Below are 72,089 nucleotides of genomic sequence, written 5' to 3' on the forward strand. Positions count from 1 at the left end.
TGATATATTCAGTATTCCTTGCCAACATCATAATGCAAAAGCCTCATTTCTTCTTTGGTCTTCCTTATTCATTGTCCAGCTTTCTCATGCAGCTCCTGTACTTCATAAGGTTTTCACTGGCCAATTTTTTCAGAAGTAGACTGCCAGGTCCTTCTTCCTAGTCTGTCTTAGTCTGGAAGCTCCTCTGAAACCTGTCCACCAAGGGTGAGCCTTCTGGTATTTGAAATACTGGTGGCAAAGCTTCCAGTATGACAGCGACATGCAAACCACCGTAGTAAGACAAACTGACAGATGCATGGTGGATTAGGCGCCTCTGCCTAACCTGCTCCTTTTATGACTCAGAAGTGATTGGCTTAAGACACACCCTGCACTGATATTACCATATCAACATAACAAAGAAAACCTTATTCTCAAATGGGATTACTGGGACAGAAGGTTAGAGTTTACAACACGTAGTTTTTGGTGGAACACAGTTCAGTCCATAAGAACAGGGTAGTTCTGTACTCAGCAATTTGCTCTATTACTACTATTAGGAAGCGGAGGAATTGCTTGTTGAGCACTGCCACGTGCCGGGCACCGTTCTAGGTCCTTTCCACGCTTGATTTCACTTGATCTTCACAACAATTGGTATTCATAGCATCCCCATTTTACTGATGGAGGCTTAAGTGTTGCTGTGATGCAGAGCAGGTTTCACTGGAGCTTCCAGACTCAGATGGACTAGGAAGAAAGGCCTGGCCATCTACTTCCGAAAATCAGCCAATGAAAATCTGATGGATCACAATGGTCTGATTCACAACCCATCACAGGGATGGCCCAGGACTGGGCAGCGTGTCCTTCTGTTGTGCATGGTGTTGCCAGGAGTCAGGGGCCAACTCGGCAGCTAACAACAGCAATATATATCAACAGGGGTCATTATCACCCTATGTAATGTCAAGTGGCGAAAAGCAAGTTCTAGGAAGCTTAAAACTACCCACACAGCCATATCATATATATTGTTCGTGGATACGTGTATAGGAGGGTCGAAGCATTTGCAGTGATCTGAAGACACATCCCCCATTCAAGAGCCCCTGGTAAGGGTGGGAGGGAATGGCTCCTGGGAGGGGCAGAAAGGGACTTTAAAAAAAAGAAACCCATTGCCTATGAGCAGACTCCAGCTCGTGACAACCCCACGCCTGTGAGAGCAGAGCTGTGCTCCATAGGGTTTTCAGTGGCTGCTTTTTCTGAAGTAGATTGCCAGGTCTTTTTTCCAAGGTGCCTCTGGGTGGACGCGAACCTCCAACCTTGGTGTTAGCAGCTGTTGACTTAACCGTTTGCATCTCTCAGGGACTTAACTTGGCCTGCAATATTTTATTTCTTTTATATTAAAAAAAGAGAGAGAAAATGTTGGCAGTTGTCAATTCTAGACGGTGGGAACCTGGGAGTTTGTTCTGTTATTCTCTGCATTTTCTGTGTTTTAAACATTTCTAAAAACAAAAACAGGAGTCCATGGGCGGTGCCAAGCGCTAAATGCTTGGCTACTAACGAAAGGTGGGTGATTCGAACTCACCCAGAGGCACCTCGGAAGAAAGTCCTGAAGACCTGCTTCTGAAAGACCACAGCCGTTGAGAATCTCACGGCGCACAATCCTGCTCTGCACACACAGGGCTGCCCTGAGCTGGCACCGACTCGACGGTAACCAGCAACAACCAAAAATAAAAACAAATGTGGTTAACTACCTACTGAATTCACATGGCACATTTATTCAATTAATAGTGAGTTATTTTGTAGCTGGTCTGGTGGCAGAAAGCAATGGGAATTCTCTGCTTACAAAAGTGACTTTCTTGCCAACGTGCTCTCCCCGGCAGCCCTGAGCTCAGAGGGCAGAGAGCTCTCAGTGTTTATGGTTGTATCCAGGAGCAGTGAAAAAAAAAAATCCGGACATTGTAGGCGATATTGATTAACATATACATAGAGACAGTAATGGGGGCAGGGGGTAAAAAGTGAACCAATCAATAAATGCATTTCTCTGCTTCTGACCTTCGATAATGTGTGCTGATTAAGGGAGTTGTCACTTATTTTTAAAACCCCTGTTAAATATTAATTAGTCATCTGCCTTGAACCCTGGGGAGGGGGGGCACCATCCCTCCCTGTCAAGGTTTCTCTTGGGGGCTCCCCGGTGGCGTCTCCACCCCCACTCTGCCAGCCGTGTTTCCAGCAGATTTGAAATCACCATGATTCTTGTTCTACCAGTGTAACTGCGGACAGGACAATTATGGAAACAGAATTCATTGTTCAAGCAGGCTGAGCTCATAATATTAGTGTGGATTTAAAAAAATCACTCCTTGGCCAGGAATTAAAAATAGCTCGTTCTCCCCCCACCCGCAGCTGGCCCCTCTCTTTCTCTCTCTTGCCACATTTAGAATCTGAGAAACCTTGGTGGGTCGCCGCCTAGTTAGTATTCCTGTAGCACCTTGTATTTGCAACATGCCTGAGAATCGTTTTATTTTAAATACCAGTTCTTTACAATATTCCTGGGAGGGAGCTCCGAGTTACTTGCTTAGTTATAAATATAAAGACAGGGAAGTGGAGGAGGCAAGGGACTTACCCAAGAGCTCTAAGGGACTGAGTTGAAGATTCCATGATAACTCAGAACCTGTCCTCCAAGTTTGAGCAACTCAAGGAGAGAGGAATTTTGGCCCCCTTTTCATGTGTCTTCGATGGGTTCTTTCCCATCTTAGAATTAAAAAAAGAAAAAAAGACTCTTTTTTAGAGGTGGAAACAGAGGCCCATGGAGAGTTCTCAGGCAGGAGCTCAGAGTCCGGTGCGGTGTCTGGGATTCTTGCCATCACTTGCCTTCCCTTCTGAATTGGTTGAATAGTGTCCACCTAAGATTCATGCCCTCCCAGAGCCTCAGAATGGGGCCTTATTTGGGAATAGCCCTGGCATCTGCTTCTGTAAAGATACAGCCAAGAAAATCCCATGTAGCTCAGCTCTACTCTCTAACGCATGGGGTCGTCACAAATCAGAATCAACTCGACTGCAATGAGTTTGATTTTGGTATATAGATATAGAGAAATCGACAAAGAAAGTTTTTTTTTTAAATTAATTTTTATTGTGCTTTAAGTGAAAGTTTACAAATCAAGTCAGTCTCTCATACAAAAATTTATATACACTTTGCCATATACTCCTAATTGCTTTCCCCCTGATGAGACAGCACGCTCCTTCCCTCCTCTGTCTACTTTCATGTCCATTCGGCCAGCTTCTGGCCCCCTCTGCCCTCTCATCTCCCCTCCAGGCAGGAGCTGCCCACATAGTCTCATGTGTCTACTTGATCCAGGAAGCTCACTCTTCACCAGTATCATTTTCTATCCCACAGTCCAGTCTAATCCCTGTCTGAAGAGTTGGCTTTGGGAATGGTTCCTGTCTTGGGCTAACAGAAGGTCTGGGGACCATGACCTCCGGGGTCCTTCTAGTCTCAGTCAGACCATTAAGTCTGGTTAAAGAAAGTTTCATTTTAAGGAATTGACCCACACGACTAGGGGCTAGAATCCCCAAATCTGGAGGTCAGGCGATAGGCTGGAGATCCCAGCAGGTTTGTGTCCCCAGATCAAGAGAAGAGTAAAGAGTGAAGGAGTTCTGGCAAAATGTCTGTGTGTAGTCTGGATGCAGAACACACCCTACGGAAACTACCTTTTTACTCTTAAGGCCTTCACTGATTGGATGAGGCCTGCCCAGATTATGGACGGTAATCTGCTTTACCTGAGGCCAACTGATTCAGTCACCTGTAACTACTTCATCACAGAGTGTAGACTAGCATTTGACCAAACAACTGGGCACCATAGTCTAGCCAAGTGGACACATAAAATTAGCCACCACACCACCCATTCAAAATGATAGAGTCACAAAATTATACTTAATCGAAATTTCTCAAATGTTAAGTGGGATTCTCCCAACTCCTCTTGGGCAGTGTTGCTTTGATGCTATGAACGCTGGTCACAACCTAAACATCCAGGGCAGCCCTTTGCACAAGGCATCCTAACCCCTCCCTTGGTGTTACTTTCTAGAAGCTTCTCTCTCTCTCTCTTTTTTTTTAAAGCTGGGCTCCTCAAACTTTAATGTGCATACAAGCCACCCGGGAATCTTGTCCAATTGCAGGCTCTGAAGTCGTGGGTCTGGGGTGGGCCTGAGATATTCTGCGTTTCTAACAAGCTCTTGGGCTGCTGGTCTCAGGGTCAAACTTTGAGTTGTTAGTTGTTGTTGTCTGACTCATGGCGACCCCATGTGTGCAGAGTAAAACTGCTCCATAGGCTGTGACCTCTTGGAAGCTGATCATCAGGTCTTTCTTCCAAGGTGTCTCTGGGTGGGTTCGAACCACGAACCTTTCAATTAGTGGCTAGTAGTCCAGTGCTTAACAATTTGTGCCACCCAGGGATTTCGACACTTTGTGGAGCGAGGGCTTAGCCATCACCTGTTGTCTCTGGTCCTTGAATGATTTCCTGGTTTCCTGGCTTACCTTCATAAAACTAACAGGTTACTCACACCACTTTATGGCCTCCGAGCAAAGTAAATATTTACAACACATGACAAAGTCAACAAAACCGTTGGGGGCGGTGAGGGGGAGTTCCTTTATTGTTAAGGCTTTTTATGTCCCTTCTACATTTGGGAGCTTGGGAACTTCATTGGTGATGCGCAATAAAGTGTGTGCTGAGAGAAGCCCTTGGCGGCCCCTGAGACCTTTGAATAAACAAGCATTTTGGATGTGATACTAATGTTACCGCCATAAAGAATTATATTATCATCAGAGATGATACGACGAGCTGCCCCGAACTTTGATGGTCGGGCTGCCTTTGTTTGGAATTGTTGCTAAGTGAACCTAGTGGTGTTTTTCTTACAAGGTAATGCTTGTCCTGCTTAGGTAATCAGTGCTATTTGCTTTATTCCTGTAAGATCTTTATATAGTCTGCTCGATTTTGCTGATGTCCTTTGTTGCCTGCAGAAAGACTATTGGGGTATGGTGGGAATCTAGGGGAACGACATTAGAGGCAATGATATAGCTCAGAAATCATAACAGAAAATAATAATTATGATAGAGAAGAAATATCACCCTAGTCCACAGTAATGCACTTAACTGTCAAACTGAGAGATCTTTAAGATGATGAAGCATGCGCCATGCAGGAGAAAAATGAGAAGGAAAAATACTGCAACAATTTATTCCAAGCAATATCTCTCATGGAAGAGATCATAGTCTGGTCTGGAATCATTTGCTAAAAAAAAAAAAAAGAAGTCACTGCAATTTGGGGAGAAAGAATTCAGGCTATGGAAATCAGTCTGAGGTCAGGTGGCACTGATCGCCAGCGTTTGGTTCTGCAGAGGAAGTTCTCCGGTTGACACCCACAGTAGTGATAGGCACAAATAAGAGAGGAAGAAAAGGGGATTCCTAAACTGGGAAGGGCTGGATGTTTGATAGCTCCAAGGCCAAAAATAACAATTGGTTCTAGAAAGAAAACAATAATTCCCCACACAGTGATATTAATTTCCGAATTTTCTTGTATCACAGTTCTTTGGATGGGGCACATATATGGATCTCTTCCAGTGGTTGGCCAGGAAGCTGTCCATCAGTTATTGGATGAGGGCTGCCCAGGAAGGGGCATGGCTTTGCGGGACAGGGTCTCTATAGAAGCAGGAGCTCCTGGGGCGGGGGTGGGGGAGCAGCTGAAGGCTGTCTGCCTGCAGCACTCCCAGCAGCTGAGGCAACAAGTTCCTCAGAAGGGGAATTTGGGGGGGCACATCTCCCTCCTTGAACCACGAGCATCACTCCGACAGCTCTTCTGATAATAATAGGAAATGACCATTATCAAAACATTCCCTTGTTGACGGCGACACAACTTGACAAATGTAACTGATATCATTGAAATGTATACCAGAAAAAAGGGTGGGATGGCAAATACATTTTTATATGTGATTTTACAAAAACAATAGCAGCCAAAAAAAATGAGTGATGAGTGTAATCGAGCAGTGTCAGGGCCTGTCTACCTTCAGGAGGAGGGATGAGAGTGAGGATTCGCCCGAAGCTGGTTACTATGAGAGGGAAGTCAGACATACCTCCACTTTCTACCTTTTTCGCCATTTTTAACACCAGCCACCCTCCCCATGGCACTCTCTACTTCTCTGCTGGGTTCAGTAGTTCGTTGCAGTGGCCACACAGAACTTACAGACCATACTCAGGATTTTGGGAGTTATTGGGGAACCAACAGACTATAACTTGGGATCAAGCAAGATCAACTTCGAAGTAATGGAATACAACTCAGGAAACAGATACAGTTCTTCAGTTAGAACAACTTTCCAACCAAGACAGCTCTCAACTTCTTCTTGGCCGTGCTTGCAGGCAGGCAGCCCTTTTCTCGGCTGTGCCTGCACCTAGCCTTCTCTTGGATGTGCCTGCCACCAGGCCTTCTCTTGGCCTCTGCTCTGCTCTAGCAAGTGTTACTGCTCATTAGCTCTGCTAACAAGTGCCCAGAGGCATTCCACTCCATTTGCAAGCCTCCCGCCCAAAGGTACTTGGCTGTCTCCTGCTTTGTGGGTTGCAAAGCCCTCTGTAGCCATCTCGCGCTGGCCTCCTGGTTACCGCTGCTTGTACTGCTGCTGCCATTTCTCTGCCACTGGGCTCTGCTGTGGTTACTGCCATATCTTGCCACCTTCAGTGTTAAAGCTCTCTCTCCTCTGTGTCTAGAATGTACTCAGCATAGGGACTCCGAGTCCAAAGGACATGCTCCACTCCAGGCTCGTTGTGATGGCAGTGAAGTCTCTGTGGGATTGGCCCTTGGGTAAGCATATTTCTTGTCAATTTCAAGGCGTGGTCCTCTAACCACTAACTGACCAATCCCCTTGTTAGACCACAGTCAGTTACTTTGCATAGAAGTCGCTCTGAAAGGTCACTTAATTCTACTGGGTGTTTTACATACCCTATTTACATAGTCGACTAACTAATCCCTTGCAAGATTGTGGCCCAGCCAATCATCTTTGTCAGAATTATAAACCCAAGACCAGAAAGCCCATATATAAAAGAAACTCATTGTACTGCATAATAATAAAAAAAAAAAAGACAGGCAGCTGGAAGCTGGTCTCCGGGAATGGCTTCAGTTCCAGGTCAAAAGGGTGTTTAGGGCCATAGTCTTGGGGCTTCCTCCAGTCTCAGACCACTAAGTCTGGACTTTTTTGTGAATTTGATTTTTTGGTCTACAGTTTTCTCCCACTCTGTCCAGGACCCTATATTGTGATCCTAGTCAGAGTAGTTCGTAGTGGTAGCCAGGCACCACCTAGTTTTTCCTGTCACGGGGCTGTGGTTCATGTGTTTTGGACTAATGGCTTCTTTGAGTCTTTGGTTTTCTTCACTCTCCTTTGCTCTAGATGGGAAGAGTTGTATCTTAGGTGGCCTCTTGCAAGCTTTTAAGACCCCAGACCCTACTCACCAACGTAGAACGCAGAACATTGCCTTTATGAACCACGTTGTGCCAATTGACGTAAATATCCCCTGACTCTATGGTCCTTGGCCTTCGAGCCTAGGAACTCTGTCCCGTGAGGTGTCTGGTTATGTCTAAGAAGTTTTTATGATTGTGCCTGTCTTAGTTATCTCGTGCTGCTATAACAGAAATACCATAAGTGGATGATTTTGACAAACCGAAGTTTATTCTCTCACAGTTTAGTAGTCTTGAAGCCCGAATTCTGGGCTCCAGCTCTAGGGGAAGTCTCTCTCTCTGCCAGTTCTGGGGGAAGGTCCTTGTCATTAATCTTCCCCTGGTGTAGGAGCATCTCAGTGCAGGGACCCTGAATCCAAAGGACACACTCCCCTCCCTGGCTCTTTCTTGGTGGCATGAGGTCCCCATGTCTCTCTGCTCACTTCTCTCTTTTATATCTCAAAAGAGATTGACTTAAAACACAACCTAATCTTGTAGATTGAGTCCTGCCTCATTAACATAACTGCAGATAACCCCACCTTATTTACATTATAGAGGGAGGATTTACAACACAGAGGGGAATCATATCAGATGAAAAAGGGTGGACAATCACACAACACCGAGACTCATGGACTAGCCAAGTTGACACACATTTTGTGGGGACACGATTCAATCCATAACAGTGCCCCTTTTGTGCTCTATTGTCTATGTTAATATACAATTATGCGTGGAGGTGTATTCACAACCAAACCTACATCTGCAGGTGGGTGTGCTCCCTTACACCCTCCCGCACCTCTTTAACTTCCTGTCTACCTAGGTATCCATTCATAAATTACTGTTTTTAATACTTTTGTTGCAAGATTGGCTATAATAATTACCGCAGTTGCCCTTTATTCCTGCATTCCTCTCAGTGTCTTCCTTTGCCTTGATCATGTTTTGCTGACTTCCCCCGTATTGTGTACTGCCTTTCCTTTCACCAATATTAATATGTGTCTTCTATCTAGCTAGTAATTTTCACTCCCTCCCCCTCCCACCCCTGGTAACTGCCAAGGAATTTTTTTTTTTTACTGTGTGTAAACCTTTTCTTGTTTTTTTACAATAGTGGTCTCGTACAATATTTGTCCTTTTGTGATTGATTCATTTCACTCAGCGTAATGTCCTCCAAATTCATCCATGCTGTGAGATGTTGCAGAAATTGGTCATTATTCTTTATCATTACATAGTATTCCATTGTGTGTATGTACCATAGTTTGTTTACCCATTCATCCATTGCTTGGCACTTCGGTTGTTTCTGTCTTTTTGCTGTTGTGAATAATGCTGCAATGAACATGGTTGTGTATATATCTATTTGTGTCATGGCTCTTATATTTTTAGGCTATATACCTAGGAGTGGGATTGCTGGATCAAATGGTATTTCTATTTCTAGCTTTTTAAGGAAGCACCATATCATTTTCCATAGTGGTTGTACCATTTTACATTCCCACCAGCAGTGTAGCCAAAATTTTTTTCCTCAGTTTGTAGGTTCTTTTTTTAACTCTTTTGATGAGCATAAGTGTCTAATTTTTAGGAGGTTCCATTTATCTAGTTCATCTTCTGTTTGTGCATTTTTAGTTATGTTTGGTATTCTACTTATGCCATCTATTAGGGCCCCTAGTGTTGTCTCTATTTTTCCTTCCATGACCTTTATAGTTTTAGCTTTCATATTTGGTCTTTGATTCATTTTGAGTTAGTTTTTGTGTACGGTGTGAGGTATGGGCCCTGTTTAATTTTTTTACAGATAGACATCCAGTCTTGCCAGCACCATTTGTTAAACAGACTGTCTTTTCCCCATCCAATGGACTTAGGTCCTTTGTCAAAGACCAGCTGTCCATAGTGAATAGATTTACATCTGGGTTTTCAATTCTGTTCGATTTGTCTATGTATCTGTCCTTGTGCCAGTACCAGGCTGTTTTGACTACCTTGACTGTATAGTAGGCTGTGAGATCAGGTAGTGTGAGGTCTCCTGCTTTGTTCTTCAAAAATGCTTTACTTATCTGGGGCTTCTTTCCTTTCTGTATAAAGTTGGTGATTAGTTTTTCCATCTCATTAAAGAATGCTGTTGGAATTTGGATTGGGATTGCATTATGTCCGTAGATAGCTTTAGGTTGTATTGACATTTTCACAGTATTAAGTCTTCCTATCCACAAGCATGGTGTTTTTCCATTTATGTAGGTCACTTTTGATTTCTTGCAGTAGTATATTATAGTTTTCTTTGTATAGGTCTTTTATGTCCCTGGTTAGATTTATTCCTAGGTATTTTATCTCTTAGGAGACTATTGAAAAATGGTGTTGTTTTCCCAATTTGATTTTTGAAGTTCTCTTTGTTGGTGTAGAGGAGTTTACCTGACTCCTGTATGGTGATCTTGAATTCTGCTACTTTGTTGAATCCTTCTATTAGTTCCAGTAGCTTTCTTGTGGAATCTTTTGGAATTATCTATGTATAGGATCATATCATCTGTGTATAGGAGTGGTTTAACTCCTTCTTTATCAATTTTGATGCTATTTATTTTCTTTTTTTGCCTTATTACTCCAGCTGGGACTTCCAGTACAATGCTGAATAAGAGTGATGATAAAGAGCCTTTTTGTCTGGTTCTTGTTCTCAAGGGGAATGCTTTCCGTCTCTGTTGAGAATAATGTTGGCTACTAGTTTTGTATAAATGCCCTTTATTATGTTGAGGAATTTTCCTTCTATTCCTATTTTGCTGAGAGTTTTTGTCAGGAACGATGTTGGACTTTGTCAAATGCCTTTTCAGTGTCGATTCAGATGATCATGTGATTCTTTTCTTGGGTTTTATTTATGTGGTGGAAAATATTGATTGATTTTCTAATGTTGAACCATCCTTGCATACCTGGTATGAATACCATTTGGTCATGATGTATAATTTTTTTGATATGTTATTGAATTCTATTGGCTAGATTTTTTTTTTTTTAATTTTCATGTCTATATTCATGAGGGATATTGGTGTGTAGTTTTCTTTTTTTGTGGTATCTTTGACTGGCTTTGGTATCTGGGTTATGCTGGCTTCATAGAATGAATTCAGGAGTATTTCTTCCTTTTCTATGCTCTATTTTGAGCAGCACTGGTGTGAGCTTTTCTCTGGATGTGTGGTAGAATTCTCCAGTGAAGCTGTCTGGGCCAAGGGCTTTTTTTTTGGGGGGGGGTGGGGGGTGGGGTGCTTTATTATTACCTCTTCTATTTCTTCTTTTCTTATGGGTCTGTTCAGTTTTTCTACCCCAGTTCATGTTGGTTTAAGTAGGTAGTGTGTTTCTAGAAATTTGTCTATTTCCTCTAGATTTTCAAATTTGTTGGAGTATAAGTTTTCATAGTATTTTGTTATGATCCTTTTTATTTCAGTTTGTTCTGTTGTAATGTCACCCATTTCTTTTCTTATTTGGGTTATTTACTTCTTCTGCTTTTCTTTTGCCTGTTTGGCCAGTGGTTTGTCAATTTTATTGATCCTTTCAAAGAATGAACTTCCAGTCCTGTTGATTCTATTGTTTTTCTGTTCTCTGTTTCATTTATTTCTGCTCTAATCTTTATTATTTTCTTTCTTCTGATGCCTGTGGGCTTCTTTTGCTGCTCTCTTTCTATTTGTTCAAGTTGTACGGTTAATGCTTTGATTATGGCTCTTTCTTCTTTTTTGATGTGTGTGTTTATAGCTATTAATGGACCTCTGAGCACTTCCAAAGGCTTTGGTATGCTGTATTTTCATTCTTGTTTGATTCTAGGAATTTTTTGATATCATCTATTACTCAGTGGTTTTTGAACAAGGTATTATTCAGTTTCCATGCACTTGATTTTTTTTTTCCCCTTGCTCTTCCTGTTATTGATTTCTACCTTTGTAGCATTTTGATTTTTTTTTTTTTTTTTAGCATTTTGATTAGAGAAAATGCTTTGTATTATTTTGATGTTTTGGATTTTATTGACACTTGCTTTGTGGCCTAGAATGTGGTCTATTCTGGAGAATGTTCCATGTGCATTGGAAAAGAGTATACACCTTGCTGCTGTTGAGTGGAGTGTTCTATACATGTCTATGAGGTCGTTAGTTGATTGTGACATTTAGATCTTCTGTATCTTTGTTGCGTTTCTCTCTAGTTGTTCCGTCCTTCATTGAAAATAGTGTGTTAAAGTCTCCTACTATTACTGTAGAATTGCCTATTTCTCCTTTTAATGTGGTTAGAGTGCGTTTTATGTGTTTTGGAGCCCTGTCATTGGGTGCATATATATTTATTATGGTTAAGTCCTCTTGGTAGATTGACCTTTAAATCATTATATAATATCTTTTTTAAAAATCTTTTATGGTGGATTTTACCTTAAAGTCTATCTTATAGAGATTAATATTTCCACTCTTGCTCTTTTTTGGTTTTTCGCTTGGAATATTTTTTTCCCATCCTTTGACTTTTTGTTTACTTATATCTTTGCCTCTAATGAGTGTCTCTTGTAGACAGCATATTGATCGGTCATTTTATTTTTGTATACTTTCTGCTACTTTCTGTCTTTTTACTGATACATTTAAATCATTTACATTCAGTGTGATTATCGGTAGGTATGAGTTTTTTTTTTTTTACTGCTGTCGTTTTGTTGTGCTTTTTTGCTTGTGATGCTGATGATTTCTTTGTTCTGCTTAATTTTCTGTGCTGAGACCTTTTTATTTATATTCTTTTCGTTTGTGTCTCTCTCTTTTTTATTTTGTGTTTTCTGAGTCTTTATGCTTTTCTTCTTTTTTATTTTGATGAGTAGGTTTGTTAACTTTCTTTATGGTTACCTTGACATTTACCTTTATCTTCCTGAGTTTAAAGCAGTATTTTATTTCTTGACATCACCTTGACTTTCTCTCCATATGAGACTTCTATAAGTATACCATCTATTCCCTCTTTTGTTCTGATGTTGTCATAATTTACAGACTGTTGTCTCTGGTTCCCTGTTTTCTGTCTTTCAGCTTTGTTTTATTTTTTAAGAATTCTTTATCTGGGTTGGTATCTGGTTGATGCTGTCCTGTATCCTAAACTCAGGTTGCTATTTGATGTTGTTGGTTCTTTCTCTGAAGGACTGCCTTTAATATTTCTTGTAAGTTTGATCTGGTTTTTACAAATTCCCTTAATTTCTGTTTATCTGGAAATGTCCTAATTTTGCCATCATATTTGAGTGACAGATTTGCAGAATATATAATTCTTGGTGGGCAACTTTTTTCTTTCATAGTTTTATATATGTCATTTCATTGTCTTCTTACCTGCATTGTTTCTGCCGAGTAATCAGAGTTTAGTCTTATTAGTTCCCATTTGCAGGTGATTTTGTTTTTCCCAAGGTTTCTCAGGATTCTTTGTATTTGGTCTTGGCGAGCTTGATTTATAATATGTTTTGGTGACTTTCTTTTGGGGTCTGTCCTGTATGGGATTTGTTGAGCTTCTTGGATGGATATCTTTTTGTCTTCCATGACATTAGGGAAGTTTTCTACCAGAAAATCTTTGACAATTCTCTCTGTGTTTTTTTGTTTTTTTGCCTCCTCTTGTTCTGGAATTTCAATCACACACAATTTTTTTCTCTTGGTGGTATTCCACACAATTCTTAGGTCTTCTTCATTTTTCTTCTTTTTTTCTGATGTTTCCTCAAACAAATTGGTGTCAAGGAATTTGTCCTCTATTTTGATGATTCCGTCTTCCATTGATTCAATTCTGTTCCCATGTCCTTCTATTGACATGTCTATTTCTGAAATTTTATTATTAATCTTTTGGATTTCTAGTTGCTGTTTTATGTATAGTATAGGATGTGCTGCTGGTCTGTAGTCCCTGGCGTGGGTGTCTGGGTGTAGGAGTGAGCACTCCTGTTTCACTGCACTGCCCGGTGGCTGGGTGGAGCAGCATGCACTGCCAGTCTGTGGGCTCCTGGTGTGGACGGCTGGGTTAAGGAGTGGGCACAGCCGGTCCTTGGGCCCCCAGTGCAGTTTCCTAGCTGGAAGAGTGTGTGCCACCAGTCCCCGGGCCTGTGGCACTGGCAGCCAGGTGGAGAAGTGGGTACTGCCAGTCAGCAGGCTCCTGCTTGGGTGGCTGGGCTTAGGAGCAGGTGTTGCCAGTCTGCGGGCCCCTGGTTTGGATGGGCGAGCAGAAGAGGGGGCATTGCTTGATCATAGGCTCCCAGTGGGGGTGGGTGAGTGGAAGAAGGGACACGGCCAGTCCACAGGCCTCCAGCAGTGTGGCTGGGCAGAAAAGTGGGTGTTGTCATTCCGTGGGCCCCTGGTACCAGTGGCTTGGTGAAGAGGTAGGTGTTGCAGATCCATGGGTGCCTGGCACAAGTTGCTGAGTGAAGGGACGAGTTCCACTGGCCCATGGACCCCCGTCTCGGGGCCTTGGCAGTGGTGGGTGCTGCTGGGCCATGATCATGTGCAGGGGTGGAATGGATGGTGGTAGGGGAGCACCACAGGTGCACAGTCCTCTGGCACAGGGATGAGAAGGTGCGCAGTTTGTGAGGTGAATGCACTTAACTTTGCAAGGTGGGGAGCACTTCTGCTTGGCTTCGGATGTGGGTATAGAGTTGGTCCTGCTTGGCTGCACCGGGTGATGGGAGCTTTGGCTGGGAATGCTGATTGCTTTATCTCAACATGGTCACACTGTGCAGATTTGGTTGGCAGGGCACCAATGATCCACAATTCTTCGTGTCCACTGTTTTTGTACAGTCTCTCCTTCCACTCGGCACTTGGTCTGATTCTGCAGCCTTACCTTTGACGCTCAGGGTTCCAAAGTTGTCATCTGTATTTGATTCACGTGTTTTCTCAAGTCTTTGCTGTAAGAGGGACATTATGAGGCTCTGACTATGCTGCTACCTTGGACCGCCTCCTGGGATGAGTTTTCTTGGTTCAAATGTTTACAGTCCTGTTTGAGGATTGTCAAATCCATTGGCCTAATACTGTTTTTAGAGTCTCTGTTCTACCTCCTAGTTTGGTGAGTAGTGCTTGGGATTTTAAACACTTGCTAGTGGATATCTGAGGTATGATAATTGGTCTCTATTTGCCTGAAGCAACAGAAGAAGAAAGAGAACCCAGGAAACGGAGAAGGAAATGGACTGCAGGTCTACTGTGTTTTTACACAAATAACATGTGCCTTCTATGTTTTTTTGCCAACTGTGCCCTCCCCCTGTGAGATATTTTCATAAGCTTGCTATGCTGATTTCCTAATGGCAACATGTTTAAAAAAAAAATGGCATAACGGCACTTATGAAAATACCTCATGGGGAAAGGTGCAATTGGCAAACAAACGTAGAAGGTGTGCATTATTCATGTAAAAATACGGTAATTGCCTCCGTGAACTACTACCTTCACTAGCATGAGACCAGAAGAAATGGATAGTGCCCAGATACCATTACTGAATGTTTTGATCAAGGCCCCAGTAGATGGAGTCTGATCAAAGAAAGGAAAAGTGTTGAACAGAATTTCAAATTCCTATGGAAACCAGACTTACTGGACCCATTGTGACTGAGGGAATCCCAAATCTATTGCCCTGAGATAATCTGTAAGCCTTGAACTGAAACTATCCCATGAAGTCATCTTTAAGCAACAGTTTATCTCAACCAGTAGAGAAGGTTTGCCTTGACCGGTGTGCTCTTTTAAATAATTATCTACATGAGATCAAATTGAGAACAGTAACTCTAAACCACAGATGAGAAGTTTAGGTGACGGAGTCACCTAAGTCAATGGTGCTGAAACAATATAGGTTCAGATAGCGAGAACGGTGACATGACGCAAAGAATGTAACCAATGTCACTGAACTGTACATATAGAAAATGTTGAATGGGTACATGTTTTCTTATGTATATTGTCATCAAAAAATAAAATTAAAAAAAGTCCCTTGTTAATTTTATTTTGCTAAGTCATATCAGAAACCCTGGTGGGTGTAGTAATTAAGTGCTGTAGCTGCTAACCAAGAGGCTGGCAGTTCGAATCCCCCAGGTGCTCCTTGGAAACTCTATTGGGCAGTTCTACCCTGTCTTATAGGGTTGCTATGAGTCGGAATCGACTCAACAGCATTGGGTTTGGGTTTAAGTCATATTGGCATACATTATGGATTTTCAACATTACTTCACTATTTGCTTATATTACAGGGTTCTTAGTTATCTAGTGCTGCTATAACAGAAATACCACGATTGGGTGGCTTCAACAAACAAATTTATCTTCTCACTGTTTAGGAAGTCAGAAGTCTGAATTCAGGGTGCCAGCTCCAGGGGAAGACTTTCCCTCTCTGTTGGATCTGGGGGAAGCTCCTGGTCTCTTTTCAGCTTTGATTCCTTTGTGGTCGTGTGGCAGGGGTCTTCCCCATCTGTGCTTTTTTGCTACTTGCTTAATCTGCCTTTTTTATATCTCAAAAATGGTTACTTTAAGGCACAACCTACACCAATACTGCCTCATTAACATAACAAGGACAACCCCATTCCCAAATGAGATTATAACCACTGGTATAGTAGGATTTATAATGAATATTTTTGGGCCACAAGATTCAATGCATAACACAGAGTATGTTAATTGCAGCCGAGAAGGGAAACATTACTGTCGTGTGGGCACGCACACACCCTCCAGTGTGTTCATTAGGTGTTCAATAGTTAGCTAAATGGTGCTTTAAGTGCTTTGTGGTATATTTTTAAAAGTTGGCGGATTGTTATATAAGTGTCAAAGAGAGTTTTAGTAATTTTTGGAAATTGCTTGGGGTTTTTTGAACAGGCAGAGGATGTGTTATTAGTATTTTTTCCCACTTAAAACAATGGAGTAGACTCTCTGATTACCCATGATGTTACCCTATTACATGTTTTAAGGAGCCAGTTGGGCTGGTTTCACTCAGCTACGTAGCGTGTAGTGCTTTAATTCATCCTTTTAAACTGCTGCATAGTATCCCTAACATGGATATGATTTTATTTATTCATGTACTTTCTATTGACGAACATTTAGTTAGCTTCCATTTTCTGCCACTACAAATAATTCTCTAACATCCTTGGGTTGTTTCCATTTTTTTCTCCATTGCAAATCATGCTATATGAATCATCTCTTTTTCCTACCTCCAGCAATGCTACAATAAACATTCTTGTACATACCTTTCACGCATTGTTGATTTTACTCTTGTAGGATAGATTCCCCAAAGTGGGACTGCTTGCTCAAACGGCATGCATTTAAAATTTTAATAGATATTGTAACGTTAATGTCTGTAAAGGTTGTAGCAATTCACATTCATTCACAATATATTCCATATAGTCTTGCCAGCTTTGGAAGTTATTGCTCTTTTAAAAACATTTTAATAGGCTTTATTTTTTAGAATGGTTTTAGGTTTTGAAAAATTGTGCAGAAAGTAGAGTTTCCAGGTATCCCCCTCTGCCTCTGCACACTGGTTCTCCTCTTATTAGCATTTTGCATTTGTGTGGTACCTTTGTTACTATTGAACCAATATTGACACATTTTTATTAACTAAAGTTCATATTTTACATGAGGGCTCACTTTTTGTGTTGCAGAGTCCTATGGGTTTTGACAAACGCATAATGTCGTGTGTCCGCCATTACGGTATTGCACAGAATAGTTTCACTGCCGTAAAAAATCCCCTGTGCTCCATCTATTCATCCCACCCTCCCCTTGAACGCCTGGCAACCACTGATCATTTCACTGTCTCTATAGTTTTGCCTTTTCCAGAATGTCATATAGTTGGAATCATACAGTATGTAGCTTTTTCCAGACTGGCTTCTTTCACTTAGCAATATGCATGTAACTTTCCTCCGTGTCTTTTCATAGCTTGATGGCTTATTCCTTTTCTCGCTGAATAATGATAGTGCAATGGTTAAGAGCTCAGCTGCTAACCGAAAGGTTGGAGGTTAAAATCCACCCAGAGGCTCCATGAGAGAAAGACTTGGTGATCTTGCTCCCGTAATGCTAATCGTTGATTTATTCATCTTACTTTCTATTGATGAACATTTACTTAGTTTCCATTTTCTGCTACTACAAATACTACTCTAACATCCTTGACCTGTTGCCATCAGGTTGATTCTGACCGATAGTGACCCTATAGGGCAGAGTAGAACTGTCCCATAGGGTTTCCAAGAAGCGGCTGGTGGATTCAAACTGCTGAGCTTTTGGTTAGAAGCCAAACTCTTAACCACTATGCCACCAGGGCTCCTTGTAAAGATTACACCCTAGAAAACCCTGTGGGGCAGTTCTACCCCATCACATCAGGTTGCTATGAGTCAGAATCGACATGGTAGCACACAACAACAACATATGGATATAGCAGTCAAAATTGTCTGATGCCCAACCCTGATCCTCTCCATTCTCCCGACTCAAGAACTGATTGGTTTTAAAGTGACCCCGTCCTTAGGTGGAGGGACCACTGACCACCTGGGTCAGGGTATGAAGTCCAACTGTTGCCATTTCTAGATTTCTTGGCTAGAATTTTCAGAAGAAGATAGAAAGTTCCAGAAGTTCTTGTGCAACCTTCTGCATTTCCATATCAAGTAGGAAATGCATTTGTTACGACAGTAATTAGAGCAGAAATGAACCGAAATGCTGAGTTTCAGCAGAGACGATTTGGCTGCAGGTGTCAGTAATTAGAGAACAATGAGTCATCTGACGTTTGTAGACACAGCCTTCTCAACTTTCTATTTCAAAATAAACTTCGTGGGCTTATTGTTCTGAGCCGTTCCTGCTAATGCATGTGTCTATCTTAATGTTGTAATTTAGTATAAATACTTCAAATAAATCAGTAACGTTGTCTTCTGGTGGTGGCACACAAATGAAATTTTCTGTGCAAAAATGATATAAGAATATATATATATATATTTTTAGTGAAATTGTCAGAAACCTGCAAGACAACCATACAGAACTCTTTTTCTCATTCTTTCCCTCTTTCTTTTGGTTTCTTCGAGGCTAGCCTTGGTGGCACAGTGGTTACAGCACTTGGCAGCTAGCTGAAACGTTGACGATTTGAATCCACCAGCCGCTCCACAGGAGAAAGATGTGGCAGTCTGCTTCTGTAAAGATTTACAGCCTTGGAAACCCTACGGGGCAGTTCTACTCTGTCCTACAGGGTCGTTGTGAATCGGAATAGACTCGATGGCTATGAATTTTTTTTACCCAGTCCTGAGCAGGAATGAGCAAATAACAGAATACAGGTGGTTATCTGCAGGCTAAAACAAAACAAAAAAAAAAATTTTTTTTTTTTTCTTGGAAATGGCATTAGAAACCCCTCTTAAACTACACCTTTACTTGTTAGTGCAGAATTCCACTGCTCTCTACCAGCCCCGAGGGCTGAGATGGAAAAGGAGCAAAGAAAACCAGGGCAGAGACAGCAGTAGGTGGTGTACCTTCAAAAGCAGATTCGACTCATTATCAAACCAGGTACGTGGCCAGCTATGGGATATGAGAACATCAGGGTTTTCAGCAGGTGGGAACAGGAACCTGGAAACTATTTTTCCTCACGCACAGCAGTTGTGTGGGTGTGGTAGCATGCTCTGTGTGTGTGTGTGTTTAAGGCTTTGAATCAATGCCTGCATCAGCCATAGCCCAATAAGGCGCATCTCTTACCGTTATGGGTTGAATTGTGTCCCCCCAGAATATGTACTGTAAATCCTAACCCGTGCATTTGTGAATGTGATCCCATTTGGGAATGGGTTCTCTTTGTTATGTTAATGAGGCACTATCAGTGCAGGGTGTGTATTGAGCCAATCACTTTTGAGATATAAAAGGAGCATTAAACCCAGAGAAGCAAGCACAGATGAGGGAAGATAGAGGCCAAGCCACATGAAGATCCCCAAAGAGCTGAGAAACAGAAGCTGAAAAGTGACAAAGACCTTTCCCCAGAGTGGAGAGAGACAGAAAACCTTCCCTAAGGGCCAAAGCCCTGAATATGAACTTCTAGTCTCCTAAATGGTGAGAAAATAAATTTTTGTTTGTTGAAGTCGCTCACTTGTGGTCTTTCTGTTATAGCAGCAGTGGGTAACTAACTATGGGAAATTTGGTCCAAATTTTTCTCTCTTGATCAGAAGTGCCTGATCTTTCCTACCACCTGGCTGGGTTCTGGAGTGTTCTCTGCTCATGGCTGCTCTGTCTATGAATGATCTGTCTTTGTATGAGCAGGTCCTGGGTTTGATCAGGGTGTGATTCCAGACTAGACTGTCCAGAACGACTTGCCTGTGGTTTGATGAGGAGACCTTGTCTTTCTCCAACAAGGCTGATGACTCTTGTGCTCAGAAGCTGGCTGTGTAAGGGTTATTATGGATTGAACTGTGTCCCTCAGAAATACATGTTGGAATTCTAACCCCTATACCTGTTGTTATAATCCAATTTGGGAATAGCTTTTCTTTGTTATGTTCTTGAGGCAGTATTAGTGTAGGGTGTGTCTTCAATCAATCTCTTTTGAGATATAGAAGGAGCAGATTAAGCAAGCAGAAATGGGGAAGACATGCCACCCCACTTGAAGATCACCAAGGTACCGAGGAACAGAAGGTGAAAAGACGTTTCCCTGGAGCGGACAGAAAGAGAAAGAGAGCCTTCCTCTAGAGCTGGCACCCTGAATTTGGACTTCTAGCCTCCTAAACTGTGAGAAAATAAATTTCTGTCTGCTCAAGCCACTCCCTTGTAATATTGCAGCACTAGATAACTAAGACAAGGGTGAAGGAGGAGATGGTCCAATGGAGGCCCTCAAAAACTACAGCATGCTTGAGGGTAAGTAGTACAATGGGTTGAAATGAACCAAATATGTTTAAGTCCATGAATTCATGACGTTAAAAAGAAAAAAAAACCCCTCATTTATTACCTTTGGAGGATGCTAGGAAACCATCTCATTACTTTGAAAATTGGTCAGTAGAGGGGAAAGAAATCAAGCATTTGTCCTGTCCCTCCTATCACAACTATACCTAATGGCAGCTGATGAGGAGAAGGCCAATCTGTATGCTGAGCAAATAATCCCAGAAGCTGGGCTATATGAAGAAGAACACAGCATCAGGTTTGGAGGAAGTCTCATTAACGACCTTCGTATGCGGATGACACAACCTTCCTTGCTGAAAGAAAAGAGGACTCAAAGCACTTGCTGATGAAGGTTAGAGACTACAACCTTTGGTACGGATTATACCTCAACACAAAGAAAACAAAAATCCTCACATCTGGACCAATAAGCAACATCATGATAAACACAGACAATATTAAAGTTGTCAAGGATTTCTTTTTACTTGGATCCACAATCAACGCCCTTGGAGGCAGCAGTCAAGAAATCAAATGATGTATTGCACTGGGCTACTCTGTTGCAAAGGACATCTTTAAAGTGTTAAAAAGCAAAGATGTCACTTTGAGGACTAAGGTGCACCTTACCCAAGCCAAGGTACTTTCAATCACCTCATATGTGTGGGAAAGGTGGACAGTGAACAAGGAAGACCAAAGAAGAATTGATGCCTTTGAATTTCGGTGTTGGGGAAGACTACTGAATATACAATGGACTGCCAGAGAGTGAACGAATCTGTCTTGGAAGAAATACAGCCAGAATGCTCCATCTCACGTACTTTGGACAGATTATCAGGAAAGACTGGTCCTTGGAGGAAAACATCATGCTTGGTAAAATCAGCGAAAAAGAGGAAGCCCCTCAATGAGATGAATTGACACAGTGGCTGCAACGATGGGCTATGCAACCATGGGAGCAAGCATAGCAACGATTATGAGGAAAAACCAGGACTGTTCAGTGTTTCGTTCTGTTGTACATAAGGTTGCTGTGAGCTGGAACCAATTCGATGTCACCTAAAAACAACAAAAGGAAAAAAAATCAAGCATTTGCCCTCTTCTCCTATAGCAGCTATATCTTAGGGCGGCTGATGAGGAGAAGTCCTCTTTATAGAAGTATTCCTGCTAATGAATGAGGACTTGCCCTCAAGTTGATTCTGTAATGAATGAGAAGGAATGTAAAATTCAAATGTCACCATTTTGCAGCCCCTAATGAATTGATGGAGTCCCTGGGTGGTACAAATGGTTAACAAATTTGGCTGCTAACTGAAAGATTGGCGGTTCTAGTCCACCCCGAGGTACCTTGGAAGAAACGCCTGGCAATCCACTTCTGAAAAAAATCTGTAATTGAAAACTCTATGGGTCAATGTTCTACTCTGACACACACTGGGTCACCATGAATCAGAGTCAATTTGATGGCAAAGGCTTTTGTGTGTGTGTGTGTGTGTGTTTAGTATGACTAAGGAACTAATTTTTAATATTTATTTAATTTGTTTAAGATTTAAAAGCCACATGTGGGTAGTAGCTACAGTATTGGATGGCAGAGTTTTAGAGAACCCAGCCCTGGCATTTAAGGAAGAGGAGGCATCACACAGAGAACGGAAGTGCCTCACCCAAGGTTGGGCTCCCAAACTTTGGATCAATGCCTATCCTTTCACCTTGGTGTGGAACAGCCTAAACCCAAGGGCCACCAGGTAATGAACTAGGAGACCTGGGATCTGGTCCTAACTGCCTTTCACAGGGCGCTGGACCATGGACTAGTCACTTGACCTTAGTGCTTTTCTGTTTCTCCATTTGGACAGTGGGGACCATCACCCAATCTCCTGTTACTATACCCCTCCACTCCTCCGAGCATTGGACAGTGGGGGCCATCATCCCAAACTCCTGTTACTACTCCTCCCTCCACTCCCCCGCTGGAGTTGCCAAGAGTATCACAGGGAACAGTAAGTAAAGGCCCTCTGAAAACTTCCAAGCACCCCAGGAGTTTAAAGGATGTCACGCATCGATTTACCTTACTCAAGACAGGAAAGTGGAATGTTGGGTGTAAAAGATTGGAAGGGAGCTGGGTGATTCATCGCCCTATTATAATTCTTACAGGTTAAATCTCTTTTTCAGTGAATTTCCTGGGGAGGATACAGGGCTTCATTCCAGCTAACAAATTTATCCCTTTGCTTTGACTCTGAACCAAATTATGGGCCAGTATCAAAGCCAGCCTCCTGGGAGCTTGCCTGGGAATGTCTGGGCCCCTTGCTTTTTCCTCTGATGCAGCCCTGAGAATGATTCTGGCTCCCTCCACTGGCTCTGCCCTGGCCAGACCCCCATGTCTCCTCTGCCCTGCCCTGCCTGCACTCTGCTGCTGAGATGCAAGCCTTGCTTGTTACATCAGTGCCCACTGAGTCCTGCTCAGGTAGGCAACTCCCAAAGCTCATCCCCTTTTCCAGACGACGGAATGAGGGCAGGAAAGGCGGGCAACACAGCAGAAAGAGAGGCCATGCTTCACAGCGTGAATTGATTCCCCCCTGGAAAGAAGAGAGAGAAGGTGAGAGGTACAAAACCTCCTTAAACCAAACAGGACATTAAAAATCTCAGCAAGACCCTGATTCTGACTAGCTTACCAGTCAGCGGTCAGGCCTGAGGAGGATTTTCAAAGACCCAGAGTGCAATTCTCTTTCCAAGATAAAGTTGACTTTCGGGGGTAGGGGAACAGGGGACTTGTTAAATGGAAGTAACTAAACCTGTGGGAGTGAATCTGGGCAATTTATACTCTGTCAAGTTCTGTGCTTGAAATGTTTCAATTTTTAAAAGAAAGGAAACTCTAAATCCCACCATTCCACTCTGTTCAATGACGCCATTGAGATAGAAGTACCATAACTCTTGTTGTCATTGTTCGGTGCCATTGAGTTGATTTCAACTCATAGCGTCCCCCTGTGACAGTAGAACTGCCTCATAGGGTTTTCTAGGCTGTAATCTTTAAGGAAGTAGGTCACTAGGTTTTTCTCCCTTGGAGCCACTGGGTGGGTTCAAATCTCTAACTTTTTGGTTAGCAGTTGAGCACTTAACCATTGCACCACCAAGGCTCTTTAACCGTAACTCTAAAAGGAAGCAAATGAGGAGTGTGGTCGCAGATCTTGGCCCCGGAAAGGTTTTTGCCTGAACCTGAGGTCCTGGTTAAGGTCTTGACTGGCTTCTACAGACTATTTGATTTCTAAGTGGTTGATGGGAGGTAATTAAACTCACCCTGGGAACAAAAGAATTCTGTGTGATCTACCGTAGGGAGAGAACTTAGAAAAAATGTTGGAGGTGTCAAATGAAAAATAAATCCAGACCTAGAAAGGGAGAAGCTTTAGTCAGAAAAGGGGAAAAGGACTCTTTTCTGGAGCCTGTTCCTACCGTAAGATCAGCAAGCATCTCAAGAGTTAGGGAAAAAGTTTTTTCTTTTGTAGAGACTGAGAGTAAGTAAGGCTAGACAAAGCCAGGTGAGGTGATTTACGCTGTTGTTGTATCACGTGTCGTCAAGCTGAGAACAGGTTAGATGGGAGAGACAGAGGCTCGGCTTATCCACTCACCGGGAACAGAGCAGGTCACCCGGGACTTTCTGGAACTTTCCTGAAGGAGCTGCTGCTGTGACTGTTGTTGTTGTTAGTTGCTATTGAGTCGGCTCTGACTCATGGCGACCCCATGTGCGACAAAGCAAAACATTGCCCTCTCCTGCGCCCCCTTCAGGATCATCGGTCTGCTAGAGTCCATTGTTGGAGCCACTGTATATCTTGAGCGTCTTCCACTGCATTGGACGACGCTCTGTTGTGATCCTTAGGGTTTTCGTGGGCTAATTTTCTGAAGTAGATCACCAGGCCTTTCTTCCTAGTCTGTCTTAGTCTGGAAGCCCTGCTGAAACCTGTCCACCGTGGGCGATCCTGCTGATATTTGAAATACCGGTGACATTACTATTTTCTTTTTAAAAAAACTTTCTTTGAGGTCCAATTCCAGAAAACCAAGAGTGTTTATAGCCACATTTCTTCACAAATTTTTATTATTAAACCTGAAAAAAGAAAACAAAACCAAACCCGCTGCCGTTGAGTTGATTCCAACTCATAACAAACCTATAGGACAGAGTAGAACTGCCCCATAGGGTTTCCAAGGAGTGGCTGGTGGATTTGAACTCCTAACCGTTTGGTTAGTGGCCATAGCTCTTAACCACTGTGCCACCAGGGCTCCAAAATTATTATTAGAGATTGCAATGTCTGCATGTGCACTTCACCAGGCTCGTTTCGATAAAACACTGAAGGTTTTTAGTTTAGTTCGGTTATTTAAAAACATATACCCAGCAGGCATTTTGGTGTCTTATTAAAATACTGCTAATTTAAGCTTTTGAAATTGTTTTGTTGCTGTTGTTTTTAGTTTCCCTGACTGACTCGGCAAGCCGGTAGTTGGTCTCTCGGTGCCTGTTAATATCATATTCTTTAATTTTGAGGGGGAAATTGTGTCCTTTAACATTGTATCTTTTTTATTATGGTAAAATATATATAACATAAAATTTGCCATTCTAACCATTTTTATATAATCCAAGGAGCTCTGGTGGCACATCCAGCTGCTAACCAAAAGGTTGGAGGTTCAAACCTACCGGGCGGCTCCCTGGGAGAATAGACCTCTTAATCTGTCCCCTTAAAGATTACGCACTGCTGTACAGTCGATTCTGACTCATAGCGGCCCTACAGGACAGAGTAGGACTGCCAAGTTCAAACCACCTACCTTTTGGTTAGCAGCTGAGTACTTAAGTGCTGCACCACCAGGGCTCCTTCCCCGTAAAGATGACATCGTGGGGTCACTATGAGTTGGAATTGACTCGACCCACCCAGCAAAGACAAGTCTACAAGGCGGCGGCATTAATTACATTCACCACGTTGTGCAACCATCACCTCAAATTATTTCCGAACTTTTTCATCACCCCAGACAGAAATTCTGTACCCATTAAGTATTAATCTTCCCTCCACCTCATATAGTACCTTTTAAAAGAAGTTTTTTCATGGCAAATGAGATGAACCTCCGAAGCACACAGAAGTTCTCCTTGGCTCACTTGCTTTGAAACATAGTTTTGCCCAATCACAGTGGCCAAGGCGGGAGTTTAAATGTTCTTTGCAAACAGCCACCCCACCTGCCGGGCCCAGGGGTTCCCACCCTGCCTCTGTTCCTCCCCTCCTCCCTGACCCTTCAGGCTCAGGAGCATGCACCAGACAAACTCAATCCCCCTGTCTTCATCCATCTGCCAGACCCTGCCAATAGAGCTCCAAGCATCAGATCTGAAAAATGGGTGAGTTCCTCTAACTACAGCCAAGCTGGGGATACCATAGAACCTTACGGGGTAGGGAGTGGGGGGTGGGGGGGTTGTGAGAATTAAATGGGTTCATATATAAAGACTTTAAACTATTGCCTGGCACAGAGTGGTGTCCAGTAGAGGTTGGCGATCATCGTCTTCATCATCTCGGTCATTGTTTTATTGTTGCTATTACAATGATGACATGATCCGATTTGGTCATCTCACTTCACAATGCTGCCCACCCAGTTACACTACCTGTGGACTCAAGTAACTCAAGGCAGGTGGTACATGATCAGGAGAACATTTGATTCTGTCTTGTGTTCTCAAGGAGGCCCTGAGTGGTACAAATGGCTAATGCGCCCAGCGACTAAATGAAAAGTTGAAGGTTCAAGTGTGCCGAGAGGAACTTTGGAAGAAAGGCCTGGAGATCTACTTCTGAAAAATTAGCCATTGAAAACCCTATGGAACACGGGTCTACTCCAACACACATGGGGTCACCACTGGCTCAATGACAACTGAGTTTTTTGTGTTCTCAAAGCTCTTGGTTTCTCTTCTGGAGGTCCTCGTCTCTTACCAGAACTGTGGGGCACACCCTCATTTTACCCTGTAAGAACCAGCTCAAAGAGCTACTATTTCTTACTCAGTCATAAAGAGAAATGAAGTTCTGATACATGTTGTGACATGGATGAACCTTGAAAACATTGTGCTGAATAAAAGAAGCCAGACACATAAAGGACAAATATCAGAGGAGCCCACTTATATGAAATGTCTAGAATAGGCAAATGTGTATAGACAGAAAGTAGATTTGACGTTATCAAGGGCTGGGGCAAGGGGGACGGGGAGTTACAGCTGAAGGGCACTGAGCTTCTCTTTGCGGGTAACGAGAACATTTGGAAATGGATAGTGGTGACGGTTACACAACATGGCAAATGTAACTAATGTCACTATATTGTATACTTAAAAACAGATGAAACGGCAAATGTTTTATTACATATATATTTTACCACACACACACACACAAGTGGATGACTAAGAAAAAAGGAAGCAGCTACTTCTTTTTCATGGCCAAGGGGGACCATGCCCACGTCTTTGAGTCTCCCCTTTGGGCAAGCAGATCTGGAGGTTTCTGAATCTCCGTTCTCCTTCGGCGTAGCTTAGCTGAGTCTGGGGTGAAACCCTCGGACAGTGTATCGCCTGCCCTGGTGTGCCCATGAAACCCCTAGGAGCTGGACAAAGAAGCAGATTCTGATTTGGTGGGTGTGGGTTTCTAAAAGTTCCCGTGAATGCTGCTGTGGCTGCTGCTACTGGGATCGCACTTCAAGTTGCACTTCCAAGACTCTTAGAATGTCGTTGGCAATGGCCCCATGGAACCCCATTCCAGACATGACCCCTGAACCCCTGGTATGAAATACTCCAGACTTGTCACAGACGCTGGTCAGCAGAGGAACTCCACTGGCTGTGAGAGCCGTATAAGCTAGTCTCAGGGGGAAGGTGAGGGCAGTGGTGGCTCCGTGGTGGAATCCTCACCTTCCAAGCAGGAGACCCACGTTCCATTCCTGGCCAATACAACTCAAGAGCAGCCACCACCCATCCGTCAGTGGAGGCTTGTGTGTTGCTACGATGCTGAACATGTTTCAGGGGAAATTCCAGACAAAGATCGGCTAGGAAGAAAGGCCTGGCAATCTGCTTCCAAAAATCAGCCAATGCAAACCCTATGGATCACATAGAGTCTATAAAAGAATCCTGATCAAAAGGGGGGAGAAGTGTAGAGCAGAATTTCAAATTCTCATGGAATCCAGACTTTCTGGGTCCGTGGAGGCTGAAGGAACCCCTGAAACTATTGTCCTGAGATAGTTTTTAAACCTTAAACCAACAATATCCCCTGAAATCTTCTTGAAACCAAACGGTAGTTTAGCTTAACTGTAAAGAATGTCTGCCTTGAGCACTGTGCTCTTTTAAGATGTATCCATATGGGATCAAACTGACAACAGCAACTCAAAAGATTTGGTAGGAAACTTAGAGGGCAGTGAGCTTATGTTAATGGGGGAGGGACAACTCAGAAAGGAGGGTGTGAATGGTTGCACAACTTGAAGAATGTGATCAGTGTCACTGAATTGTACATGTAGAAACTGTTGAGTTAGTGTACGTTTTGCTGTGTAGTTTCAACAATTTAAAAAAAAAAAAAAAGAAAACCCCTATGGATCACAATGGTCTGATCCCCAACCGATCATGGGGATGGTGCAGGACCAGGCAGAGTTTCATTCTGTTGTGCACAGGGTCACCATGAGTTGGGGTCACAGCAGCTAACAACAACAGGGTGAAGGTGAAGCTTGTAACCAAGAAGGGTGGTGTTGAGCTGGTGGAGAAGAAGCAGGGAGGACTAATTAGAAGCTCAGCTCAGATTCCAGTTAACATGCAAATGCCTGGGGCATCAATAGAGCACTAGGGAGAACCCCAGGCAACAGGGAGTTCAGGATGAGCCCTCAGGACCCTGCTGCCTTCTCTTCCTTGGAACGTTCCATTCTAACACTGAATTTAAAAGTGTCTTGCCCTCCCTCTGCCCAGCCCAGGAATCTCACCAGAATTTTCTTGGGCACACATGTGTGCCTTGTTCATAGTAGGCGTGAAGTGGGTTCTTACTTGCTGTGGGTGATGGGAGGGGCATTGGAGCCTGTGTGTTCATGCCGAGGTCTGCATGGGGTCTGGAGACCTGGCTTTCTCAGCCTGCCCTCCCTCCTTGGCCAAGAAGAATCAGCAGGTGTCTTGTGGCAGGTGATTAAAATGGAAGGAGGTCTTCTCCCCCTATTCTCCCAGCCAGCACTGCCCTCCCCTCTCGGCACACTGGCTCCACTTGATATTTTAAGAAATCTCAGCAGTTCCTTGAGACCAGAGTCTACCGCCCCAGCAACAGACCATGGCTGCTCTGTCTGCCCCCAGCAGAAATTCTGCTCCCCGAGCATAGGAACCCCCTGTATGTCAGAGTAGTTGTTGTTGGGTGCTGTCAAGTCAATTCTGACTCATAGCGATCCCATGTGACAGAGTAGAACTGCCCCGTAGGATTTCCTAGACTGTAATCTTTACGAAGCAGATTGCCAGGTCTTTCCCCTGCAGTGCTGCTGGGTGGATTCAAGCCACCAACCTTTCGGTTAGCAGCTGAGCTCTTGACCATAGCTCTCTATAGAGTTTTCCATGGTTGATTTTTCAGAAGTAGATCTCTAGGACTTTCTTCTCGAGGTGGCCCTGCGTGGACTTGAACCTCCAGTCTTTCTGTTAGCAGCGAAGAGCACTCACCATGTGCACCACCCCAGGACGTCAAGGCATAACCAGATAGCACAAAACACAAGCCGACTGTCCTGTGCTACCTGTTCCAGAAAGGAAGGGTTAAACTCCTAGGGTAGTTAGCGGAAATCAAAGAACTGCATGCTCTCATTATCTCATAACAAACATATCAGGTTAATGGCTGTCATTGCTGCTTTAAATACAGCCGCCATCATCATGTTTTGTTAACGCTGACATTGGTATGTTGCTCTTCTACCGTCTCTGTAGCTTGACAGTGTAATAGTGGTTTGGTACCAGAAGTTTCTTTCAATGGTTTGTATACTCTTTCCTGCATGTTGCCTCAAAGGGGTTTAATAATCACTGTGTTTAATGGGAAATCCTCTCCCCCGCGTCTAATCCTCTCCTGCAGAAAGCTCAGAGAACGTGCCAGATGCCTGGGGGCTGTCTGCATCTCAGCAAGGCCGCCATTAGCTCATTTATTTATAACAGGAAGGAAAGTGGGGCCATCCAAAGAGACATCCACTTGACCAAAGGGGGTGGAAGGAGGGTGGGTGCTCCGGTCTGGCTCTTAGAGACCCCCCTCCCTCTGACCTCTTCCAGCTTCTTCTCTCTGACTGGCATTCTGGAGCTGCCCCTGAAGCAGGATGGGGTGGGGATGGGGACAGAGAAGGCCCTGCATCTTAGCTTCCAATTTCATATTTACCAGTTGCTGTCAAGTTGATTCTGGCTCATGGCAACCCCACGTGTGCCAGAGTGGAACTGTGTCCCATTATTATATTATGGGAGCCCTGGTGGCGCAGTGGTTAAAGCGCGTGGCTACTAATGGGAATGTTGGTGGTTCAAACCCACCAGCTGCTCCTTGGTAGAGAGATGTGGCAGGCTACTTCCGTAAAGATTTACAGCCTCGGAGACCCTACAGGGCAGTTCTACTCTGCCGGTAGGGTCACTGTGAGTTGGAATTAACTCGCCAGTAGTGGTTTTATGTACACATAATTTATTTTATTTTTTGTTCTTGTTGGTGAGTTCCATATGGTTTCAATGGCTGATTTTTTGGAAGGAGATTGCCAGGACTTTCTTCCAAGGCACCCCAGGTGAACTTGAACTGCCAACCTTTCAGTTAGCAGCCAAGCACATTAACCTTTTGTACCACCCAGGGACTCTCTTAGTTTCCTAAAAAAAAAAAAACTAGGGCTGCCATAACAAAGTACCTCAAAGTGGGTGGGATGTAAGAAGAGAAACGTAATCTCTCAAAGTCTTGGAGGCTAAGAGTCCGAGTGTCGTCAGGGCCATGCTGTGTCTGCTGTAAAGATCCTTTCTTGTCTCTTCCAGCTTCTTGTGGCCCCAGGCATGCATTCACACTGCATCTTCCCTCTCACTGTCTCTCTGTGTCTCTTCTCTTACAGGACACTATGCAGATGGGGTCAGAACATAGCTTACTCCAGTGGGACTTCATGTCGTTGTTGTTAGTTACCCTCAAGTCAGTTCCAACTCGTGGAGACCCCATGTGTTCAGAGTAGAACTGTGGTCCATAGGGCTTTCAATGGCTGTGACTTTTCAAAAGTAAATTGCCAGTCCTGTCTTCCCAGGTACCTCTGGGTGGGTTCGAACCTCCAAAAGGTTGTGCCACCCAGGGACTCTGTGACTTCGTGTTAACTTACTGGTGTCCCTGGGTAGCGCAAGTCGTTAATGCACTTGGCTGCTAACTGAAAGGTTGGTGGTTCCAGTCTACCCAGAGGCACTTCGGAAGAAAGGCCAGGTTATCTGCTTCCAAAAAACCAGCCATTATAAACCCTGTGGAGCAGAGTTCTACTCTGAGGCACATGCGGTTGTCATGACTCAGTGTCAACTCCAGGGCAACTGGTTTTAACATCTTTCAAGACCCTATTTCCAAACAAGGTAACGTTCACAGATATTGGAGATTAGAGCTTTTTCATAAATTTGGGGGGATGCAATTCCATCCATAACACCCCAGTACAGAGGGACTGAACACGGAGCACAAGCTGCGTCAGTTCCTCTTTGTCCTGCCACACCCTGAGGAGTGCCAGAGCTCCTGGCCAGTGGCCCCCAGGGCTCAGGACCAGAGGAGGGCTTGAGGAGGCCCCTCCGACACCCACTCCTCAAGCCGCAGCCAGTGGGAGCATCCCTTTGACCCCACACTTTTCCCTGCCAGGATCCTGCTGGCTATGGGACCAGGTGTGAGCAAGGCAGCCAGTGGCCTGGAGGGGGCAGCCTCACCAGAAAGAACCCCAAAACCTTGCTCATGGAGATCGATTCACATAGGCAATGAGCACTGAAACCCTAAAAACAACAGAGACAGATGGAGACAGTAGGATCTGAAAGCGGAGTGTCTGAGGGCTGTTGTGGGTTGTTAGGTGCCTTGGAGGCTGGCCGGCTCCTGCCACACCTGGCGTCCTACCTCTATACCCGGCTGGCCCCTGCCACACCTAGCCAGCTCCCTCTACGCCTGGCCTGTGTGATGTCCTGCCTACCTGGCCCTGGTGGCTCCAGTCCTGGGCACTCCTCAGGGCAGCAGAGGTCCAGAATGTCCCCCATCCAGCATGCAGGGAGGAGCCCAGCCTGGGCTGCAAGCTCCGGCTCCAGCATCTCTTGGCCTTATTCCTGGCCTCATTGCCATGGGCAGGGGTGGAACCTCCCGTGTACAGGTGCCTCCTGGCTAAGGGGACCCTGGCACCAGGCCAAGGTCTGTTGTGGTGATGTGACATCCTAGGAAACGCTGAGCGTGCTGCAGAGCACAGGCGGGCTCAGTACTGGCAGTTTCTGTTCCCTGGGGCCCTGGGGCCTTGCCCAACCTGCTGGATAGAAACTTGCCCTTGGAGTTGCACTCCTTCAGGTTTATTTCACAATGTTTTATTTTGCTGGCTGGGGGTGGAAGAAGGGCAGGGAACTCAGAGGCCCTGCTGTAAATGCGTGTGAAATCTGAAATGCAACTTAGACTTTGTGAGCCAAGGGCCTGGAACCATTTCCCTCTGTCTGCCTCTCCCCGTCTGTCTGTCTTGTGTCTGTCTTTCTCTCTGTCTCCCTGTCTCTGTCTGTCTCTGTCGTTCTCTCTCTCTGTCTCCGCCCTCTCTCATTCTCTGTCTCTGTCTCCCTGTTTCTCTCTCTCTCTCATTCTGTCTCTCTGCCTCTGTCTCTCTCTTCTTTCCCTTTCTCTGTCTCTCACTCTCCCCATCTCCCTCTCTCTCTCTCTCTGTATCTTGTTCTCCCTATGTCTCTCCCTCTCTCTCTCTCTCACACACACACACACACACACACAAACATTTTCACTCTGGGTAAGAATCTGGTCCTGGCTGCCAGCCACGGGCTCATAAGCAAAGTCAGTGCAGCAGGACCAGGCAGGCAGACCCGACTCTTAGGAGAGGAGGCAGGAGCAATTCCTTTGTAAATAACCATCCCTCCTCTTCTGCCATCTCTTTTCCTGAGTCTCTCTTCCCTCCTAAGCCCCTCTCCCACCCCTCCCCCACCACCCTCCCTAACAGACCAACTCAGAAAGATTCCTGGCTTCCTGTGTACTCCTTGCAGCATACTAATTAAATGTTTCAAACGGTTCTTATCCGTGGTTAAGTGAAGATAAAATTTTAATGATTTAATTAGCAAGCTGTAGGAAAAAAAAAAAAAATCATAATGAAGAAAGGCATTTGCAACTGTCCTGGGCTTTAAGTGTTCCTCTGCGATGTTACATTTGAATGGCTGGAGGGTGGACCCTGAAACATTCTTGGCCACACTGCCCAGGAGGAAGCAGAGACCCTCAGCTGTCCCCCAGAGAGGAAGGGCTGCTGAGCACCACTCCCCAACTGTGTCAAAGGGGCCCCCTCCCAGGGGCTTCTGGGAAAGCAGAGAGAACCCAGCCCCATTTGGCCCATTAGCTCCGAAATCAAGTGGAAATCCCTGATCTTATTTTCCAAAGGAAGTTCTAGAAATCCTTCCATTTCCATGCCCCCCCACCCCGTGACTTTTTCCCATTTTCCTTTTGGCATATGGCCTTCTTATCTTCGATGTGGTAACTGGTTCACTTCTAGCCACATTCCTGTTTAGCCTTTACCAAGGACAACTCTTGTTGCTGCCAGACTGGGGTTCGAATGGGAAAACTAATTGCCTTGTTTGAAGAGTTTTAGGGTTTCCACTTTGAAGCCTCCCATCTTTCAAAGTGGGTTCTTGCGTGCAAAGACAGCGGCCGTCAGAATGCCCGTTCTAGAAGGATCTTTCTGGGGGAGGTGCTACCCTGCCCTGACCTCCCACCTTCCACGCACCAACCCGTTCCCGTGCGTATTCCACAAATTCCCCAACGGCCTTGGCCTTGGAAGAGGCAGCGTGTAGTGTCCACTCAACAGCAAATATTGTGCCCGGAAAAGCCACTGGTGGTGTCACCCTGACAGGGTGATGTGAGCTACTTCGAGAAATGACCCCTTCTTTAAAGCCACCCACTTGTATTTTTTATGGCAGTCCTAGGTAACTAAGACAGTGGTGAGGCAGAACAGAACCAGGGAGAACGGCTGAATTGTGGGGCTGCCGCTGGGGTCTCTGCAGCCCCTCCTTGGCATCAGACTGAATCCCAGCCCTGGAGAGCTGTCTCAGGATTTGTCTATGAGCTACAAGTATCCAGAGCCACCCTCCCTGCTCAGTGTCCTGCAGCTGCTATCACAGAAACACCGCAAGTTGGCATTTTATCAGAAATGTATTTTCTCATAGTTGTCGTGTGCCTTTGAATTGATTTTGACTCATAGTGACCCTATAGGACAGAAGTAGAACTGCCCCATATAGTTTCCTAGGCTGTAATCTTTACAGGAGCAGATCACCACTAGGTCTTTTCTCCCATTGAGCTGCTGGTGGGTTTAAACCATCGAATTTTCAGTTAGCTGAGTGCTTAATCATTGTACCACAAGGGCTCCTTTATCTCGTAGTTTAGGAGTCTAAAGGTTTGAACTCAGGGCACAAGCCCAGGGAAAGGCTTTCTCTCTCTGTCAGCTCTGAGGGAAGGTCATTGACTCTTTTCAGCTTCTGTTCCTTGGGTCCTTGGTTATCTTCAGGTGGTGTGGATTTTCCCCTCCACTTGGGCTTGCTTCTCTGTGCCTGGAAACCCTGGTGGTGTGTTGGCTAAGTGCCATGGCTGCTTAAGAAAGGGCCTGCAGTTCAAACTCACCAGGTGCTCCTTAGAAACTCTATGGGGCAGTTCTACTCTGCCCTATAGGGTCGCTATGAGTCGGAATCGACTCCACAGCAAAGGTTTTGTTTGTTGTTTCTCTGTGCTTAATCTGCTCTTTTTATATTTCAGAGGTGATTGGTTTAAGACAAACCCAGCACTGATACGGCACCACTGACATAACAAATAAGACCCTATTCCCAAATGGAATTAAAACCATGAGTATGTAGACGTTGTTGTGTGCCCTGTGGTCGATTCTGAGTCCTGCCCCATAGGGTTTTCTAGGCTGTAATCTTTTATAGAAGCAGATCACCAGGTCTTTTCACCCACAAAGTGGCTGGTAGGTTCTAACCTCTGACCTTTCGGTTAGTAGCCAAGCGCTTAACCATTGTGCCATCAGGGCTCCTTTCCACAAATATAGGGGTTAGGGTTTACAATACATATTTTGGGGGCACACATTCAACTCATAACACTCACCCTTCTTCCCTCTACTCTCAGCCCAGGAGGCTGATCTGAATGGACTTCAAAATGGACCACCTGTCTTTGGCTTATCATTGGATTCAACCAATGGGGGGCCCCAGAAGGACTTCAGAGGGACAGAAGAGAGGAAGGCCAGGCCCGCTCTTTGTAGGATGGCCTTGGGCCAGTGTGTCCCTCAACTCAAGCTATAGGTCATTTCAAGGTGGCCCTCTCTGTGTGACCCTCTCCCCCCTTGTTCTGATACTCAGCTACTCCATTTCTCTCATTATTAACCCTGAGATGCCGCATGTACCCGTGTGGATCCCCAATAGCCCCTCATCCCTTTACAAGAAACCACTTTCTTAAACTTCCCTTGAGTTATTGTAACATAAGTGCACTCTTCCTTTCCTGTTAGGGGCTTGACTGGGATGTCCTTTTCACAAGAGCTAGCCCTCATGGGTCCCTGTTCCTTGCAATCAGGAAATGTGTGACTTTAGGGCTCAAGAGAATGCCTTCTGAGAGCTCACATGCCAGGGCAGTGATGAAGAAATTGGGGGTCCTCTAGGAGGCAAGGAGCCTTGGTGGTGCAATTGTTAAGTGCTTGGCTGCTAACCAAAACGATGGCAGTTCAAACCCACCCAGCAGCTCCATGGGAGAAAGACTCGGTGATTTGCTCCCATAAAGATGCCAAAAAATCAAACCGGATGCATAGCCACCCTATAGGACAGAGTAGAACGGCCCCAAAGCGTTTCCAAGGCTGTGAATTTTAACGGGAGCAGACTGCCATATCTTTCTCCCACGAGAGCAGCTAGTGGGTTCGAACGGCCAGTTTTTCAGTTAGCAGCCAAGCACTTAACCACTGCACCACCAGGGCTGTTTCCATAAAGATTACAGCCCAGGAAATGCTATGGGGCAGTTCTCCTCTGTCATATGGGGTTGCTATGAGTTGAAGTCTACTTGGTGACAGTCAACAACAATGACTTTGGGGGCACTGTTTTTGTTTTTTTTTTGTCTCTTATCTCCTTGTATAGCCTCATTCCTTTCTTTTACAGCGAAGGACTGAGGGACGAGCTATTTCTGCCAAAAAGCCTTTTGCTGTCATTAATATGTTAACAAATGCGGTCAGATAGCAGTCACAGTCAACAGAGTTTGCCATTGGCAGAGACTGCACGCCGCCAGACAAGGTTGTGTCTGTTCCACAAAAGCCCGGCTTCTCCTGCCAAGGGATCTTGGCATGGGAGGTCACCCAGGCCACCACGGGATTACCTAGCCCGTCAACAGTGACACATCTCGTGTATGAATAATGCCTTCACAGCACAGGCCCAGAATCCTTCCTGCCAAGGAGGCCGTGGAGACTCCAAGGGGGAAGGGAAGTGCTGGCCTATGCTAGGAGGTAAGGGAAGATGTGGAGAGCAGGTATGGCAGCCAAGTGCAGAGGCGTAGCATGAGGTCAGGGCGGGCCAGGTTCAGGTGCAAGAGGTGCTGTGGATCTGAGAAAGATTCAAAGGAGAAGGATACGTCAATGCAATGGAAATAGATGGATGGAAGAATCAACGATGGTACTGAGGGTCATAGGAGATCAATATTGGAATAGCATGCGGAGAAGTAAAAAAAAAAAAAATGCGGAGAAGTAATTGATATGGGGGTTGTGGAAGGTGCCGTCGAGTCCAGGAATGTGGAATGGCTGAGCCATCCATGGCAAGGGAGTGTATCAGTTAACTACTGCTATAGAATTGCTGTATAATAAAATCAGTTAACTAGTTGCCATTGAGTTGACTTCTTTGAATCGTTGCAACCCTTTGTGTGTCGGAGTAGAACTGTGCTCCATAGGGTTTTCAATGGATGGTTTTTTGGAAGCAGGTTGCCAGGCCTTTCTTCTAAGGTAACTCTGGGTGGGCTCCGACTGCCAATCTTTTGGTTAGCAGTCAAGTGTGTCAACTATTTGCACCACACAGGGACTCTGCTACATAACAAACTTTCACAAATGCAGTGACTTCAAACAGCAATTATTTATGCTCACAGGTCTGCGGGCCAGCTGAGGGTTGACTGATATAGGCTAGATGTCACTGGGGTGGCCGTGACATACATGTCCCTTGTCTTCCTCCTGGGATAGTGGACTGGCCTGGCATGTTCTGCTCATAAGGATAGCAGACAGATAAGAGAACAAATGCCAACATGAGCCTGTGCTTGAAGTCAAGGCTCAGACCTACCGCGTCCTCATGCCCTCCTTCTTCTTTGAACCTAAAGTCAAGGTGTGGGGAAACATGTTGTTAGCAACCATTGAATTAGCTCCTATTCATAGTAGCCCCATGCACAACAGGACAAAATGGTGTCCTGTCCTGCACCATCTTTATGATCATTGGTATGATTGAGTCTATTGCTGACGTCACTGGGTATTTTCAGTGCCTTCTTTTTTTCCAACCTAGGGGGCTCACCTTCCAGCACTATATAGGACAGTATCCTCTTGTGATCCAGAGAATTTTCATTAGCTAATTTTTGGAAAATTTCAAAAAGAACATTCCAAGATCTATCCTGAAGTACAACACTGTCAGTGATAGAATAATATCCATACACCTACAAGGAAGGCCAGTTAATACGACTATCATTCAAATTTATGCACCAACCACCAAGGCCAAACGTGAAGAAACAGAAGATTATTACCAGCTTCTGCAGTCTGAAATTGGTGGAACATGCAATAAGGATCCATTGATAATTACTGGTGATTGGAATACGAAAGCTGGAAACAAAGAAGGAGGATTGGTGGTTGGAAAATATGGCCTTGGTAGTAGAAACAATGCTGGAGATCGCATGATAGAATTTTGCAAGATAAACGACTTCTTCATTGCAAATACCTTTTTTCACCAGCATAAATGGCAACTATACACATGGACCTCGCCAGATGGAATACACAGGAATCAAATTGACTCCATCTGTGGAAAGAGACGATGGAAAAGCTCAATATCATCAGTCAGAACAAGGCCAGGGGCTTACTGTGGAACAGACCATCAATCCTCATGTGCAAGTTTAAGTTGAAACTGAAGAAATTACAAGTCCATGAGAGCCAAAGAACAACACTGAGTATATAACACCTGAATTTAGAGACCATCTCAAAAATAGATTTGACGTGTTGAACACTAATGACCAAAGACGAGACAAGTTGTGGAATGACATCAAGAACATCATACATGAAGAAAACAAGAATCCATTAAAAAGACAAGAAAGAAAGAGAAGACCAAAACGGATGTCAGAAGAGACTCTGAAACTTGCTCTTGAACATCGAGTAGCTAAAGCAAAAGGAAGAAATGATGAGGTAAAAGAACTGAACAGATTTCAAAGGGTGGCTCGAGAAGACAAAGTAAAGTATTGTAATGACATGTGCAAAGGGCTGGAGATAGAAAATCAAAATGGAAGAACACATTCAGCATTTCTCAAGCTGAAAGAACTGAAGAAAAATTTCAAGCCTCAAGTTGCAATATTGAAGAATTCTATGGGGAAAATATTAAATTATGCAGGAAGCATCAAAAGAAGATGGAAAGAATACCGAGTCATTATACCAAAAAGAATTGGTCTACATTTAACCATTTCAAGAGGTAGCATGTGATCAGGAACTGATAGTACTGAAGGAAGAAGTCCAAGCCGTACTGAAGGCATTGGCGAAAAACAAGGCTCCAGGAATCGACAGACTATCAAATGAGATGTTTCAACAATTGAATGTCGCACTGGAAGTGATCACTCGTTTATGCCAAGAAATTTGGAAGACAGCTACCTGGCCAACCAACTGAAAGAGATCCATATTTATGCCTATTCCCAAGAAAGGTGACCCAACTGAATGCAGAAATTATTGAACAATATCATTAATATTACACGCAAGTAAAATTTTGCTGAAGATCATTCAAAAACAGCTGCAGCAGTATATCAACAGGGTATTCCCAGAAATTCAGGCCGGATTCAGAAGAGGACATGGAACCAGGGATATCATTGCTGTTGTCAGATGGATCCTGGCTGAAATCAGAGAATGCCAGAAGGATGTTTATCCGTGTTTTATTGACTATGCAAAGCCATTTGACTGTGTGGATCATAACAAATTATGGATAACATTTTGAAGAATGGGAATTCCAGAACACTTAATTGTGCTCATGAGGAAACTGTACATAGATCAAGTGGCATTCAGTTTTGCCAGCACCATTTATTAAAAACTGTCTTTTCCCTATTTAATGGACTTTGGGCCCTTGTCGAAGATCAGGAGACCATAGGTGGATGGATTTACATTTGGATTCTCAATTCTGTTCCATTGGTCAATGTAATCTGTCATTATACCAGTAACAGCCTATTTTGACTACTGTAGCTGTATAGTAAGTTCTGAGGTCAGGTAGTGCAAGTCTTCCTATTTTATTCTTCTTCAATAGTACTTTACTCATCCGGGGTTTCTTCCCTTTCCATATAAAGTTAATGATTAGTTTTTCCATCTCTTTAAAGAATGTTGTTGGTATTTGGATTGGGATTGCATTGTATTTGTAAATTGCTTTGGGTAGAATTGTCATTTTCACAATGTTGAGTCTACCTATCCATGAGCATAGTATGTTTTTTCCATTTATGTAGATCTCTTTTGGTTTCCTGCAGTAGTGTTTTGTAGCTTTCCTTGTATGGGTCTTTTACATCTCTGGCTAGATTTATTCCTAAGTGTTTTATTTTTTTAGGATTGATTATAAATGGTATTTTTTTCCTGATTTCCTTTTCATTGTTCTCTTTATTGGTGTGTAGGAATCCAACTGCTTTTTGTATGTTTATCTTGTACCCTGCTACTCTGCCGAATCTTTCTATTAGCTTCGGTAGTTACCTTGTGGAATCTTTTGAGTTTTCTATGTATAGTATTATATCATCCACAAACAGGGAAGTTTAACGTCTTCGTTACCAATTTGGATGCACTTTATATCTTTTTCTTGCCTTATTGCTCTAGCTACAGCTTCCAGTACAATGTTAAATAGGAGTGGTGATAAAGGGCATCCTTGTCTTGTTCCTGTTCTCAAGGGAATGTTTTCAGCCTCTCTCCATTAAGAATGTTGTTAGCTATTGGTTTTGTATAGATGCCCTTTATTATATTGAGAAATTTTCCTTCTATACCCATTTTATTGAGAGTTTTTATCAGGAATGGGTGTTGAACTTTGTTTAATGCCTTTTCGCATTGATTGAGATGATCATGTGATTCTTTTCTTTCCTTTTATTTATGTGGTCGGTTACGCTGATTGATTTTCTAATGTTGAACCATCCTTGCATACATGGTATGAATCCTGCTTGGCTGTAGTGTATTTTTTTTTTTTTTTCTTTATATGATGCTGAGTTCTATTGGCTAGAATTTTGTTGAGAATTTTTGCATCTATATTCATGAGAGATATTAATCTGTAAGTTTCTTTTTTTGTGGTCTCTTTGCCTGGTTTTGGTATCTGGGCTGTGCTGGCTTCATAGAATGAATTCTGAAGTATCGCTTCCTTTTCTATGTTCTGAAATAGTTTGAGTAGTACTGGTGTAAACTCTTCTCTGAACGTTTGGTAGAATTCTCCAGTGAAGTCATCTGGGCCAGGGCTTTTTTGTTGTTGTTGTTGGGAGCTTTTTTTTTAACCTTTTTAATCTCTTCTCTTGTTATGGGTCTGTTCAGATTTTCAACATCATTTTGTGTTACTTTGGATAGGTAGTGTGTTTCTAGAAATTTGTCCATTTCCTCAAGGTTTTCAAGTTTATTGGAGTATAATTTTTCATAATACTCTGTTATGATTATTTTTATTTCAGTTTGGTCTATTGTAATGTCCCTCACTTGATTTCTCATTTGGGTTATTTGTGTCCTCTCCTGTTTTTCTTTTGTCAGTTTGGCCAGTGGTTTGTCGATTTTATTGATCCTTTCAAAGAGCCAACTTTTGGTTTTGTTGATTCTTTCTTTGTTTTTCTATTCTCTATTTCATTTATTTCTGCTCTGATCTTTTTCTCTGGTGGCCGTGGGCTTCTTTTGCTGTTCTTTTTCTATTTGTTCAAGTTGACAACAAAGTTTATTAAGAAAATATTCTGCACCCCACTATGGCGAGTGGCATCTTAAAAGCTTTCAAGCAGCCATCTAACATGCATCAATTGGCCCCAACCCACTTGGAGCAAAGGAGAATGAACAACACCAAAGACACAAGGAAAATATTAGACTAAGAGACAAAAGGGCCACATAAGCCATAGACTACACCAGCCTGAAACCAGAAGAACTAGAGGGTGCCCGGCTACTGCCAATGACCGCCCTGACAGGGGACACAACAGAGAGTCCCTGGTGGAGTGGGAAAAAAGTGTGGAGTAGAATTCAAATTCATGTAAAAAAAACCCCAGACATAATGGTTTGACAGAGACTGGAGGAACCCCTGAAGCTATGGCCCCTGGTGCTCTGTTAAAGCAGAACTAAAACCATTCCCGAAGCCCACTCTTCAGACAAAGATTAGACTGGACTGTAAAACATAACATAATACTTGTGAGGGACGTGCTTCTTAGTTCAATCAGATCCCATGAGACCAAATGGGTGGCTCTTGTCTAGAGGCAGGATGAGAAGGCAGGAAGGGACAGGAGCTGGTTGGATGGATATGGGGAACCCAGGGTAGAAAGGGGAAGTGTGCTGTCACATTGTGGGAATTGCCAACTAGGGTCACATATAACAGCACGTGTATAAATTTTTTTATGAGAAATTAACTTGAGCTGTAAACTTTCACCTGAAGCATAAAAAAAAAAGTCATTCAACAACAACAACAAAAAATCGGCCCTTGAAAACCCTATGGAGCACAGTTCTATTCCGACACACATGGGGTCACCATGAGTCAGGGTTGGCTGGATGGCAACTGGTTGGTTGGTTATAAATTTTATATGTATTTTATATATGAGATATAAAATGTTTATAGTATATAAAATATACTTTTATATGTAGCACATAAAATTTATAATGCATATAATAATAATTAAGGTGCCCTGGTGGTGCAGTGTTTAAAGCACTAAGCTGCTAACCAGAAGGTTAGAACCCACCAGCTGCTCCTTGGGAGAAAGATGTAGCAGTCTGCTTCCATAAAGATTACAGCCTTGGAAACCCTATGGGGCTGTTCTACTCTGTCCTATAGGGTGGCCATGAGTTGGAATGGACTCTACCGCAGTGGAAAAACAATTATAATTACATCATTTTCTAAGTATAATTTTGTAACTCCAATACTGAATTTTTTCTCTTAAAATATTAAATGGGATAAAAGTACAATCAATAACAGTACTTGTTATGGAGTGAATTGTGTTGTAAATACTAACCCCTATGTTGCTGTTAGGTGCCACGGAGAATATTCTAACTCAGTAACCCTTACCCCATGTGACGGACTAGAACTGCCCCATAGGGTTTTCTTGGCTGTAACGCCTATACCTGCAAGTATAATCCCATTTGCAAATAGAACTTTCCTTGTCATGTTAATGAGCCAACACCAGTGTAGGGTGTATATTAAACTTCCACCTTTGAGATATAAAAAGAGCAGATTAGGCACAGAGAAGGAAGCACCAACTGCGGGGAAAATACACACCACAGGGAGATTGCCAAGGAACCAAGGAACGGAAGCTGAAAAGAACAAAGAGCTTCCCCAGAGTCAACAGAGAAAGACTTTCCCTAGAGTCGGCACCCTGAATTTGGACTTCTAGGCTCCTAAACTGAGAAAATAAATTTCTGTTTGTTAAAGCCACCCACTTGTGGTATGTCTGTTATAGCAGCACTAAGAAATTAAGATAGCCCTTTAAAAAAAAAAAAAAAAACCCTAAAAACCAGTAAACAAAAATCTTTTTTCTTTCCAGTCTGAAATGGAGATTCCCATTTTCTGAATCCTCGTCCCAACTTCCTTTCCCAAACTCTTCTAGATGCTCCATATCCCCAGCTCCCTGTTCCCACTGGTGCCGGCCTTCTTTCCCCAGTGGAAATAGTCGCCGGGGCTTTCACATCCTCCCGCCAGGCGGGGTCACTCTGGGAAGCTGGGAGGACTCTGGCTCCATGCTCCTCTCCTTTCTCACTCCCTGAGTCCCTGAGCTCATGAGTCCAGTGGGGAAGGCTTGTTCCCCTGTTACTCTGACTGCTTCCCATCCCCCACCCCAGCCCCGAACCAAACCAAACCAAATCATTACCTTCCAATCGATTCCAACTCATAGTAACCCTGTAAGACAGAGTAGAACTGTCCCATAGGGTTTCCGAGGCTGTAAATCTTTACGGAAGCCAACCAACACATCTTTCTCCTAAGGAGCAGCTGGTGGGGTTCAAACCGCAAACCTTTCGGTTAGCAGGCAGGTGATTTAATCACTGTGCCACCAGGGCTCCTCCCTGTCCTGAAGTCTTCTTAAACCAAACAATAGTTTAGCTGAATTAGTAAAGAATGTCTGCCTTGAGCATTGTGCCCTTTTAAAGATCTGTCTATATGGGATCAAATTGACAACAGCAACCGGAAAGTTTAAACGAGAAGCAGAGGGGGCAGTGAGTTTATGCAAACAGTAAAGGAATTACTTGGAAAAGGTGGGTGAGAAGAATGTAATCAGTGTTGCTAAATTACACATGTAGAAATTGTCGAACTGCTACGTGTTTTGTTGTGGATATTTTTAACCAAAAAATTCAATAAATTATATTAAAAAAAAATTCTAATGGCCAATTCCTCCCACTGGTATATTTATCAAGCACCAATTGTGTCTGGTGCTTCGGATTTGCCGTGAACCCCTCACAGGTCACTCTGCCCAGGGATTTTGATCTGGCCCTGAGACAGCTGATGTATTCATGGGATGACACCCGGCTTTCTGAACATCACTTGGAAGATTTCCACGCAACTTACAATCTGTTCACCTCTTGCATTTCAGTCTCCTGCTGCTCCCCAGTGGGAAGTTGACTAGGAGAAGCAAGTCAATAAATCTAGAAGTGTGCAAAACATTTTTGTTTGCTCCACTCAAATTGATATTTGCTGGGGAGCCCACCCCACCCTCCCTCTTTCTATGCAAATGCTGGTCTTTAAATATCACTTAAGTGGGACAGAGCACTTAGGATCCTCATCATGGGATGGCATAATTGGATGGAGCAGACAGGAAAATTTCCCTAAGAAGACTGCCTCAGTCCATTACAGATTTTATCAATTGGACCCAGGGGTTCCTTACATCTGTGTCAGAGCCCTGGCAGAGTTCTCGTTTTTCTTGCTTTGATTCTCCCCAAGTCACAGCATCATCTTTCTGGATTAGCAAGCAGGGTGGAACTGGCCAGGGTTCCCAGCAGCCCTGTCCCCTCCTTTTGTCTGAGTGGCAGCTGCCTCATCATGGGGATTGCTGGCCTGCAGACAAATCCCTGCTCCCAATGATAGAAGATGAAAAGGGGGTTAAAGGGGTTGCTGAGAGAATGGGCAGGGGCAACTTCTGTGTCCCTGGGGGTCAACCGTCTGCCTCAGGATTATGCACTTTGCTGACAGATCACAGCTAGGGATTCCTGGAGCCTGAGCCTGGACTCCAGCATTCTATAATTTCACACTTGTTCATTTAAAGGAATCTCGAAGGGACGAGGAAAGCTGGCATTAGTAAAAGGGGCTGAAGACTGCACTTCTTCTTGCAAAGCAGAGTTTAGATTTGCCAAGGTTTTTCCTCTGTTCTTGTTAGGTGCCATTGAGTCGGTTCCAACTCACAGCGACAGTATGTACAACAAAATGAAAAGTTGCCTGGTCCTGCACCATCCTCATGATGTTTGAACCCATTGTTGCAGCCACTGTGTCAATCCATCTCATTGAGGGTCTTCCTCTCTTTTTACCAAGCATGATGTCCTTCTCCAGGGGCTGGTCTCTCCTGATGACATGTCCAAAGTATGTGAGATATCCTTGCTTCTAAGGAGCGCTCTGGCTGCACTTCCTCCAAGACAGATTTGTTTGTTCTTCTGGCAATCCATAGTATATTCAGTGTTCTTCACCAACACCATAATTCAAATGCGTCAATTCTTTTTCTGTCTTCCTTATTCATTGTCCACATTTCACATGCATAAGAGGCTGTTGAAAATATCATGGCTTGGGTCAGGTGCACCTTCGTCATCAAAGTGACGTCTTTGCTTTTTAACACTGTGAAGAAGTCTTTTGTAGTAGATTTGCCCAATGCAGTATGTCATTTAATTTCTTGACTGCTGTTTGCATGGTACAGGGAAATCTATCCCCTGCCCCTTTTGCACACACAGGGGACAGTAGAGAGTGAGACCTTGGCCTCCGCTGCCCCTGGGGAGCCACAGCCAAAATGTAGACCCTGGCCTCTGCTGCCCCTGGGGACCTTGGCCTCCATTGCCCCCGGGGAACCACGGCCAAAATGCAAAGAGAAACAAAAACACCCAGTTGCCCTCATGAAGTTGACTCCGGCTCATAGCAACAGCATGAGTGTCAGAGTGGGACTGTGCTCCATAGGGTTTTTGATCGTTGATTTTTTGGAAACAGATAGATGGCCTTTCCTTTTGAGGCAACTCTATGTGGACTTGAACCTCCAAGCTTTTGGTTAGCAGCCAAGTGTGTCCGCTGTCAGCCCCACCCAGAGACTCCAATATTCCATATAAGGCACCTCTTATTCTGTGTGTCGTCTGTCTCCCCCAGGACTCAAACTAGAACATCAGCTCTGTGAAGACTGGTATTTTCAGCTCTGTGTTCACTCCTGTATAACTAACTCCTAGTGGAGTCCTGAATAAATATTTGTACAAAGACCAAATGGATTTGGGCCTGGCCCTCATGGAGCTCCCCAGAGAAGGGCTTTGGGGATTCTCAGTACATCTGGGCCCTATGAGGACAAAAAATGGATGGTTGGTGGCCATTGCTGCTTTTCCTGCTTCCTTCCCTGAACAGTGTTAGTCCGTCTGGTCTGCAACTTTGGATCTGTTGTGCTGGTTTTGTCCCCCTGCTTCCACACCTGGGCACTCTCTCAGTGTCTTGCTACCTGGGATTTTCGAGCTCTGTATCCAAAAAAACCCAAAAAGCAGTTGCTGTTGAGTCCCACTCATGGCGACCCTGTCTGTGTCAGAGTAGAACTGTGCTCCCCAGGGTTTTCAATGGCTGATTTTTCAGAAGTAGATCACCAGGCCTTTCTTCCAAGGTGCCTTGGGGTGGATTTGAACCTTCAATCTTTTGGGTAGCAGCTGAGTGCATTAACCATGTGTTTACCACCCAGAGACTCCAGGACTTAACCAGTTGCCTGTTAAATGCTTCAAAGTTGAAATCTGCTGAAAGCTACCACTTACCCACAAGTGGGTGCCCATTCCTGTGTCTCATCCCGATGGCTCTCTCTCAGCTGCAAGCCCGGTGAACCCAATCACCTCATCTGAGCTGGGAACATGCAAAGATCACCTCCTGCCCTGACTCAGGGCTGCTCTCTACCATTTCTTTTCTGTACCTGATGCCAAGATGGAAGACACCCACCATATGCCCACTTATTCCCAAAGACCCTGGGATTCCAGACACACGGGCAGCATTCACACAGATAGGGAGGTGTGAGCGTCGCTGAAGCACAGAGCAGCCTGAGTGCCAGGAGGCGCCGAGATCCTTCCTGGCCACATCAAACACGCACATATGGTGTTGAAGGTGTCACAATTCCAGACACACAGCATATGTCCTTGGAGCAGTTAAGGTGCTAAATTACTTCTAAACGCCAGTTGCCAGCTTCTTGCCGAAATGCTCCCTAGCTGTATAAATAGCTTTTGTGTTCTACATTTCCTACGGCAGCCTCTATGGAAGCCCAGATACGAGATTTCAGCTTTATTTTTATAGCATTGAGCATTCTTCAAAATAGCCCCGTCTCCATAAAGGGAAGTTGGGAAACATGATTAATTCTAAGCAAAAGGACATCTGCTGTTTAACCCTGAGTTCTCTTGGCTTGCTCTTTTGGCAGGAGGCACCTTGAGCCTCTAATGAATGGTTACCAAGGTCTTCTAAGAAGTAACATCTTATCCTGATTCTTTCTGAGTTTTATTCAGGACAGACTATATCCCTACCGGAACCTGGATTTGAGGTTTTCACTCCAGTTGGTGATTCGAACCCACCCAGAGGATCCTTGAGAATAGACCTGGCAATCTGCTCCCGTAAAGATGATGGCCTAGAAAACGCTATAGGGCGGTTCTACTCTGCCACGTGGGGTCACTATGAGTTGGAATCGACTCAACAGTACAAAACAACAACAACAACAACAACAAGGTGATATCAGGGTCTCCTTTCTGGACTTGGGGTATGACAGCTTTGGGACAAGAATAAACCTTGGAACCAGAATGAAACCAATTTACTTGCCAAAATGGGATGGAAAACAACTCTCTGGGTATGTGGGGGTAGGGTGGAGGGCAGTGACAGAGGAGCAGGGTCCCTGGGTGCCAAGCAGATCTTGGCAGATCCAGCCCAATTCTTGAGCCGTAGCCCCTCCTCTTCCCTTCTCTCCACCTCCTACTTCAGCCTCCTGTTTTCCTCCCCCAGAACTAAATCACCCAGGACCACAGCTTGTCCATATGGTTATGTTATCGGTTTTAGGACGAGGCACCCTTCTGGGCTGGCACAGCTCTGCCTCTGCTAAGTTTTGCAAAGGAAAAGGCTCTTCTCCTTCCTCTAGGCACATGTTGCTTCACACATGAGCACAGAGCTCAGTGAAAGGAGGACAAGCTGGATTTCAGCTCCTACTGGGCCTCTAGGCTGCCTTTCTACAGAGCATGACCTGGACAATAGTCCAAAGTGACGCTGGGAGCATGTTCCCTTCCATTTATTTATTTATTTTAATTTTGTATTGTGCTTTAGGTGACAGTTTACAGAGCAAATTAGTTTCCCACTGGACAGATAGTTTGTACATGAAGCGTTCTGTGACATTGGGCATTCCCTACAATGTGTCAGCACTCTCCCTATTTCTGCTGTAGTTTTCCCATTTCCTTTTGTGCAGTTATTCTATCCCTTCTTATCTTTGCTTTTGGGTAAATGTTGTCCTTTTGATCTTGTATAATTGATTGTTCTAAGGAACACATTCCTTTTGGGTATTATTGTTTATCTTATAGGCCTGTCTATCACTATGAGTCAAAATCATCTTGATGGCAATGGGCTGGGGTTGGTTTTTTTTTGCCTATTGTTTGGCTGAAAGGTGGTCTCTGGGAATCGCTTCAGCTCCAGATCAGAAGGGTATCTTAGCGCCAGTCTCTGTCAGGCCACTAAATCTGGTCTTTTCTGTGAATTTGATATTTCGTTCTACATTTTTCTCCTACTCTGTTCGGGACCCTCTGTTGTGATCCCAGTTAGAGCTGTTGGTAGTGGTAGCTGGGCATCATCTCGTTCTTCTGGTCTTGGGGTCATATAAGCGGTGGTTCACCTCATCCATTAGTCCTTCGGACTAATTGTTCCCTTGAGTCTTTGGTTTTCTTCACTCTCATTTGCTCTGGACGGGAAGAGACCAATAACTGTGTCTTAGATGGCCCCTAGCAAGCTTTTGAGACCCCAGATGCTACTCACAAAAGTAGGATGCAGAATACTGTCTTCATGAACTATGTTGTGCCAATTGATGTAGATGTTCCCCGAGTCTATGGTCCTTCACCTTCAAGCCTAGGAACTTTGTCCTTTGGGGTGTTTGGTTATGTCTATGCAGTTCCCGTGGCTGCACCTGTTGTGTTCTCTATATTCTATATTAATATACATGCAGCACCCATAATTATGTATGCAGAAATATCCACAACCGAACTTTTCTCTGCAGGTGTGTGTGCTCCTGTACCCCTGCCTACGCCTCTTCAGCATACCTATCTATGTATTCATTCATAAATTATTATTTTTTTAATACTATTGTTGCAGAATTGTTTATGTTATAGGAATTACCATAGTTGCCCTTTATTCTTTTGTTCCTCTCAGTGTCTTTCTTTGCATCGGTCAAGCTGTGCTGACTTCCCCACATTGTTTATTGCCTTTCCTGTCACCAATATTAACAAGTGTCTTCTATCTAGTTAATAATTTTCCCTCCCTCACACTTCCACCTCTGGTAACCATCAAAGAATTTTTTTTTCCTCTGGGTGTAAACCTTTTCTTGTTTTTTTTTTTTTTTTTATAATAGTGGTCTCATACAACATTTGTCCTTTTTTGATTGACTTATTTCACTCAGCATAATGTCCTCCAAATTCATCCATATTGTGGGATGTTTTGAGGATTCATTGTTATTATTTATTGTTGTGTAATATTCCATTGTGTGTATGTACCTAAGTTTGATTATCCATTCATCATTGATGGGCACTTAGGTTGTTTCCATCTTTTTGCTATTGTGAATAATGCTGCATGGTGCGTGCATATGTCTATTTGTGTTACGGCTCTTATTTCTTTAGGGTATATACCTAGGAGTGGGATTGCTGAATCTTATGGTCTACTACGCTAGGAATGACTAATTGAAGACGAACGGCATTGCATTCATCGTCAAAAAGAACATTTCAGGATTTATCCTGAAGTCCAATGCTGTCATTCATAGGATACTATCCATATGCATACCATAAAGACCAGTTAATACGACTATTATTCAAATTTACACATCAACCACTGATGCCAAAGATGAAGAAATCGAAGATTTTTTTACCAACTTCTTCAGTCTGAGATTGATCAAATATGCAATCAAGATGCATTGATAATTACTGATGATTGGAGTGAAAAAGATGAAAAGAAGAAAGATCAGTAGTTGGAAAATATGGCCCTGGTGATAGAAACACCAGAGATTGCATGATAAAATTTTGGGAGACCAACACCCACAACTTATTCATTGTAAATACCTTTTTTCAACAACATAAATGGTAACTATACATGTGGACCTCGTCAGATGGAATATGTGGGAATCAGATCAACTATATCTGTGGAAAGAGATGAAAGAGAAGCTCCATATCATCAGTCAGAACAAGGCCAGGGACCGACTTCAGAACAGATGATCAATTGTTCATACACAAGTTCAAGTTGAAGCTGAAGAAAATTAGAACAAGTCTACAAAAGCCAAAGTATGACCTTGAGTATATCCCACCTGAATTTAGAGATCATCTCAAGAATAGATTTGATGCAATCAACACTAACGACCAAAGGCCAGGCAACTTGTGGGATGACATCAGGGACATCATACATGAAGAAAGCAAAAGGCAGAAAAAAAAGAAAAAGACCAAAATTGATGTAAGAAGAGACTCTGAAACTTGTTCTTGAATGTAGAGCAGTCACAGCAAAGGGAAGAAATGATGGACAGAGGATTTCAAAGAGAAGCTCAAGTAGACAAAGTATGGTATCATAATGACATGTGCAAAGACCCGGAGTCAGAAAACAAAAAGGAGAGAACATGCTTTGCATTTCTCAAGCTGAAAGAACTGAAGGAAAATTCAAGTTTTGAGTTCCGTTGGAGAATTCTATGGGCAAAATATTGAATGATCCAGAAAGCATCAAAAGAAGATGGAAGGAATACACAGAGTGGCTGTACCAAAAAGAATTGGTCAATATTCAACCATTTCAGGATGTAGCATATGATTAAGAACTGATGGTCTTGAAGGAAGAAGTCCCAGCTGCACTGAAGACACTGTTGAAAAAAAAGACACCAGGAATTGACTGAATACCAACTGAGATGTTTCAACAAACAGAAGTAGCACTTGAGGTGCTCACTAGTGTATGCCAAGAAATTTGGAAGACAGCTAGCTGGCCAACTGAAGGGAAGAGATCCATATTTGTGCCCATTCCAAAGAAACGTGATCCAACGGAATGAGGAAATTACCAAACAATATCATTACTATCACACACAAGTAAAATTTTGCTGAAGATAATTAAAAAATGGTTGCAGTAGTACATCGACAGGGAGCTGCCAGAAATTCAAGCCAGATTCAGTACAGGACACAGAACGAGGGATATCATTGCTGATATTAGATGGGTCTAGGCTAAAAGCAGAGAATACCAGAAAGACGTTTATTCGTGGATCATAACAAATTACGGATAACATTTTGAAGAATGGGAATTCCAGAACACTGAATTGTGTTCATAAGTAACCTGTATATAGAACAGAACAAGAGGATACTGCTTGGAATAAAATCTGAAAAGGTGTGCGTCAGCATTGTATCCTTTCACCATACTTATTCAATCTGTATGCTGAACAGGTAATCCAAGAAGCTGGACTATATGAAGAAGAATGTGGCATCAGTATTGTAGGAAGACATTAACAACCTGCAATATGCAGATAACGCAGCCTTGCTTGCTGGAAGTGAAGAGAACTTGAAGCACTTTCTGATGAAGATCAAAGACTACAGCCTTTAGTATGGATTGAACTTCAACATAAAGAAAAGAAAAATCCTCACAGCTGGGCCAATAAGCAACATGATAAATGGAGAAAATACTGAAGTTGTCAAGGATTTCATTTTACTTAGATCCACAATCGACATTCACAGAAGCAGCAGTCAAGAAATCAAAAGACATATTGCTTGGGCAAATCTACTGCAAAGGACCTCTTTAAACTGTTGAAAACAAAGATACCACCCTGAGGACTAAGATGTGCCTGACCTAACCTGTGGTATTTTCTATTACCTCATATGCGTGCAAGAGCTGGACAATGACTAAGACAGACTGAAGAATTGATTCCTTTGAATTGTGGTGTTGGTGAGGAATATTGAACACACCATGAACTGCCAGAAGAAGGAATAAACCTGTCTTGGAAGAAGTACAGCCGGAATTCTCCTTAGAAGAGAGGATGGCAAGACTTCATCCCCCATACTTTGGACATGTTATCAGGAGCGACCAGTCCTTAAAGAGGGACATTAAACTTGGTAGAGTGTCAGCAAAGAAAAGGAAGACCCTCGAGGAGATGAAATGACACAGTGGCTGTTACAATGGTCTCAAACATAGCAATGATTGTGAGGATGGCGCAGGACCAGGCAGTGTTTCATCCTGTTGTATATAAGGTTGCTATGAGTCGGAACTAACTTGAAGGCATCAGCAACAACATGGTATTTCTATTTCTAGCTTTTTAATGAAGGACCATACCATTTTCCATAGTGGTTGTACTATTTTACATCCCCACCAGCAGTGTATAAGAGTTTCAATCTCCCCACAATCTCACCAACATTTGTTATTTTCTGTTTTTTAGTTTAGTGCCTTTATTATTGGGGTGACATGGCGTCTTATTGTAGTTTTGATTTGCATCTTTCTAATGGAGTCCTGTGATGCAGTGGTTAAGCATTTGGCTGCTAACCAAAAGGTCAGCAGTTTGAATCTGCCTGCTGCTCCTTGGAAACTCTATGGGGCAGTTCTACTCTGTCCTATGGGGTAACTATGAGTCAGAACCAATTCAACGACAATGGGCTTGGTTTTTTGGTTAATGGCTAATGAATACAAGTGTTTCTTCATGAGTTTCTTAGCCACCTGAATGTCATCTTAGGTCAAGTGTCTGTTCATATTTCTTAATTGGATTTTTTTTGTCTTTTCATTGTTGAGGTGTTGAAGTTTTTTTAATAAATTTTAGAGATTAGATCCTTGTCGGGTATGTTTTAGCCAAAAATTTCTTCCCAGTTTGTAGTTTCTCTTTTTACCCTTTTGGAGAAGTCTTTTGATGAGCATAAGTGTTTCTTTTCAGGAGGTCTCATTTACCTAGTTCATCTTCTGCTGTTTGTGCATTTTTAGTTATGTTTGGTATTCTGTTTATGCCCTACATTAGGGTGTCTAGCATTGTCCCTATTTTTTCTTTCATGATTTTTATAGTTTAGATTTTATATTTAGGTCTGTGATCTACTTTGAGTTAGTTTTTGTGTATGGTGTGAGGTATGGGTCCTGTTTCATTTTTTGACAGATAGACATCCAGTTTTGTCAGCACCATTTATTAAAGAAACTGTCTCTTCCCATTTAATGGACTTTGGACTTTTGTTGAAGCTCAGCTGTCCATAGGTGGATGAATTTATGGCTGGGTTCTCAGTTCTGTTCCACTGGTCTATGAGTTTGTCCTTGTAACAGTACCAGGCTGGTTTTACTACTGTGACTATATACCGGATCAGGTAATATACAGCCTCCTACTTTGTTCCTTTTCTTCAATAATGCTTTACTTATCCGGGGCCCTTCCCTTTCCTTTCTCTTCCATTTAGTCTAGCACAGATATTTCCTACTCATTTCTTATGTCCCTGGATGATGCAAACAGTTTGTACTTGACTATTACCTAGAACTCATCCAACAGCCGCAGAAGAAAGATCTGTGATCTGCTTCCATAAAGATTACAGCCAAGAAAACCCCATGGAGCTCAGTTCTACTGTGTAACACATGGGGTCACATTGAGCTGGAATTGACTCAGTGGCACCAGGTAAAAACTCACTTCTCTTGATCTTTGTTGCAGATTATAGTTTCAAAAAAATGGCATCACCAATATCTCACATTTTGCTTGATCTTACAGTGACCCTCCTAGTTTGGGCCTATGACTATGGCAGAAGTGATGCTATGTGAGTTCTGAGGCTAGGTCATAAAAGGTGATACTTCATTTTCCTTGGAAACTCACTCTTGGAATCCAGCCACCATGCTGTGAGGAAGCTCAAGTGAGGCCATGCTGAGAGAACACATGGGAAAGACGCAGGTGGATGTTCTGACTAACGGCCCAGCTGAGGTCCTAGCTGACGGCCAATGCCAACTGCCAGACATGTGAGTGATTATGTCTGCGGATGATTCTAATGCCAGCCTTTGACTCTTCCCAGCTGAGACCCCAGACATTGTGGAGACAAGCCAATTCCGCTGTACTTTGTCCAGATTTTTGGTTCATAGATTCACAAACATAATAAAATGTTTCTTTCACGTCTCTAAGTTTGGGTTTTTTTTTTTTTTTTTCTTTCTTTCTTTCTTTTTTAACACAGCAGTAGTAACTGGGACAGCCTTCGAAACATAGCTCATTGCTCCCTCCTTCAGGAAGCTCTCCTGGATATCTGTTGTTGTTGTTAGCTGATGTCAAGTTGGCCCCTGGCTCATGGTGATACCATGCACAACAGAATGAAATGCTGCCCTGTCCTGTGCCACCCGCCTAGCGAGTTGTGGATCAGACCATTGTGGTCCACAGGGTTTTCACTGGCTGATTTTTGGAAGTAGATCTCCAGGCCTTTTTTTCCCAGTTCATCTTAGTCTGGAAGCTCCACTGAACCCTGTTGAACATCATAGCAATGCGCAAGCCTCCACTGAAAGACGGATCGTGGCTGTGCATGAGGCGCATTGGCCAGGAATCGAACCTGGGTCTCCTGCATGGAAGATGAGAGTTCTGCCACTGAACCACTAATACCACCTCCTGGATATCTAAAACCCATTGCCACAGAGTTGGTTCCAACTTACAGCAACCCTATAGGACAGGGTAGAACTGCTCCATAGGGTTTCCAAGGCTGTAATCTTTATAGAAGCAGGCTGCCACATCTTTCTCCCACAGAGCCAACTAGTAGGTTCGAACAACCCACCTTTCCATCAGTGGTTAAGCAGCTGAGTGCTTAACCGCTGCACCACATGGGATCCTCCTGAATATCTAGGAGGGGTCAAATCATCCATCTCTTTTGGTCTCACAGCCACCCCACTTGCCCCAGGCTACTTCACCACAGCCCTTTTCACTTAATCCCCATATTGACTCTGTGAGCCAGGTATGACTATCCCATTTTACAGATGAGAAAACTGGTGCTGAGACAGTTCAGGGACATTCCCAAGGCCCACGGCTACTAAATGGCAGGGCTGGCCTCAGAGCTGGTAGGGCCTGACCCGGAAACCTTCCTCCATGCAGCCGTGCCTGCCTCCTGGAGGGAGTGGCTGGACCATGAGATGGGTCACCCAGCCAGAACCTAGGCCTTGGGAGCAAGGCTGGCACCCTGTTCTTGAACTGGAGCCCAAAGAATGCTCGAGATTTACCTAGGCCCACAGGGGCTCTTAACCTTTCTCATGCCAAAGACACCTACAACATCTACTGAGGCCTAGAGTCTCCTTCTCAGAATAACGTTGATATGAGATTACCCAGTACCAGCTGCATGGACTTCCTGAATTGTACCTGTGGAGCTATTGGTTAAGAATTCCTGATACAAGTGGAGCCTATGGCACCTCCAGGGTCGCTGGGTAGTACAAACAGTTTGCACTGAGCTACTATGCAAAAGGTTGGTGGTTCGAACCCACCCAGAGGTGCTACAGGAGAAGGCCCTGGTGGTCTGTTTCTGTAAAGATGACAGCCAAGAAAACCCTATGGAGCTCAGTTTTACTTTATAAACACATGGGAGCTGCCATGAGTTGAAATTGGCTTGACAGCAACAGGCTTGGTCTTTTTTTTTTACAGCACCTCCTGAATTTATCACCCCTTCCACCTTTTTTTTTTTCCACCAGGTGAAATGGTCTGCAGAGCTGCCTCGTACCAGTGAGACAAAGGAGTAAGTGATGTGGGGAATCAAGGGCCTCTGCAAATAAACAAAACATCAAGAAGGCCTCCATGAACAACTGCCTCCTTTGCCAAGAGACCAGAAGAAGCGGATGGTGCCCAGTTACCATTACTGAACATTTGATCAAAGATTCTATAGAAGAATCCTGGTCAAAAAAGGAGAAAATGAGGAACAGATTTTCAAATTCTCCTGGAATGCAGACTTTCTGGATCCCTTAAGACTGGACGAACCCCCAAAACTATAGCCCTGAGATAATCTTTAAACCTTAAATCAAAAATATCCCCTGAAGTCTTCTTTAAGCCAAATAGTAGTTTAGCTTAATTAGTAAAGATAAGGTGTGCCTTGAGCTTTGTGCTCTTTTAAAGAACTATCTATATGGGATCAAACTGACAACAGCAACTCAAAAGGTCAGATAAGAAACTTTGAGGGCAGTGAGCTTATGTTCATGAGGGAAGGACAATTTGGAAAAGGAGAGTGAGAATGGTTGTACAACTTGAATGTAATCAGTGTCACTGAATTGTACATGTAGAAACTATTGAATTAGTGTATATTTTGCTGTGTATATTTTCAACAACGATGGAAGGGTTCTACTCTGACGCACAAGGGGTCACTATGAATTGGAGTTGACTCTGTAGCAATTGGTTACTGGCTATAGGTAACAACAACAACAACAACAACAAAAAGGCTGCTTCCAGCCAGGTAACTGTAACTCCTCAGGGACAGCTCTGGCCTGTGGCTGAGATGGCTGGAGGTTTCTGGCCTCTCGGGGAAGCTGGCTCCAGGCTGAGTCCTGAGATCTGTGGATGATGCCAGGTAGGAACAAAAGAGGAGGGAGGATGTGACTGTGGCTTGTACAGGTGCAAGACCTGGGGGATGCTGAACTGCTGAGGCCCACAGGTCCCTGCAAAACAATGCTTTCTGTTTTCAGGCCCCTCCAGGTCTCACTGGCCTTGCTCTGACACCTCTGAGCTAGCTGGAGTTTCCTCACTGGCCAGGAAACACTTGGGCCTGTGGAATGGGCTTAGGCCTCTCAGGAGTAGAGGGGCTGGGCACATCACCCTTGTTACAATGAAGCCCTTTTTTTCCCTAACACATCCGTTTTGTAATTAACATTGAACATCATGAGTGGCTTGCATTTTCAAAAAGTCACACAATACAGGAATGCGCTGTAAAAAAAATTTCAAACACAACAGAACCTAGAATAATAAGTTTAAGTTCCCTCTTTATCCCCCCTTCCCTTGTCCTCTCCACCACTGGGGTCAAACCAAAATCCACTGCCTTTGAATCTATTCCGACTCATAACGACCCTATAGGACAGGGTAGAACGGTCCCATAGGGTTTCCAAGGCTGTAAATCCTTACAATAGCAGACTGCCACATCTTTCTCTCGTGGAGTGGCTGGTGTTTTGAACCAAGACCTTTAGGTTAGCAGCTGACTGCTTTAACCACTGTGCAACCAGGGCTCTCCACAGAGACAACCACTGCTAACATTAATTAGGCTATTCCTTTTAGCCTTTTGTCTATGAATTTGGAGACACACACATACGATGGCACTGGGTTTTTTTGTTTTTTTTTCTTTTTTAGCCTTTTGTCTATGAATATGGAGACACACACATATCTATGTACATATACATACACACACGTATGCATAAGTTCAGATACAAGGTTTTACGTAAGTGGAATTCTACTGTTTACCTTATTCTGTGACTGGATTTTTTGCTGAACTTTTATGGTCTTAGAGTTTTTCGATGTTGCCCATGAATTCATTTCCTAAGGCTGCTGTAACCAAATGGGTGGCCTAAAGCGTCAGAATTTTATGGTCTCACACTTCCAGAGGCCAAAGTCAGAAATCAAGGTGCGGGCAGGGCTGTGCTCTCTCTGAAGGCTCTAGAGGTGGATTCTCTGTTGTCCCCCCGGCTTCTGGTAACCCCAGGCGTTCTTTGGTTTGCAGCTGCAGCATAGCCCCGATTTCTGCCTCCGTCTTTACCTGTGTCTTTTCTCTCTGTGTTTCTTCTCCTCTTTCATGAGGACCCTGGTGGCATAGTGGTACAGAGCTATGGCTGCTAACCTGAAGGCTGGCAGTTTGAGTCCACCATGCGCTCCTTGGAAACCCTATGGGACAGTTCTACTCTGTCCTATAAGGCCCCTATGAGTCAGAATTGACTGGACGGCAACGGTTTGGTTTCTTTTTGGTTTTATGAGGACATTGCTCAGATTAAATTAGGACCCACCCTACTCCAGTCTAACCTCATGTTAGCCTAACTGATAGCATCTTCAAAGACCCTATTTCCAATCAAGGTCATTTTCACAGGTACCAGGGGTTAGGACTTGGACATGTCTCTCTGGGGAACACAGCTCAATCCATAACAGCCCACAGAGCTATAAAGCTCACTCTTTTGACAGCTGCAGAGTTCTCTGTAGTATGAATGTACTGTAATTTATTTAACCAAGTCCATCTTGGAAGAATTTGGATTGGCTCCAGTTTTTTTTTTTTTTCTCTTACCACTGCTCTAAGTGGACATCTTTCTATTTACTCCTTTTGTGTGTATGTATGTGCGTGTGTGTGTGCAAGTGTTCCTACAAAACAGGTTAGAGCCACCAGCTTCAAGGGTATGTACATTTAAATTTTTGTAGCTACTGTAAATTGTTATTAGGTGCCGTTGAGTCGATTTTGAGCCATAGTGACAACTGTGGCAGAGTAGAACTGCCCCATAGGATTTTCTAGGCTGTAATCTTTATGGAAGCAGATTGCCAAGTCTTTCTCCTGTGGAGCAGCTGGGTGGATTCAAACTGCCAACATTTGGGTTAGCAGCCAAGAGCTTAACCGTTGCATTACCAGGGCTTCTTAACCAAAAACTAAAAACCAAACCTGTTGCTGTTGAGTCAATTCTGACTCATAGCGACCCTATAGGGCAGAGTAGAACTGCCCCATTGGGTTTCCAAGGAGTGGCTGGTAGATTTGAACTGCTGACCTTTTGGTTAAGAGCTGGTTAGCAGCAGTAGATCTTAACCACTGCACCACCAGGGTTCCCCAGGGTTCCTTAGCTACTATAAATTACTCTCCCCAAATGCTGTGCTAATGGACCCTCCTCCAACTGTGTTCAAGGGTTCCTATTATCCCACACCTTTGCCAATATTACATATTATCAATCATTTTACTCTTTGCCAACCTAATGCCACAGATTTTATCACTATTATTGCAATTTGTATTTCCCTATTTAACTACCTAGACTGAGCATAATTTCCTAAGTTTATTGGCCAATCATATTTCATCAATGAGTGTACCTACTCATATTTGTATTAATTGGAATGCTTTGAAGAGCAAGATAGAGAAACTCTTGTGTCGACTGGCTTAAATAAGGAATTTATCCTCTTATATTAAAAGAAATACAGACAATGCATATAGAAACCTGTATACCAATGCTCACTGCAGCACTTTTCACAATAGCCAAATGGTGGAAAAAGCCCAAATGTCCATCAACAGATGAACAGATAAACAAAATGTGCTATATATACACACAATGGAATACTACTAAGCTGTAAAAAGAAATCCTGATGCATGCCACAACATGGATGAATCCTGAAGACATTATGCTGAGCAAAATAAGTCAGGACCAATGCTGTATGATCTCACTTACAGGCGATAAGCAAATATATAGAAACAGAAGGTTATTAGTGGTTACCAGGAGGGGCGGGAGGAGGAAAGGGGGAAATTTTGCTTAGGGGCAATGAGCTGATGTTAATGGTAGTGGTATGATTTAGAAAAGGATAGCAAGAATGGTTACACTATTAAAGAATGTAATCAATGTCACTGAATGGTATGTGTAGAAATGTTGAAATAGCATAGGTTGGGTTATGTATATTTTTACCACAATAACGAAAACAAAAAAGAAATACAGATGAAAAGTAGCTCCAAGGTTGGTGATCTCAGCCACCAGTGAAGTCAGCAAGGCCCTGATTCTTTCCATGTTTCTGCTTTTCCAATCTAGAAGGGTCTCCTCATGTTTAGCCTGCCTTCCTGTCGCTCCCCACACCCAAGGTCCAAGACATGCAGTAGCTTCAGACCTCATGTCCTCACAGCCATGTCCAGAGGCGGAAAAGGAAGCCTTCCCCAACCTCTAATAGAAAAAGAATCCACATTTAAGGAAAGCAGGTTCGTTGTACATCATTCTGGAGAATGTATTTTAGCTAAGAGGTTGATAGTGCTAGTCCTCATGGTTTTGTAATTTATAGTTTGATTTTAACGAGTAAATTCCACAGAGACGTTAGAAGATTTTCCCCCCAGGACTCAGGGGACACTGTGCATAGTTTTGTTTGTTTTCTAAAAAATTTTGAAGTTTCCTCTTTGAAAACAGTCATTTATAAATGGATCTCTCCAGGTATTTTGTTATTTAAAACACAGAAAAAAAAGGTGAAAAGAAAGGAGGGAAGAAGGGAGGGAGGAAAGGAAAGAAAGAGAAAGGAAGGAAGGAAGGGAGGAAGGAAGGAAGGGAGGAAGGGAGGAAGGGAGGAAGGGAGGAAGGGAGGAAGGGAGGAAGGGAGGAAGGGAGGAAGGGAGGAAGGGAGGAAGGAAGGAAGGAAGGAAGGAAGGAAGGAAGGAAGGAAGGAAGGAAGGAAGGAAGGAAGGAAGGAAGGAAGGAAGGAAGGAAGGAAGGAAGAGAAAGAAAAGGGGACCTTCACCTTCTTGTTTCTCTTTTTAAGACTGTGGAAAATCCTTCCTAGAAGCCCCCCTTCCTTCTACTTCTTACTCCTGTGCTACCCAGCAGACGAGCCAATAGCATCACCTGTTCATAATCCAGTTACCTTAGGGCCACGGCCAAGGAGAAAGACCCATTATAATTGGTTGCAACAAACCTGGACATCCCCCTCAACACTGAAGCTGGGCTCCTTCCCCAGGAGCACACATCCATGTGGAAGTCTAGGGAGACCTAGCAAACCCAGGTTCCCTTAGAAAGGAGAATTAAGGGATGGTTGTTGCAGTAGGCAACCAATAATGTTTGCTACAATAACCATTGCCCATTTTTCTATTGTCTTCTACTTTTTGATTTCTAGGAGCTCTTTACATATGCTAGAAAGTAATCCTTTTTTCTGTCATAGGTGTTAACAGTATTTGTGTTAGACTGTTGCTTTTCTTTGAGTGGGTTGTATTTACTGAAAGCCAGATCTCAGCTGGAGCTGCTGTCTTTTTCTTCCCTAATCTTGACTTCATTGATAACACAGATGCTTCTCTTTAGCTGAAAAACACAATTGGAGGTAGCTGAGGGTGAGTGAGGTCATCATTACTGGTTTGCAGACTTTAAAAGCAGAGGATGAATCTAACCAGAGGCAGCTTCTGAGCTGAGTCATTTGGGAACTGCAGGCAGCAAGGGGCTCCTATGTAACCCACTGGAGCCCTGAGCAAGGAGGATAGTGAAACCATTGAGCTGGTGGAGCTGTGCCAGAGATTGCCATATGAGAAGAAACTGGCGTGGATGGAGAAGACACTTCCCTCTTCGACACCCAAGGGTGGCTGAGATGGAATTTCCTGTGCTGGGGTGGTTCAGCTGAAAGGAAAAGCAGACTTCCATGGTGGCGCTCACATACAAATGTGCAAACATATCTCAAACCACAGGTGCACCTAGGAGCCCCACAGGTGTCCACCATATGTCTGTTTCCTCTCCGAACCCAGAAAAGGCTCTTCTTCCCCTCAAAGTCTGATTCTCTAGCCTGTGGATTATCTCCAAGTCTTTGGTTTTTCTTCCTCCCCAATGTACCCCACCCTCTGGTCAGTGTCACTGCTGTTCACGCTTCCACCAGGTGGGAGAAGGAAGTGGCGAAAGTTTAGTTTTAGTCTTTGGGTAGCCACAGTTAATATCTGCAGAGAAAGGAGCCAGAATTATAAGCTCATTTAGGTCCACGATTTCAAATATTCCTGATGCTTCTGCCCTCTGCTGACTCTTCCCTGGTCAAGAAGAGTCAAGAGACTGGGGATGCTTCATGCAACCACTAGAAGCAAACATCTGAGGTAAATGTCTTACAGGCCCCAGAAATACCCCACCCAAGGAGGATATTAAGGATAGATAACGGTAACAGACTTTTATTTCCCTTCTGCCTATATCCCAGCTTCAACCAGCAGTCCTCAAATAGCTCCCATCTCCTTCTGACCCACAGAGGTGAGAGAGAGTTAGCTTGCCAGACCTTGGCTCATTCATCGCACTCACCACCCTAATGCCAGAGCACTTTTATGGCCCAATTCATCCTTTTACCTTGTCTTCTTTTAGTCTCTGCTTTGTTAACATTTAGCTTCAATATTTTCTTGTGACAAACTAGGTCATATCTATGGCAAAGGATATTCCAAAATCATATTGTGTCATACTTATTAAGCTAAACATGTATTTATCTCAGATGGGTGACTCATTCTCAATTCAAATGGCAAGATCAAGGCCTGGGGTGGAGACAGTACTCCCTCAGATTTCCCAGCCAAACCTTCTGTGCCAGAGGGAATAGGTGCTGCTTCTGGGCAGAAGATTTAAGAGCTGGTGTAGGCAGTTCCTCTCTCTCTCCCACTGCTATGGCGATTATGGAGGTCATGTGCTGAGAGGGTGGAGCAGCCTGGATCCCTGAGTCACTGAATGGAAGACAACTGCCCTGGAGAGCCACACAGCTCACATTGGGCTTTATAGAAGGGGAAGTAAACCTTTGTTATTGTTATGAGTTGAATCGTGTCCTTCCAAAACACGTGTTGAAGTCCTAACCCTTGTACCTGTGAACGTGACCTTGTTTGGAAATAGGGTCTTTGAATATGTTATCCACTAACGGAATCATACCAGAATAGAGTGGGTCTTAATCTCATCTGAGTGATGTCCTTATAAAAGAACGCCGACAGAGAGACACAGAAGGAAGATGGCCATGTGACAGTGGAGTTTTGCTGCAAGCCAAAAAATACCAAGAATTGCTGGCCATCACCAGAAGCTGGGAGAGAGGCATGAAACAGATTCTCCCTCAGGGCCTCGGAAGAAATCAACACAGCCAACACCCTGATCTCAGACTCCCAGCCTCCAGAGCTGTGAGACAATGAATTTCTGTTCTTATAAGCCCCTCAGTTTGTGGTATTTTGTTACAGCAGCCCTAAGACACTAAGACAGTTATGTTAAGCTGTGGGTATTGGGGTTGATTTACTACTGCGGTTTGCCTAGCCTAGAGTTCCCAGGTGGCGCAATCAGTTAAGAGCTCAGCAACTAAATGAAAAGTTGGAGGTTTGAGTCTACCCAGAGGCACCTCAGAAGAAAAGTCTGGCAACCTACATCTGAAAAATTAGTCACTGAAAATTCAGTGGAGCACAGTTCTACTCTGACACACATAGGGTCGCCATGAGTCTGAGCTGACTCAAAGGCAGTTGGGGGTGTGTGTGTGTGTGTGTGTGTGCCTGACCTGACTGATATTAGTTAGCCTCAAGGAACATAAGGAGACATATGGGCACATGGAGACAGAGCTGAGTCTTGGCACTAGAATAATGCCTGTGAAGTTTGTTCACTCATTCATTCAGTATTTGCCCAATGGTCATTGTGCATCAGGCTCAGTTCTGTGAGCTAGACTTGCAGAGCTCAAGCATTAGCTCAGCCCTCACAGAGCTCTCAGTCTTACCTGGGTGGAAGAACAATGGGCTCTCCTTCTTCCTTCCCCCCCCACCTCCACACAGTGCAACCCCCCTCTCCAACCTGGTCCAGATAGGTCAAGAGGGAGGGTTTGGGGGGTCACCAGGAAGAGACTCTTAAGGAGAACACCTCTGAGTTGAGTCTTGAAGGATAAGGCTCATAGAGACAGTGGTGACCTGTCAGAGGAGTCAGGGAAGGCTTCTCAGAGGAGGTGACATTTGAGATGGGTCTTTTTTTAAGTAATATTTTATTCTGTTTTTAGTGAAGGTTTACACAGCAGTTTAGGTTCCCATTCAACAATTTCTACACAAGTTATTCAGTGACATGGATCACATTGTTCACAATCTGTGAACATTCTCATTATTTTCATTCTGGTTGTTCCACTTTCATTAATGTAGCTTCCTTGCCCCTGTACATTCTCACCTTTAAAGTAATTATTTACTGGTCTCATACAGGTGATTTTTAAAGGAGCACAATACTTACAGGTAATATTCTTTTTTTTTTTTTGAGCCAATTTGTTATTTAACTACAAGGTGACCTCAGGGGTTAGTTTTGGTTCAAGGTTTGAAGAGTATCTCAGGGCAATAGTCTTGGGGAGTCCTCCAGTCTCAACCAGTCTAGTAGGTCAGTTTTTTAACAAATTGAGGTTCTGTTCCACATTTTTCTCTCATGAGATGGTTCTTGATGGTGGTCACTTAGAAGTTTCCTGTGCAAGCACAACTGTCATTCCCTCTAGGCAGAAAGATAGCAGATATAAAGGCATGTTCAGGCTCTTGCAAATGGTTCCATAGGGCTGGAACACAGAGGCACTGGTGGTGTAGTCAAAGATAAGGCTGGAAAGCCGGGTGGGTCAACATCAGAGAAGGCCTTGAATGTAGTGATAAGGATTTTGGGCTTCCTGCCGAAGGTTACTGAGACCCATGGACAAGCCAGACCAGAAGTGACATTATGAGCCTGTAGTCAGGATTCCCTGGAGAAACAGAACCAGTACGATCATAGATAGGTAGATGGAGGGAGGGAGGGAGGGAGGGAGGGAGGAATGGATAGGTAGGTAGATAGATGGTAGATGGATAGATGGATAGATGGATGGATGGGTGGATGGGTGGATGGGTGGATGGGTGGATGGGTGGATGGGTGGATAGGTGGATGGATGGACAGATGGATAGATAGATAGAGATGTATTTTGAGGTTTTGTTTTATGTGATTGTGAGGCTGGCAAGTCTAAAATCCATAGGTCAGGCAACAGCCTGGAAATTCGGGCAGTCTTGTCTATTTATAGTCTTGAAACAGAATCTTTCTTCCTTAGGAAACCCCAGTTTTTGTTCTTAAGGCCTTCAACTGATTGGATGAAGACCACCCACCTTATGGAGAGAAATCTGCTTAGTTTAGAGTCAACTGATTTTAAATGCTGATCCCATGTAAATGTCTTCATAGCAACATTTAGACTAGTGTTTGACCAAACAACTGGAAATCATCACCTAGTCAAATTGACATGTAAAATTAGCCATCACACAGTCCATTATTATTATGCCCTTTCCGCCTCCCCTTCAGTGGCCCCTCATCATTTTCCAGCCCGTCTTGTTTGGGGCGAGGAAGGGGAGAATCCCATAAGCTCTTCTACTCTAAGGCAGGAGTAGTAAATACTGTCCCTTCTGGCACTCATGGCCAATCACCAATCAATCAACATTGTATCAGAGGCCGGATTCAACCTCAGAAGTCTTCTCAACACAGTGCTTCAGGGAACTACTACCAGTGGGTCCAGATTGGTGTGCATGTTGAGTTATGTGTCATTTCTGTTTTAAGGGTAAATGACTCAGTTTGCAGGAGAGGGCAAAGGTTAACCAAATGACTAACTAATGGTGGAATTTCAGTCAGCAGAAGTTTTGAGAAGGGAAGTCTACAAAATCCCATACTTACAGCACCCACTTATAAGCTTGTTCTGGGTGGGGAACTGAGGAAACTCCATCTTCTCACTTTTTGGCCTCCGTTGTCAACAAAAATGTTGTTTCTGTTTATTTTCTAGGCCAAGGTAAACACCTCGGAGAAGACAAGGGTCATTTCCTTAGTAAGCCCCTCCCACGTTGCCTCCTTTTGTGTCCTCACAATGCCCACAATTGTGCAGGCAAGGAATAGACTCTTGATAAATGTTTATTGATTGGGTCCAAATTGCAATTTTATCTAACATTCTCAGGGAAGCCAAGTGGAAACTGAATTTGCCTCCATATATTGCCAAAACGCATTGAATACCCAGAAACCAATGCTGTGTGATAGCCCCGACTTGTGAGATGGGTTTTGTCCAAAGTCATATCAATCACGATTCACGTGGCCCCTCGTTCGCTTAGTGACTCACACATTCGCTCATTTTCTCTCCCAAGTTAGTTCCATGAGGTCAGCAACATGGCTGTTTTCAGTGCTCTGCCTCTTAAGGCTCAGCCCAACACACAGAAACTAAAAAAAAAAAGCATTGCCATCGAGTCAATTCCAACTCAGGCGACCCCATGTGTTACAGAGTAGAACTGCCCCGTAGGGTTTTCTTGGCTGTAATCTATATAGAAGCAGATGGCCAGGCCTTACTGCTGTGGTGTTGCTAGGTGGGTTCTAACTGCCAACCTTTAGGTTAGTGGCCAAGTGCTTAACCATTTGCGTGACACAGGGACAACTGGGGATGGTCTGGGAAGGCATAAGTGAGAAGTTGAGAACTGAGCCAAGGCTAGAAGGAGGTGAGGAATAGCCAGGCAGATATTTGGGGTGGCAGGAAGAATAAAAGGAGTCCTGGTGGTGCAACGGCTAAGTGCTCGGTTGGCAGTACAAACGCACTCAACAGATCCAAGAGAGAAAGGCTTGGCAATTTGCTCCCATAAAAATTACAGCCTAGCAAACCCTATAAGGCAGTTCTACTCTGTCCTACAGGGTCGGAATCAACTCAATGGCACCCAGCAACAAGAGGAAGAGTAAGGCCCTGAGCTGCGACAACACCTGGTGTGCCAGAGGCGCAGCAAGGAGGAGAGACGGCAATAGGGTGTGGACGCCAAAGTGTATCGTGGACATCATGTACCTCCTCACCTGCAGACACCCAGGGAGAGGCTGATGTGGGGCCTCTATGGTTCTGTCCAACCTGTACCCCCAGGCCTGCAGTTTCATAGCTTTGTTTGGTACGATAAAATTGTTAAAACTCTACAGAAAGCAATCACCTGAACCCAAGGCTTTCTCCTGTCAACATTCTCTTTCTCTGAGTTTCCAGAAACAGCCCTTAGTCTCCGGGCCGGACCTTCAGTGGTAAGTTGAGACTTGAAGATTAAATTGGAAGGGGGCAGTGTATGCAAAGGCCCTGGGGCAAGAGAGAGTAATGCGAACTGTCCTAGTCTGGGTTCCCCCAAAAGCAACCCCAAAGGCTCCAGTGAGGGCAATTTCTTGGGAGATACATGGAAGGGTAGGAAGTGAGACGATCCACCAGGGTGCATTATTAAGGCAGCTACCACATGGGCAATGGGAGTTATTATGAATTGAATCATTTCCCCCAGAAAAATATGGATGACCTGGGAGGAAAGGGGCTGCTCCATCTTGTCCATCTTGACGTATTTGTCATCTTGACATCTTTGAAAGCCTCACTGTGACCTTTAATCAGAGACTTCTAGTGCCCTTGCAGCTTGCATGACCTCAGCTCACCCTTGCTCTCTGCCCTGCTGAGATGGGGCAGAGGCCTGATATTTTCAATGAACGGGGTGGGGAGAGGTAACGTAGAGATGTGAATGTGCAGAAACCAGGTGCAGCTGATCAGACCACTGGACAGCAGTGCTTACTGGGAAGTGGGACTGAAGGTGGAAAGAAGCCCAGGAACCCTCAGCCAGGAGACAAAGGGGCTGGGAGGCACGAAAGCCCAGGTACTGTGCATCTTGGATCAAAGGTCACTGGCCACTTCCAACCTTTGTGCTGAGAGCAAGGCAAGCTGCCCTCCTTCTAACAGTGTGGACAGAAAACTTCCTTTATTCACACTACACAGTGTTGCCACAGGAAAGGCAGCACAGTACCTGAGTAGGAGGGCTGTCAGCTCTCCTCCTGCCCTCCCTCCCACCTCCATACACCTGTACACACTGCCTCACCTGCCTGGTTCAGACAGGTCAAGGGTGAGGGGTTGGGAGGCCATCAAAGCAAAACTCTGGAGGAGGTCACCTCTGAGTTGAGTATTGAAGATTAAACTGCAGTGTATGCAAAGGGCCTAGAGGAAGAGAGAATAAAGCGAACTGTCTTCATCTGGGCTCCCCCGAAGACAACCCCAAGGACTCCAGTGGGAGCAATTTCTTAGGAGGTACGCGGGACGGTGGGAAGTGAGACAGAAGTGGAAGGCAATCAACCACAGCGCATTACTAACGGAGCTACTCCACTGGCAACGGGAGTTGTTATGGATTGAATCGTGTCCCCCGGAAGGATACGGGGGAACTGGGAGGAATGGAGCTGCTCCATCTTGTCCATCTTGATGTATTCATCATCTTGACATCTTTGAAAGCCTGGTCGTGACCTTTTGTACCCTCTGTCTCTACCTGTAAAATGCGGATAATAATACCTCTTCAGCTACACCTATGGGGCAACTCTACTCTGTCACATGGGGTCACCATGAGTCAGAACTGACTTGACGGCACCTGACATCAACAATACCACCTACATTACAGAACTATTTTGAGAATTAACTAAGATGTTCATGTATAAGAAAATATACTGGAAAAGTAGAGATTATTGTTATAGTAAATCCTGTGAAAACTGGAACCTATGTAAGGTGAAAACCTGTCAGAGAAGAAAAACTCGAATATTTTCCAGTAAAAGGTGTGATAGAAAAGTGATAAGACTGAACTCTGTCAGAGGCGGAAAACTGGTGAGACACAGAAAAACAGGGCAGTCCCTTCGAGTTCCGGCTCTCACAGTTTCACTGTCTAATGAGAGTTATCTGTGGGAACAGGATCTGGCAAGATGTAGCTCAGGAAGAGATAAGTGGCCCGGCCCGCCATATTCATCCATATTTAAGTTTGGGGAAAACAAACTTGGCAGCCTGAAGCCAGCCTTCTCTTGCCTAATTTCTCTGTTTCTTTTGAGGCTATTGTGGCCTTTCTTTTGACAAGCAATAAACCCGGAGAAAGCAAGGGGAAAAACAAAGATTATGGTCACGCCAAGGAGAGAACAGTAAAGTAACTTTAAAGACCCTAATAAACCAGGATAATTGAAGGTCGTAAGAGTGGCGGCTGGGCAAACAGAATGTTTGAAGCACCATTTCCAGGAAAACGATCGCCAAAGGGAAATAATACTAGACCCGGGAGGGGAGGAACAAGTCACTAAGGGGACCCAGAGCTAATAAATACAACCTTTCAAATGGTGAGTAATGGCTCTGCCTTACTTAGGGGCTGCAGGAGAGAACAGCCAATCAGGGTGACCCGAATATTACCAATTGGAGTGATATGGACCTGGTATGTCATTGGGCCTCACTTCAAGGCAGGCAAAGGATTCTTCCCATCTTCAAATCGCAGCCTCGTCACCTTGTATCTACATGATCTTGGGTAAGCCCTCTGAGCCTTAGTTTCTGCTTGTGTAAGATGGAGCGGGTAAAAAAGTCAACACCACCGGGTTGGTTGAGGATCACAGGTGATAGTAAGTATGGAGCATCTAAAATGGAGGTCCTGGGTGGTGCAAACAGTGAACTGAAAGTAGGAGGTTTGAGTCCACCCAGAGACACCTCAGAAGAAAGGCCTAATAATCTACTTCTGAAAAATCGGCCATCGAAGACCCTATAGATCACAGTTCTACTCTGACATGCTTGGGGTCACGATGAGTCAGAGTCACCTTGACGCCAACTGGTTAATTATCACTGGGGAGTCCCTGGTGGTGTAAGTGGTTAACGTTCTCGGCTGCTAACCAGCAGTTCAAGTTCACCAAGAGATGTCTCAGAAGAAAGGCATCTTACAAAAAATCAGCTGCTGAAAACCATGTAGAGCACACTTGGGGTTAGAATTAACTTGACGGCAACTGGCTTGGGTAACATGCCCATAGGAGTTTTTGATCTCAGGCTAGGCTGAAGTCTGGCTGTTGGAGGCACGTCTACAAGAGTTTACACTCTCTGCCACTATTTCTTCCACTCGGTGGCCCAGAATTCGATGGGCAGGCCAAGGCAACTGTGCCCTAATCTCTCCAAAATGCTCTCTGTTCCACTCCCCTGGGTCTTCTTCCTCCCCTTTGTCCTCATGGATGTCCAAATGAACTCACTTTGTGGGTGGCTTAGAGGCCTGGTCCTTGGAGCTGGCCCAGAGGAAGGGATATTCCTAGACCAGAGTGGGAGGCTTGAGATAAACCACCAGGTAAATTCCATCTCTTGCCCCACGGATCTTTGTCTAGATGAAGCTGGATTTCAATGAAGCTCAAGGTGTCTCTTTAGCCTGTAAGCTCGGAGGACAGAGGCTGTGTCTTATATGTGGTTGAGACCCTCATGCAGGAGCTGGCTCCTACAGGCTTGGGAAAACCAATATCTACATTTCCAAGAATCTTCTGAGCTGGTTATTAAATACCAAAAAGAAAAAACTCGTTACCACTGAGCCGATTCCCACTCATGGCAACCACATATGTGTCAGAGTAGAGCTGCTCCATAGGGTTTTCTCGGCTGGGATCGTTACAGCAGTAGATCTCCAGGCCTTTCTTCCGTAGCACCTCTGGGTGGGTCTGAAACCTTTAGGTTAGCAGCCAAGAACAAACCTTTTGTGCCACCCACACAGACATTGTTAAAAGTGAGATTATAAAAACTTAAAATTAAATCAATTATGCTGAAAATAAAGATAAGGAATAGTCAAACCTCATCTCTTCCTAATTATTGTAGTATTTATCTGTGTTCTCGAGGTGACTCACGTGTATCGCATCTGCATGGTGGGAGTGCTATATCATGGTGTGTTGCTGAGCATCTTTTTCCGGTCTGAGTAGAGTTTTGCACAAACACAGGGCATGGGGCTACAAAGATGCAGCACTCAAGGGCACTCTCTGGCCCATCTTGTCCTGACCGCACGTTTCTCAGTTGTGTTTTCCCTCTAGAACTAAGTTACGCTGTAGTTCATGGTGCCTTCTACCCTGGACTTGGCCAAGAGATGCCTGGAAGCCCTATAGTTTGGGGGACAAAATCTCTGGAGCATCCCGAAGTTCCACTGTGATTATTCTTAACATCATCAACATAAATCAACACGTGGAGAGCTTTAAGTTACTTCTCTCCTCATGGAACCAGTGTTTGACTAATATTACCTATACCATACCGTTGTTATCGAGTCGATTCCGACTCATAGAGACCCTATAGGACAGGGTAGGACTGCCCCATAGTTTCCAAGGAGCACGTGGTGGATTCAGACTGCTGACCTTTTGGTTAGCAGCTGAACTCTTAACCACTACACCACGAGGGTTTCCTTGACTAACATTAGCTGATAACATATGGTGAGTGCCCTCTATCACATGCGAGGCATATTGTTTCATCTCATCAAATCCCCACAACTACCCTAAGGAACAGAATCTCATATTACCCATTTTAGAGATGAGGAACAGTAAGGTCCTTAGGTGGCACAAACAGTTTTTTCTCAACTGCTAACCTCAAGGTTGGCAGTTCAAACCCACCCAGCAGTACCACAAAAGATAGGCCTGGCAATCTTCTTCCGTAAAGATTACAGCCAAGAAAACCCCATGGAGTGCAGTTCTACTCTATAACACATGGAGTCACCATGAGCAGGAATCAACTCGACAGCAACTAACAACAACAACAAATAGTAAGTGGGGTTAGTCACAGCCCCTGGGATCACAAAGTCAACAGCCTAGAGCAGGAGTTGGCAAACTTTTTTCTGTAAAGGGCCAAATAATAAATATTTTAGACTTTGCAGGCCAGACGGTCTCTACAACTACTCAGCTCTGCCACAGAAGCACAAAAGCCACCAAGGACAAAGTGTAAACAAATGAACATGGCTGTGTTCTAATAAAACTTTATTTACACAAACAAGTGTTGGGCCAGATTTGACCCCTGACCTCTAGGGGCCAATAGAGAAAGTCAATGAGTGAAAGAGGCCAGGCATGAAGGGAACTCATACTGCACCCCTGGTCTATTTTTTCTTCTTTCTTGTTTTGACAGAAGCGTGAGTACACAGGACAGATGTATGATGCACTGTGCCCATGCCAGTGAGTTGAGGGGGGTAGTGCCCATGTGTCCCATCTACGAGTTCAACTGTTCCCAGAGCTCAACTGTAACCGACCACTGCCACCCAGTTATGCAACCAGTGTGGCCAGTTTTCAAGAGAAGACACAGCTGTAGATTTGTGTGTGTCTGAGTTTCCTAGAGCTGCTGTAACAGAAGTACCAAAAGTGGGTGGCTTCAACCGACAGGAATTTATTGTTGTGTGCTGTGGAGTCGATTCTGACTCATGGCAACCCTATAGAACAGAGAAGAACTGCCCCATAGGGTTTTCTAAGGTGTGATCTTTATGGGAGCAAATCGTCAGGTCTTTTCTTCTGCGGAACTCCTGGGTAAGTTCAAACAACTGACCTTTCGGTTAGCAGCTGAGCACTTAACTGCTGCACCTCCAGGGCAGCTCACAGTTCAGGAGGCTAGAAATCCAACTGAGGGCACATGCTCTAGGGGAGGGCTCTATCTCTATTCACTCTGGGGGAAATCCTTGTCACAGCTTCTCTAGGCGGCCATCCTCGGCATTCCTGGGCTTGTAGCGTAGGTCTCCCCCCATGTCTCCTTTCTTCTGTGCCTGATCTGATTATTTATAGCTCAGAAGTGATTGGGTTAAGACACACACTACAGGGATGTGGCCTCATCAACCTAACAAAGATAACCCTATTCCCCAATAGGATTACATCCACAGATACAGGGGTTAAGATTTACAACATATATTTTGGGGGGACACGATTCAGCCTATAAATATGCATGCATACGTGTGTATGCGTGAGTGAAATATCTCATTTTTTATATGTTGGTGCAAATTAAAAAAACAAAACAAAAAACCCTGTGTGGGCCAAGCAGAAGCTTGCCAAGTATTGCTTCTGGCCTGCAGGCTGCGCACTTACAACCTCCACACTATAGAAATCTCCCAACCACACTGCATTTATTAAGTAATAATTCATCTGTTTTCCCATATTTTATTCATCAAAGGCCTCAGTAACTGCCAGGCAGAACTTTTTATCAGCAGGAACTGACCAGCAGACAAGTGTTACCTCCGGTGCTGTTGTAAATCCTGGCAAACCAGGAAACCCTGACATTTTAATTAGCTTGAGCATTCTTGTCAGCGGTAAATTCTGAACGTGCCATTTCACATTATTTGTGAATCCTTAATTGGGAATCCCTGATTTGGTCCCTAACATGCCACATCATTCACACAGCCTCATCCTCGTTATTGATTGCAGTGGTCGCCTTTATATTATTCAACACACAGCAAATACTGTCGAAGTGAGCAGGACCTCCTCAAAACGTGCTCCCAGTAGAGCACCGTGGGTTGCTGAAACTGAAGAAAGAAAGAAAGAAAAAAGGTTCTGTTTGCTGCAACACCAGCAAAAAATACAGGAAAATTTTTTTACGCAGAAAAAATAATTACGCCAGACTAAGCAAGGTGAGGAGACCTGGTGGCGCAGTGGTTAAGAGCTTGGCTGCTA

This window comes from Loxodonta africana, chromosome 12 (assembly GCF_030014295.1).
Source record: "Loxodonta africana isolate mLoxAfr1 chromosome 12, mLoxAfr1.hap2, whole genome shotgun sequence".
NCBI classification, from domain to species: Eukaryota; Metazoa; Chordata; class Mammalia; order Proboscidea; family Elephantidae; genus Loxodonta; species Loxodonta africana.